This window comes from Phasianus colchicus, chromosome 5 (assembly GCF_987193195.1).
Source record: "Phasianus colchicus chromosome 5, bPhaCol1.hap1.1, whole genome shotgun sequence".
Classification (NCBI taxonomy): Eukaryota; Metazoa; Chordata; class Aves; order Galliformes; family Phasianidae; genus Phasianus; species Phasianus colchicus.
In genome coordinates this window covers 5,880,725-5,952,813 of record NC_143440.1, presented here as the reverse complement: position 1 = coordinate 5,952,813, position 72,089 = coordinate 5,880,725, and the positions used below count along the sequence as shown (strand labels likewise).

At 39.4% G+C, this 72,089-nt stretch overlaps 1 protein-coding gene and 1 long non-coding RNA gene across 3 annotated transcripts; one reads left to right on the top strand and one right to left on the bottom strand.

The window, feature by feature from the left end:
- The first annotated feature begins 14,166 nt into the window (after positions 1-14,166).
- On the top strand, positions 14,167-67,325 carry LOC149917673 (uncharacterized). Of its 2 annotated transcripts, XR_016466628.1 has the most exons (5): positions 14,167-14,280; positions 14,848-15,002; positions 17,117-17,261; positions 64,740-64,884; positions 67,108-67,325. It is a non-coding gene; the product is annotated as an uncharacterized LOC149917673 (long non-coding RNA). The 2 variants fall into 2 exon arrangements; XR_016466629.1 differs by lacking the exons at positions 64,740-64,884; positions 67,108-67,325 and adding an exon at positions 19,485-19,714.
- On the bottom strand, positions 39,488-46,777 carry LOC149917674 (sex comb on midleg-like protein 2). The gene is made up of 5 exons (XM_090140201.1): positions 46,617-46,777; positions 45,970-46,152; positions 44,832-44,945; positions 40,965-41,168; positions 39,488-40,295 (listed from the first exon to the last, which is right to left on the bottom strand). The coding sequence occupies exons 2-5, from the start codon at positions 46,013-46,015 to the stop codon at positions 40,291-40,293; spliced, it is 369 nt and encodes a 122-aa protein (XP_089996327.1). The 5' UTR covers positions 46,016-46,152; positions 46,617-46,777; the 3' UTR covers positions 39,488-40,290.
- Positions 67,326-72,089: the final 4,764 nt, after the last annotated feature.

The following is a 72,089-nucleotide window of genomic DNA, read 5'->3' as shown; positions in this document are numbered from 1 at the left end:
AAAATAAACCTGTAAAAGTGAGGTAATGCATTTACTAAAACAACAATAATTGCTATATCAGGATGGATCATATATTAAAGGCAATAAAACTCTGATTAATAGCTGTCAGGTTATTTCTTTATTTTCTCAAATATTTATTTGAGCGCAACATACTATAAATACTTTAAAGAAAATGTTTATCTTATATTTGTACATGATTGCACTCAGTAATACATGGAAGAGCAGCCACTGAAGTGGGAGGATCATAAGCCCAATGTATGTGAAGAGAGAGAGCAATAAATTTGATTCTTCTCAGCATTTTTCTGTTACAGGTTTTGAGAAACTTGTTAGATTTTAGTACCTGCAAATGTAAATGAAACCAACATAAAATACCATACATAACCTTATTACTTTAAATAACATAGAAAATATGGATTGGAAGACTCGTGTGCATGTTCTTTTTTTCTGTCTTAGACCTGAATAAAGCTGTAAAGAAGAAATTAATGCTCTAGTAAGTCACTGTCAACTCTTGCAAGTCCATTTGGGAGAAAATTTGACACTCCATTTTTTTTTTCTTGTTGTCCTTCTATTTCCTACTCTCCTTTCTGTGTATGTTTATTATTTGCCTCATTTCTGTGAAAACAAATCAGGCTCCATTAATAAAAGCAAAAACTGTTTAAGGCCATCCATCTTACTCATTCTCCTCAAAGGTTTGCTGCCACTTGTTCTATCACAGAGGACTGCAAAACTTTTTTGCTCCACATTGTTACCCTCTAAAGATAAAATGAATAAATTGCTTAAGAAGATGTTGAAAGACTCTTAATGGTGCATTTGTGATCATAACATACGTATTTGTGAGACCTAAGGATTTTTATTCATTCTATTTTTGTTCAATGTAAAATCAAGATTAACTTCTTAGATTTTCTGGACATCCTCGTTGTATAAATTTAATTTTTTACTCCTTTTCCTTGTACAACTTCTGAAATCTGACAGTAAGAACATTTTTATTTTTGTCTCAAACCTCTTTTTTCTTTGTCCATCTATTTTTTTTTCCCCCTATGATGCTTCTTATAACTTTACCAATTACTTTGTGTTCCATTTCATTACGTTATTTATTTTTGCTTTTTCTTTAGGGCAGGATATGTCTACTGCTATGCATGTGCACAGTTCCTACAATGGAGCTTTGATCCTGGTTGGATTGCTTAAGTGCCATTAACATAAACGTGGTTAACAAAAATAGTAGTTTCAGCTTAGTATTTTTCATGCTAAATCAGGTTCAAAACTAGAAGAATAAAAGTTTTTTTGTAAGAAACATAAACATCCATGTTGATTTCATAAGTGAAACTGATTCTGTTTTTGAAGAGCGGAAGAAATTTAAATAATTCATCTGAAAGCAAAGTTCACTTCTGTTTTTATATTCTCAGAAGTGAATCATCAGATTAAACTAGCATGCCACAGTTTAGTGGTAAACCTCTAACACTACCAAATCTACATATGTAGATTTTGCTTTAATGTCACAGGCAATAGAATGTAATCAACTAACAAACAAAACAAGCAAACAGAAAATTCACATCCAAATAAACCAGAAAGAGGAGTTTATAGACACTCTGCAGAACTGTTAGCTGTGCTATGCTTTTCAAAAGCTGGAATTTGTCCTACAGACATCTCAGAAGTTGCACATCTGTCCAAGAAGAATCATTGCACTTTATTTCTACTGTACATGTTTATCTTATATCTTATTCTTCATTACTCTTATGTACTGTGCAAAATACATAAAGAAAAAAAGCAGTAATCAAACTATACATACTGTGAGCAGGGCTTTGTGAAGGCTGCAGTACTGTACAGAAGAAAGCCTTGAACAGATCTATCTCAAATTCAGGGTCATAATACATTTATTTCCTACCCACATTGCTCATGTAATCCACCAACTATTTTAGGAACGCCTAGATTCTTAAAAATACAGAAATTAAAGTGATTTCCTGATCAACCCTTACAGAAAGACACAAGTTTAAACATGAAAGCAACTATGAATGCTTTGGAGAGAAAAAAATAGAATGTAATGTTAATAATCCCTGTAATGTTAATAAGCTAAATAACAGTTTCAAAGTTTAGTATCTTGATGCTTTACGGAGCTCCCATAAAATGGCTCTGAGCCTTCCCTTTCTAATGATTTTGCACACCCACGCAACTTGCTCTGTGGGGATGGAAGATAACAGGATTTAGATCCTTGACACACTGCAATTGATTTAACAATAAATATTGTCCATCCTAGTTTTGGGTTACTATAAGATGAAAGCAAAAATGTATATACTGATCTACTGGTTTTCTTTTAAAAAACATTCATCTGATGCTGAAGGCTAATTCTGTAAAGCTGAAACTTAAATCCCAGCAGAAACAGGTTCCCAGATATTAAAAACAAACAACAACAACAAAAAAAATCATAGAAGTATGTATAATGAAACCTTTAGGCATGTGACAAACTTTGTTTTATATATTATATGATTTCAGAACATCTGTCACACACACTCACAAACTTTCCTTAGAAGGAGAAGCAGAAGTTTAGATGATGATAAAGTTATGTTCTTACCACATTAGAAGGTTCCAATTTCTTCCTTCTAGCAAGGTCAGTGATATTATTGCCATTGTAGTTGATGCTCTCCATACAGCCTTTGAAATTTTTTTCTGCTGTTACAACTTGGCTTCCCAGAAAAAGGCATGCCTCCAAAGGTTATCTTTGAATGTATCAGAAAATGAAAGACAGTTACTGGAGGACAAGGGCTTAGAATTTTTGCTTACTAGAAAAAGAAAGTATCAAACAAGTACTGGAAAAGTAGGAAAAAGTCTATGATGAAGTCATGACTGCAAATATTTTTGGTGGTAAATTGTATCTGTTATTAGGTTTTCCCAAATACAGAGAAAATATGTATCACAGTTACATATAGACTGTAACGAAGAGAAGGTCTCTAAAAGGAATGCAGTTTTAAATGCTTGGCAGAGCAAAATGTCAGTATTGTTAAGAAACAAGAATTTGTTGGCCAAAGAATGTGCTGTCTGTCTGATCTTGGAGAAGAAAAGTCTGCCTTTCTTTACAAACCTGAATGCAGAAAGTTTGAGAAGTAAAGGTGCCCAGTAAAACCTATTTCAATATGTAGACTGAAACAAACATTAAAATAAAAAAAAAAAATCTACTAAATCAAAAGGGAAGAAGGAAAGTGTTGCTTTATGTAGAACATCCATCAGTTTGGTAGAGTGTCAGAAGTGAGAAGTGGTTGGTGGTAAGTAAGGAAAATAATTCTTCTCTATTATGATGCTAAAACTAACTAAAAATTGATGATAAGAAAAGAGAAGCAACTGGCACCTATAGAGAGCTTCCCTGTTATAATATTAGCCTAGAACATGGCTTTGAGAGCACAGGGTTGTCAGCAAAAATGAGTCTGAGGGCAGGAGGGAAAACGTGAAAGAGCAAAAATGTTACAGCATTTACAAAAATACATTGTTGGGGAAAAATAATTCCCTCCTCCCCCTTCACCCCCCTTCCATATTATAGTATGTATATAGTTATCTTAATCAAAAAAGTAACCAAGGAACAAAGGCTATAAAATACAGGTGTTGTGCTGTTTCCTGTTCAATCATCCCTTCCCTAGGGAACAATCTAAATACTAAATACTATTACTAAAATTCTGAAAAATGAAAGTAGTATTTCTGACCCTTATTACTACTTGGGAGAAAAAGGAGATATCATATGAAGGACGTGGAATGGGAAACTCGAAGTTACTGTAGACAAATTGTTGGATAGCAAAAAATACAGTGAGTTGTGGCCAGTTTACCAGGCAAAACGTTTACTCTTTACATATTAAATTGCATGGACAAGACAGTGTTATACTACTTTGCATGCCCAGAATGGGAAAAAGCAGATTTCAATTCAAAACTTAAATATCAATAATAAATGGAGACAATTGTGAATTAATTTCTTTTTTATTTAGTTTAAAAACAAAAACAACAGCACAAAAATGTTTCTAAAAATCTGTTTTTACTCATGACTGGAAAATCCAAATGTGATTTCTATGCATCTCGTGGGCCTGAGATAAAGACAATTTAAAAGGAAAGAAAGAAAAAAAAAGGGGGGGGGGATGCTATGATGGTAATGTTTAATATTCGTGTGGGGGGTGAAAGGTGTACTTGAGTTGCCTAAGCACAAGCTTCTACTGCTATTGGTGATACCTGGGGTAGTGTGCCTTAGTAACCTCTGCTTTCTGCTTGAGGAGGTATGCATCTCTATAAATTCTCTGCCATTTCTGCCAACACCATGGGAGTGCTGCAGATATCTAGGGGTTCTTAAATGTTGTTGTTAGGGGAACACGGTAATTTCTGGAGCTAATGGTAGCTCAGGGATCTCCAGCTCTGCTGACTGTAATAGTAGCTTGAACACCTAACTCATGTGCAGATATCTGAATTTAGATGTATTAATCTGAAACCAAGTTCCACCTGAAGAGTTTCGGTCGAAGAAACCTGCTTGACAAGTCTGTCCAGGTTTAAAGTGGGGCTTTTTTTTAGAGGTCAACACATACGAGGAGGAGCTGAGGTTGGCTCAGCGCAGAGCAGAGGAGCTGAGGGGAGGCCTGATGGCGGCTGCAGCTCCTCACAGGGAGCGGAGGGGCAGCGCTGAGCTCTGCTCTGTGTGACAGCGACAGGGCCCGAGGGAACGGCATGGAGCTGTGTCAGGGGAGGGCAGCTGGGGCTCAGGGAAAGGGGCTGCACCACAGGGCGGTGGGCATGGAACGGGATGCACAGGGCTGTGGGCACGGCCCAAGTGCTGGAGTTCAGAACTCTCAGACGTTGGGTTTGATTTTGGGTGGTGCTGAGTGGAGCCAGGGGTTGGACTCCATGATCCTTGTGGGTCCCTTCCGACTTGGGTTATTTTATGATTGATTTTTTTCTTTTTTTTTTTCTTACACGATAGGAAAAAAGCACCTGTCTGTTGATAAGAATAGTCACAACAAGGTCTAGCCAAAAACAAATTGTCAAAGTGCCAGATTAGAGGAAAAAAAAAAAGGAAGTGCTAAAGGTTTCTGGCAGAAGGAAATAGATTGTATCAGCTGCAAAAGTTGAGATTTCTGAGTTGAAGTCTGAATTGTGCTTTCTGAAGTTTAGTAAATCATGCTGTTTTGATGCTCAGATTTGAAATTAAAAAATGGAAGAGTCAGATAAGACTGTAATATATTGATGCATGTTTAAAACACAGAAGTACTTCCCATAAGCTTTACTTGTCTTGGTTTACCAGGTACCCAGGGAAGGAGTGTTACGTTATTAATACAAACAGTTCAGAAAATGGTTTAGCTACGTGCATCTTGCTAGTCTCTGCATTTATGGCAGCAGCAGTCTCATAAAAGAGGAACATCAGTATCATAAAGCACAATTTGTCTTTCTGTTTTTTCTACTTCGTTGTCACTTGTATTTCAAGCATCAAAATTAAGCTATAAAAAGTGAGTAAGCATACTGGTAGCTGTCCAATGCGCTATTATACCATTTATTAAATAGCTTTATTTTTATTTCCCAATTTTTAGGTTTAAATGAAAATAAGGAAAATAAGTGAAATAGAATTGGAAGAAGATTGTGATTTGAAACTGGAAGGAGTAGTGATTTTTCAGTATCAGAAAATATGGCTACTTCATTATTTCTTAATTCTATTTTATATCTGTGGTTGAAATTAAACAATGGTGTCAAATTGTAAAATGATAGGGATTAATGTTACTGTAGTAGTACAACAGGATGAAATGAAGCCCAGATTATTTAAAACAAAGACAGTTGCAGTAATGCTGGTTTTCCATGAGAAGCCAAAATAATAGCGGTATTTAAAATATTTAAAAGCTGTTCTGTCTTTTACATCCATTTCATTACATTCTTGTATAATTTTTTATGGGGGGTGGGGGAGGAATCTTGCCTGGAGAAGCCTTACCAAAAACTGTATGGAAGAATGAAAGTTTCAATGCTAACCATTATCATCAGTCTAGTAGTCAGCAGAAAACACTTTCTTCACGTGTTATTTTCAAAGAAGCATTTTAGGGCTGTGGGACTCTTAACATTCTAACATGATAACCTTGGGTTAAAGAAACTGTTAATTCCCAACGTTTATGAAATCCCAGCATTCAGCAGAATGCGGGGAGAATTTGCACAGGGCTGGCATCAGTTGATAGAGCTCAACTCCCCAGGCTTCCTTCATTTGTGCCTGCATCTTTAGTCTGAATAGCTTCATGCACCTCTGCTGTGCCTGCAAGGCTGAGATTAGTTTTGACTTTTGTGGAAAGTAAAGGAGAAAAAGGCATAAATCAGAAGATTTCAACATTTTTAAAAATATAAAATGCAACCTAGTGCAAAATATAAAATCTGTCAGCATTCCTCAGAGGTATGAGGCAGGTCAAAGGGATCCACAATCCACAAGCCTATGGATTGTATATAAGCTGCTCATTCAGTTTACGTGTTTGTCTTTTTCTTGGATGAGAAATAGTTGCTGTTTATTATTTCCTTAAATGCTACACAAGCATTTACTCATAATATCCAATCTGAGAACACCGTTCTTGTAACTGCTTATGAAAATCATAGATACAGAAATCAAAAGAAACTGTTTCAATCTGCTTGCATTTAAGGAAATAGGAAGTCTCTTTCCACCCTTGCGCATATTTAAGACTGTTTTCTGACAAACTGCTAGCTAAAGGCTTCAGTCTTTCTTTTTGTGCTTACTCCCTCAATGGAATAGCTGAGCTTTTGTAACTGTCCCTACTTTGAAGTTTTCTAGTGGATCCAGGTTGGTTTAAGTATCCTCTATTCCTCACTTCTTTCTTTTCTACCATTTTCTTCAAAAAGGAGCATGTTAAGAACATAAATTTCTATTCTGTTAAGAGTCTTCTCCTGCAGTTAGCTGGTTAGTAAATAATACTTTGCTTTCAGAAGATAGGAAATGGATTTGTGGTCATTCTAGATGTTTCTTATCAGGTAAACTCTCATATGTATGTGTTGGAGAAATTCTAATCAGTTCTTCAGTAAAGGTATTATGAAAGCTCAGACAGACTGTTCTGTCATTATTTACCAAGAGATCTGTCTCTTCCTAAAAATAAACAAGACTTTTTGAATTAGGATGTAATTTCCTTTTAAACTGAAAAATTGGAGAAAGACATTTTCTCAAGGGGGAACTGCAGTGGTTGGAAAGAATCTCTGCAAGTCATTGAGTCTAACAAAGCTGGTTCCCTACAGTAAGTTACAGGAAAACGTCCAGATGAGTTTTGAATATCTCCAGAGGAGACTCCACCACCTCTCTGGGCAGTCTGTTCCTGGGCACTGTCACCCTCACAGTAAAGAAGTTCTTCCTTGTGTTCAAATGGAACGTCATTTATTCCAGTTTGTGTCCCCTGCTCCTTGTTCTGTCATTGGGCTCCACAGGCAAGAGCCTGGCCCCATCTGCTTGACTCCCACCCTTTTGGTATTTATAAGCATTGATAATATCCTCTCTCAGCCTTCTCTTCTTCAGGCTGAACAGCCCCAGGTCTCAGCCTTTCCTCATACAGGAGATGCTCCAGGCCCCTCATCATCTCTGTGGCCCTCCACTGGGCTCTCTCCAGAAGTTCTGTATTTCTTGAAGTGAGGAGCCCAGAACTGGACACAGCACTCCAGATGTGGCCTCACCAAGGTAGAGAAGAGAGGGGAGATCACCTCACTCAACCTGCTGGCCACATTCTTTTTAATGCATCCCAGGATACCATTGGCCTTCTTGACCACAAGGCCACATTGCTGGTTTGTGGTCACCCTGCTGTCTACAGGGACACCCAGGCCTTTCTCTGCAGTGCTTCTTTCCAGCAAGCCAGACCCTAACCTGTACTGATACATGCAGTTACTCTTCCCCAGATGTAGGACTCTGCACTTGCCCTTGTTGAACCTCATAAGGTTTTTTCTCTCCCTTTCCACCCTGTCCAGGTCTTGCTGAATGGCAGAAAGATAAAAACTGATCAATGCTTCTTGAGGGAAATACCCAATGTATTTTAGGTGTATACAAGATTATGTAATACTGTGTGAATGTTGTTATAACCGGGTGACAGTTCACCGATCAGTTCACAGATGTTTTTGCTTCTCACTTGTTTTTACAAAATGTAAATAGTATTCATGAGAAGAGAATGTGATTGACTTCACTTCTTCTAGCAAAATTTTGGCCTTGGAGCTTTGTATCTGTGCAGACTGGAACCATAAGTCAATCACAGAACTTGCCACATCACCATTTGCTTTGGTAAACCATCACCACCCCCTTATTCAATATTCTTGAAGGTTCCCTTTTAAGTGAATTCAGATCTGGTCCAGTTAAAATAAAGGATGTTTTATTTTCTTTCATGTACCAAACCGTAATACCAAACAGTTCCATTTGTCTTAAATACTCTATACAACTGCAGATAATTACAGCAACATAAAAACCAGCATTATGACATACCTAGAGGGATTCGTTTGACTTGTGTTTGGTTCCCAGGTCCCAAGATGCCAGTATCTGGGAAAGTGGCAAATGGAAATTCAACTGTGCAGAGGAACAGGAAAAAACCCTATATCTGTATATCAGCAATACAGAAATAATTGATAAAATGCTCAGGAAACAAGCTGTGTTTAACCAGCACTGTCCAATCCAGCCTGTTGCAGGGTCCACGACAGCAGTGAGAGGAAAGAGCAGCAGACAAGACTCCTCTGGCTTGTACCATGGTATTAGTTCTAGCACGCTTAAGTTCTGCATTTGAAGTTACATTAGCAAGCCTGATGTGCTTGGCAACAGCACAACATCTCACTCCATATGTAACGTATTTTCTGTGGCAAAGAACTTCTTTGTTCATAACTCACGGACTTTGCATGTTCATAAAAGCTGTTACATACTTTGGAAAGTTCAGGCATACCTTCAATCCTCCTCTGTATTCGATTCCTACTGACTTCATAGTAACTGCTGTTCCCAGCAGAGCTCAGTGACAGCCGGCGCAGGATCGGGGCTGAATTTGAGGTAGCAGTCACTGGCTGAAAGGAATTCCTGTAATATGCTGCACTCCCCGAAGTACGATATTCAGTGGAATTTCGACGGGCTGGGCTTGACAGATTTACTGAATTAAGTGCAGAATCCATAGAGTCCTCAGAAAAGCGATGCTCTTTGGAAGTGCTGTTTTCTTCTATACGTAACGTTTCTGCTACAGAAAACAAAAGCATCAATCTGTTCAAAACGATGGGCTTTGTAGCTTTGTTATTTAATTCCTTGCTATGTTCTCTTGAAGATAATAACAAGCTCCAAGCCTGTTAACAAGTCTCCTGTGAGACAAGACTTACTGAAGAATAGTCATTCTCAAGTAATCACTGGTCCTTTACTACATTAAAAAATTTCCAGTAAAATGTCTAATAGACAAGTTTGAGACAGTCTTCCATAAATCATCTCAGCTGTATATGTTAAATATTATGAGCAGGATGTGGACATAAGGTTTGATTTTTTTTTCATTGTCTGATATTAGCATTAACACATATGCAATCTCAGTCAAGCATTTTCATTATCTTTCTTAATGGTTATCTTCTGAGAATTTGTTTAGGAGTGCATTATGTTTCTATTTTTTATAAATATAAAAAGAATTTTTTAACATAAAAAAACCTCTCATGTTAACTAGCAAATGTTTAATTTGATCTACACAGTAGAGGGAGTCTCTAACTTCATATGCAAGAGGACAATTATCATCTGTAGATCTCCATATGTTCGGAGACAATAGCCATCAAAAAAAACTGAAGAGACTACATGCAGAGCTGCAGAAGGCTGTAAATCCTAGACTCACATGCACACTAACACAATACAGTCTGATCACAATGCTGCAACTACAAGTCATTAAACATCAGTGGGAACACCACTCCATTCTCTCATCATTGTGTGTTCTCAGCTCCACTTGCACTAGGCCAACATCTAGCCTGAGGAAGAAGTTGGAAGCCTGATGCAAAAATCTGCATGAAACAAATGCTGCTTTGGCAAGAGAGTTAAGAGCTGGAAAATATAGCTGACAGGTTCACAGAAGTGTAAACTCCACATTACCATCTTGAAAATTACTCTATGAAAGTTATAAAACATATGCTAGTGGAGCAGCATATTCTTGGGGGTAACTGGTACAATCTGTGAAACAAGTTCCTAGAATATGCTCTTTATTACTCTTCTTATATGACAACTTCCAATAATTTCTTGGGAAAATTCCAGAATTAAATAAAGGAAGAGTATTTTCCACAAACAAACAAACAACAGCAACAAAAAACACACAGAGAGCTTTTTAAGCACGTTTAACTTGTTCTATTAGCAATTACGTTCTCTCTCCTGAAGTCTGTATAAAACTGGAGTTTAGTGAAGAACTTGAGGTGTATTTCACAGTTATGATCTTCAGGCAACATTATCCCAAAGTGGAACAAAGACACCCAGAGAACCGGTTCCCTACTTAGTGAATTCAGTAAAGCAAGACATGCAATCCACCATAACATCTTCTATTAAACACAACACTTGTGGCAAAAAGAAGCTTTTAAGTCCACAAGCCCTTCTCTTTCAAGTACACAATCCTCAAGACAATAATGATAAACTTTCTAGTTTGATCTGTATCAAAAAAGCAAAGCAGTGGCTACTGAGGTTTTTGGAGAAAGCAAACTTTTATTTGTCGGCTTGAAGTAGCTGCAGCAACTTGCTAAAAGGAAAGCAATAGCCATCTTTCTATAGAATTTCAGAGATACTAACAGACACAATCAATGATAAGCACTATAATATTAAAGGAAACAAATGAGAAAATTAGATCAGTAGAGAATGAGACCACCAAATGAAGTCTCAGTGCAAGACTGAAAGGCAGAAGTAATACTTCAAATGGCTACAGAAAAGCACTATGAAGGAGTCCAAAACTTGTAGATTGAAACTTCATAAGTTTTTAAAGGTATGATGAAATACTGGAAGCAATATTCCACACCAGAAAGTTTCAACAGGAGTATTTCAGCAAATATCAGCCAACTCCATACAATGTCTTATGAAGGAATCTTTTTATAGTAATCAAGCAGAGATCCCAAATACATCCGTTAAATAATCATTTTATGTCACTCTTTCCATGATCGCTCAAGACATAAAGGGTTTTAAATTGACTATTTTACAGAAGAATTTAATTGCATTTACTCCAATTATATCCCAGGTTTCTTTCTGATACTACAAATCCTAGTTAAGCAACTGTAAATAGGGATGGCAAAGAGAAACTCTGCTTTGATTCCCAAGACACTAGCATTTGAGCTTAGAATCAGAAAATCATAGAATGGCTTGGGTTGGAAGGGACCCTCAAAGATCATGAAGCTCCAACCCTTCCACCATATGCAGGGCCACCAACCTCCCTATTAAATATTAGACCAGGCTGCCCAGGACCTCATCCAACTGGCCTTGAACACCTCCAGGAAGAGGGGTGTCCACAGCCTCTCTGGGCAGCCTGTTCCAGCACCTCACCATTCACTCTGTAAAGAACTTCCCCTGATACTCAACCTAAATCCTCCCTCCCTCAACTTAAAGCCATTTCCCCTTGTCCTGCCATTATCTTAAGCTTATCTTAACATAGCTCCTCAGGTCACATACACAAGGTGGGAAAACTGGCATACTTCATAGGATGATCATCTTTTAAAATAGGTGTTTCTGTCCAGCAGCTATACTATCCCAATCCACTCCCTTTCAATTCATCTAGCCTCCCTACAAACCAACCCCAACTGCAGTCTTGTTATTGAAAGCACGGTAACAGGTATGAGAGCTGATTCAGAACTGGTGTCTGACAAATACAGTTTTGCAATTAACGGAGCAACAAATGACTCTTTTCCTACTTCGACATGTGGAGCAGATGCGAGTAGTAGAGGGATGGAATGAGAACAAGTTTTTTTTCTGTTACAAACAGAATTCACATTCTTACTCTCAACTATTCCAAAATTCAACAGATTTCAGTGCTCTCTGATTTAGGTTTTGTAACAGAAAACTGAACATCCCTCATCTGCTTAAGCCTTCAAAGAATGCTTCTGCCACTTCAGTTTTGTTAGATTTGTAATATGGAATCAGCACTCTCTTGACCTTTGCCCTGTGAAATAAATTGTTATGCTGCTCCTTTAATGTATTTCCATCCATTACTGCATGGATGGCATCACATCTGCAATAGAACCCAACATTCACCACCAAGTAACCAATCGATGCCTTGTAAAAAAGGGCTGATCTGAAATAATAAACACATTTTCCTTACTCTGTCTTGTATCTGAACAGGTATTAACCAGACCCAGTTGTACCACAGCACTGGTAAAATACTGAAAGCAGAAGGCACTGCCATGTGATCTTATGCTGTAAGGCAGGCCCTGTAAGTAATAACTGAAGTTTTATTCTCAAGTCAGCACCAGACACCAAGGGTTCATACATGTATGAGTCCCAATTAGGAAGTTCAGCTTTTCAAAAACCAGAGTTAAATATGTTAAAGGCTGCTATTTAATGATTTCACAATGCAGCAAGCTGTTAATGACAGGTAAATTCAGCAGAAGTAGAACTTCCATATGCAGAAGATCATTAACAACATCAAATTTACTACATCTAAGAGCCACTAACAGAGCCCAGTAAGCCATATCAATTTTATCTACAAATATCAGTCTTCCAGAGGTGAGTTTTTGCACACTTGAAATGTACAAAAGATCAATGAATAATTGTCTCACCTGAAGCTGGAAAGCATCAGTTTTTCAAGTTAATTTGGTATAGACTTTCTGCACCGAACGTTTACTGTTTCAAGACCTCAAGAGGAGATGAGCAATTGCTTGCGCATCCGTTGTTATAAATCTAGATTACAAGTATCTGTGTGTATATGTAGATATACATGCCATAATTATTATGCTTTTCTTTTTCTCTATCTCATTTTTTCCCTCATTTCTCCTCTCCATCTCACTGAGATGGGGGCAGTGAATGAACAGCCACGTGACGCTCAGTGATCTGCTGGGTTAAACCCCAATGCATCACCATATCTTAAAGAACTTGCACGCTGTAAAAGATTTCTTCTTTTAAGAACGTTGCAACAAAACGTTGCTGGCGTGCCATACAGAGACTTCCTAGCCTAGAAGGAAAAAAAAAAAACGTCAAGCAGCAGCTATTCAGTTTGAGATGTAAGGATAATTTATCTGTAGGCATGGCATTAATATGTAGCAGAACTAAACCTATTCCTTAATAGAGGACATAAGAGAACGAACACTGACCTAAGAGACCAGGGAATGGGAGAAAGGAGGAAGCAGCAAATTTAACATGTGGAATCACTTGCCTGGAAGCTAAACAGATTAGCTGGAAACTTTTCACTCACTTGGTTAAGGTATTAAGAACACAAACATTATGTATGGATAAGATTATGGGAATGACTTGAATTAATAAAGCTGATACTCCACTCATACTGAGCTTACTTGACAAATGTATAGCTTGTATAGCTGCAGCTGTTGAGATGCACAAGCTCTGCTTATTACCAACAACCTAACTGTACAGTGTACATGTAATTCAACTTTGCTATTGCTAGACTCTGATTTAAGAACTGTTCAGAAAATCCTGGACTCCCAGTGATATAAAGTATACTCCACCAGGACTATCTTAATAAAGTAGTTCACAAACATACATTCTTGACTATGCTTAAGGAGTTACAAAAGTGATAGAATCTCACTGCAGGTTACTTCAGTTCTTTCTCCCTACCCTAGGTTCACAAACAAGTGAAGAAACAAAAAAATTAGAAACATCTTCACATACCAGTTATCATTTCTGCAAGCCGAGATTACAGCTTTGTGAGTGCGGGAGATATTTCCATCCTCCTGATGGCTGAGCCAAGAGGGAAAAAGGGGAGGGGAACAAAAAACGTCCATCTATGAGGCGAAAGCTCCCGAACGAGGAGCCCCGGGCACAATCCCGCGGCACCAACCCCGGCCCGCAGCGGGGCCTCACCCGGCCACCGGCCACCGCCCTCAGCGGCCCCACCCGCAGCCCCGCGCCCGTTGCTCGGCAGCTGCGAGCCAACCGAGCCTGCCGGGAAGGCGGAGGGGCAGCACCACGGATAGCTCCTATTGGTCGAAGGAGGTGAGGGCGGAGCTCGAGGACGGCCGTCTTCTTCGCTATTGGCGGAGAGAGCCGTCAGTGCGGAGGGCGGGGCCTCGCGGCTAGCGGGGCCGCGTTGAACGCCGCGTTAGGGCGGGGGAACGGAGCGAGGGGGCGGCGGCGGTCGAGGGTAAGCGAGCCGCCGGCTGCGAGGAGAGCGGCGCGAGGTAGGGAGCGGCGCGGGGGCCGTCCTCACCTGTCACCGGGCGCTCAGCCCTCCCTCCTCGCGGCCCCCGGGCTCCGGCCGCGGGCGCGGTCCCTCGCGGTAGCGGCCGGGCTGGGGCTGTGCTTTCGTCTAAGGGGACCCTCGTCCGAGGGAGGGCGGCAGGCAGGCAGGCTGTGCGCGCGGTGCCACCGGCTGTGCGCCGCCGCGCGGACGGATGCCGGCTGCCCTCAGGTAGGTGGGAGGGGGGCGGAGAGGGCAGACCCCGGGAAGGCCGCCTCTGGGCGCGAGGGCTCCCCGCCGCCGTCGCTGCGGCAGGCGGCACCCCGGAGTGGCGCTGCGCGAGGGGGGGAGCGGCTGGGGGCTGCGGCTGGGGGCTGCGGCTGGGGGCCGCCTCCGTGCGTGGGGCGGGGGGAGTTGCGAGGGCAGAGCCGCGCGACTTCTTATTCGTATAGCCGCGCTTCTTTTCACAGCAACGTGAATAGCTGTAAAACACATAATTCTACCTAAATTAAGTTGTTTAAATTGGAGATAAACAGATGTCTTAGACCTGCTTCTCTTTTTTTGCTAGAAGAAGTGAAGTCAATCACATTCTCTTACAAACACGGCCTGGGTGTCCCTGTAGACAGCAGGGTGTCCACAAACCAGCAATGTGGCCTTGTGGTCAAGAAGGCCAATGGTATCCTGGGATGCATTAAAAAGAATGTGGCCAGCAGGTTGAGTGAGGTGAGTGAGCAAAGTATTATTTACTAACCAGCTAACTGCAGGAGAAGACTCTTAACAGAATAGAAATTTATGTTCTTAACATGCTCCTTTTTGAAGAAAATGGTAGAAAAGACAGAAGTGAGGAATAGAGGATACTTAAACCAACCTGGATCCACTAGAAAACTTCAAAGTAGGGACAGTTACAAAAGCTCAGCTATTCCATTGAGGGAGTAAGCACAAAAAGAAAGACTGAAGCCTTTAGCTAGCAGTTTGTCAGAAAACAGTCTTAAATATGCGCAAGGGTGGAAAGAGACTTCCTATTTCCTTAAATGCAAGCAGATTGAAACAGTTTCTTTTGATTTCTGTATCTATGATTTTCATAAGCAGTTACAAGAACGGTGTTCTCAGATTGGATATTATGAGTAAATGCTTGTGTTGCATTTAAGGAAATAATAAACAGCAACTATTTCTCATCCAAGAAAAAGACAAACACGTAAACTGAATGAGCAGCTTATATACATATATCCCCTAGATATCTGCAGCACTCCCATGGTGTTGGCAGAAATGGCAGAGAATTCATAGAGATGCATACCTCCTCAAGCAGAAAGCAGAGGTTACTAAGGCACACTACCCCAGGTATCACCAATAGCAGTAGAAGCTTGTGCTTAGGCAACTCAAGTACACCTTTCACCCCCCACACGAATATTAAACATTACCATCATAGCATCCCCCCCCCCCCCCCCCCCCTTTATTTTTTCTTTCTTTCCTTTTAAATTGTCTTTATCTCAGGCCCACGAGATGCGTGGAAATCACATTTGGATTTTCCAGTCATGAGTAAAAACAGATTTTTAGAAACATTTTTGTGCTGTTGTTTTTGTTTTTAAACTAAATAAAAAAGAAATTAATTCACAATTGTCTCCATTTATTATTGATATTTAAGTTTTGAATTGAAATCTGCTTTTTCCCATTCTGGGCATGCAAAGTAGTATAACACTGTCTTGTCCATGCAATTTAATATGTAAAGAGTAAACGTTTTGCCTGGTAAACTGGCCACAACTCACTGTATTTTTTGCTATCCAACAATTTGTCTACAGTAACTTCGAGTTTCCCATTCCACGTCCTTCATATGCTATCTCCTTTTTCTCCCAAGTAGTAATAAGGGTCAGAAATACTACTTTCATTTTTCAGAATTTTAGTAATAGTATTTAGTATTTAGATTGTTCCCTAGGGAAGGGATGATTGAACAGGAAACAGCACAACACCTGTATTTTATAGCCTTTGTTCCTTGGTTACTTTTTTGATTAAGATAACTATATACATACTATAATATGGAAGGGGGGTGAAGGGGGAGGAGGGAATTATTTTTCCCCAACAATGTATTTTTGTAAATGCTGTAACATTTTTGCTCTTTCACGTTTTCCCTCCTGCCCTCAGACTCATTTTTGCTGACAACCCTGTGCTCTCAAAGCCATGTTCTAGGCTAATATTATAACAGGGAAGCTCTCTATAGGTGCCAGTTGCTTCTCTTTTCTTATCATCAATTTTTAGTTAGTTTTAGCATCATAATAGAGAAGAATTATTTTCCTTACTTGCCACCAACCACTTCTCACTTCTGACACTCTACCAAACTGATGGATGTTCTACATAAAGCAACACTTTCCTTCTTCCCTTTTGATTTAGTAGATTTTTTTTTTTATTTTAATGTTTGTTTCAGTCTACATATTGAAATAGGTTTTACTGGGCACCTTTACTTCTCAAACTTTCTGCATTCAGGTTTGTAAAGAAAGGCAGACTTTTCTTCTCCAAGATCAGACAGACAGCACATTCTTTGGCCAACAAATTCTTGTTTCTTAACAATACTGACATTTTGCTCTGCCAAGCATTTAAAACTGCATTCCTTTTAGAGACCTTCTCTTCGTTACAGTCTATATGTAACTGTGATGCATATTTTCTCTGTATTTGGGAAAACCTAATAACAGATACAATTTACCACCAAAAATATTTGCAGTCATGACTTCATCATAGACTTTTTCCTACTTTTCCAGTACTTGTTTGATACTTTCTTTTTCTAGTAAGCAAAAATTCTAAGCCCTTGTCCTCCAGTAACTGTCTTTCATTTTCTGATACATTCAAAGATAACCTTTGGAGGCATGCCTTTTTCTGGGAAGCCAAGTTGTAACAGCAGAAAAAAATTTCAAAGGCTGTATGGAGAGCATCAACTACAATGGCAATAATATCACTGACCTTGCTAGAAGGAAGAAATTGGAACCTTCTAATGTGGTAAGAACATAACTTTATCATCATCTAAACTTCTGCTTCTCCTTCTAAGGAAAGTTTGTGAGTGTGTGTGACAGATGTTCTGAAATCATATAATATATAAAACAAAGTTTGTCACATGCCTAAAGATTTCATTATACATACTTTTATGATTTTTTTGTTTGTTTGTTTTTAATATCTGGGAACCTGTTTCTGCTGGGATTTAAGTTTCAGCTTTACAGAATTAGCCTTCAGCATCAGATGAATGTTTTTTAAAAGAAAACCAGTAGATCAGTATATACATTTTTGCTTTCATCTTATAGTAACCCAAAACTAGGATGGACAATATTTATTGTTAAATCAATTGCAGTGTGTCAAGGATCTAAATCCTGTTATCTTCCATCCCCACAGAGCAAGTTGCGTGGGTGTGCAAAATCATTAGAAAGGGAAGGCTCAGAGCCATTTTATGGGAGCTCCGTAAAGCATCAAGATACTAAACTTTGAAACTGTTATTTAGCTTATTAACATTACAGGGATTATTAACATTACATTCTATTTTTTTCTCTCCAAAGCATTCATAGTTGCTTTCATGTTTAAACTTGTGTCTTTCTGTAAGGGTTGATCAGGAAATCACTTTAATTTCTGTATTTTTAAGAATCTAGGCGTTCCTAAAATAGTTGGTGGATTACATGAGCAATGTGGGTAGGAAATAAATGTATTATGACCCTGAATTTGAGATAGATCTGTTCAAGGCTTTCTTCTGTACAGTACTGCAGCCTTCACAAAGCCCTGCTCACAGTACGTATAGTTTGATTACTGCTTTTTTTCTTTATGTATTTTGCATAGTACATAACAGTAATGAAGAATAAGATATAAGATAAACATGTACAGTAGAAATAAAGTGCAATGATTCTTCTTGGACAGATGTGCAACTTCTGAGATGTCTGTAGGACAAATTCCAGCTTTTGAAAAGCATAGCACAGCTAACAGTTCTGTAGAGTGTCTATAAACTCCTCTTTCTGGTTTATTTGGATGTGAATTTTCTGTTTGCTTGTTTTGTTTGTTAGTTGATTACATTCTGTTGCCTGTGACATTAAAGCAAAATCTACATATGTAGATTTGGTAGTGTTAGAGGTTTACCACTAAACTGTGGCATGCTAGTTTAATCTGATGATTCACTTCTGAGAATATAAAAACAGAAGTGAACTTTGCTTTCAGATGAATTATTTAAATTTCTTCCGCTCTTCAAAAACAGAATCAGTTTCACTTATGAAATCAACATGGATGTTTATGTTTCTTAAAAAAAATTTTATTCTTCTAGTTTTGAACCTGATTTAGCATGAAAAATACTAAGCTGAAACTACTATTTTTGTTAACCACGTTTATGTTAATGGCACTTAAGCAATCCAACCAGGATCAAAGCTCCATTGTAGGAACTGTGCAGATGCATAGCAGTAGACATATCCTGCCCTAAAGAAAAAGCAAAAATAAATAACGTAATGAAATGGAACACAAAGTAATTGGTAAAGTTATAAGAAGCATCATAGGGGGAAAAAAAAAATAGATGGACAAAGAATAAAAAAGAGGTTTGAGACAAAAATAAAAATGTTCTTACTGTCAGATTTCAGAAGTTGTACAAGGAAAAGGAGTAAAAAATTGAATTTATACAACGAGGATGACCAGAAAATCTAAGAAGTTAATCTTGATTTTACATTGAACAAAATCAGAATGAATAAAAATCCTTAGGTCTCACAAATACGTATGTTATGATCATAAATGCACCATTAAGAGTCTTTCAACATCTTCTTAAGCAATTTATTCATTTTATCTTTCGAGGGTAACAATGTGGAGCAAAGAGGTTTTGCAGTCCTCTGTGATAGAACAAGTGGCAGCAAACCTTTGAGGAGAAAGAGTAAGATGGATGGCCTTAAACAGTTTTTGCTTTTATTAATGGAGCCTGATTTGTTTTCACAGAAATGAGGCAAATAATAAACATACACAGAAAGGAGAGTAGGAGATAGAAGGACAACAAGAAAAAAAAAAATGGAGTGTCAAATTCTCTCCCAAATGGACTTGCAAGAGTTGACAGTGACTTACTAGAGCATTAATTTCTTCTTTACAGCTTTATTCAGGTCTAAGACAGAAAAAAAGAACATGCACACGAGTCTTCCAATCCATATTTTCTATGTTATTTAAAGTAATAAGGTTATGTATGGTATTTTAGGTTGGTTTCATTTACATTTGCAGGTACTAAAATCTAACAAGTTTCTCAAAACCTGTAACAGAAAAATGCTGAGAAGAATCAAATTTATTGCTCTCTCTCTTCACATACATTGGGCTTATGATCCTCCCACTTCAGTGGCTGCTCTTCCATGTATTACTGAGTGCAATCATGCACAAATATAAGGTAAACATTTTCTTTAAAGTATTTATAGTATGTTGCGCTCAAATAAATATTTGAGAAAATAAAGAAATAACCTGACAGCTATTCATCAGAGTTTTATTGCCTTTAATATATGATCCATCCTGATATAGCAATTATTGTTGTTTTAGTAAATGCATTACCTCACTTTTACAGGTTTATTTTCAGCCAGTATATATATCCTTTTGCTCAACACAACAGAGAACTTTCCAATAGCCAAAAAACATTCTGCCTTTAAATTAAATTAATCTTCTTGGAAATATTACTCTTCCAACTCTCCTGTTCTGTATGTCAGCTACTGCTCAAAGCTGTCTACTGTTCCTCCTGTTAACCATACAGTTATTAAAACTTGGTATATGAATACCTTTTCATCATATTTATCCACAATAAATGAATGAGACTTCTCCCCATAGAATCTTTCTATGAAACTTTCCATCCCTCTGTCTTTCTGCTAAATCTCAAATAATCTGAACTGCAGTTCATTTAGATATTAGACCTCAGGTTCAGATAACATCCTTGAGGTAATAAAATGTTATTGTCTGACAGATCTGAAGTGATATTTTCCCTGTAGAAAATTCCATGGGGCACTTACACTGAAACTGAGAAGTGTTTTTCCTTCTCTTGCTGAGTGAGGGTTTAAATAGGAAATGCATATACACAGAGCAAAATTTGGAAGGTAACATTTCCCATCAGGTCTTTTCAGTATTACAGAGCAAGAAAAAGATTTTTAAGACTTGCATGTGCTGATTAAGGTGATTGAATTTTTTCTACTATTATTTTCCTTTTAGTTTAGCAATAAAGAAATACATTAAAAAAATGCAGTAGGGGAAAGATCTGCCCATGGATTTGTTGTATTTGTGCATATCTAAATAGCAGTACAGGCATCTTGTCATCCCAAGGACACCATGGAGTATTCATATAATATAAAGAGAGATGATGGGGATTTTCTAATAACTAAATTGGAAATCAGAAATGTTACTTTTTTTTTTTTTTTTTTTTTTTTTTCCCAATTTACCAGTTTGCAAGCAATGCCTCCTTTTCCATAAAGACAGCTCTTCAAGAAAGCCCATTTCTAACACTCACAGACCTGTGCAGAACACCGTTTTTCATAGATGACAGACAGTAACTTTACAGTAACATCAGCCATTTCTTTCAACACTGTCACAAATACCATTCAACAACAAATAGCATTCAACTAGGCCTCAACTTCCTAATTTCATTGAAGCCTGTATACCTTTCATTCAGTGTTAACATTACTTGAAAAAAAGTGTTTGGACGTTACATTATATTATCCTCAGTTCATCGTGTTGTAGCAGATCTAATCTTTAATGAAAACGAGACATGTAGGAATCCTATTTGAACTTTTCTTTTATCTTCACTCTTATTTCAAAAAGAAAGTCGTTGATTAAACACACCTAGTGACAAACCAACATGTGATTATCATCTATAATAAATGATACTCCTGCTTGCTAGTATAATTGTATTTGCTTTTCTTGTTGCCTTTGCTTGCTTCATCCACACCAGTAGATGTGTTGAGAAAACTGACTGGGAGAAAAGAGGTCATTCCCTGGTCCTGGTTACAAAGACAGCACAGACACAGCCCATGGTGACTGAAAAACAAGGAATAAAGAGGTTCAAGACTGTACTGCAAAAGTGTATTGCAACTGCAGGTTGCTTAAAGAAGTAGAAGCAAAGGGAATGTCCACAGGTTTGAAAAAGTGGCCTGCAACTACACAATATTCATTGTTTCAGAAAGGAGATTTAACGATGCAAAATCTTTGGCAAGAAAACAGTTGTTTTTAGGGATCAAATAGAGAGAGAAATAGTGCTGGGGACCTAGACTCCATTTAGGACATAATACTTGTCTTGTCTCTACACATGAAAATATTTTAAATTACTAGCTGAGAGATCAGGGGTCCTGAACCATGGTATGTTCATTATTGTTGATTGCATGTACTGTGCCATATCACTTAAAAAATTAAAAACATTAATGCCACTGAAATTTCAAACTGGGTGCACGTACCACTGTGCATAACAACTGACAAGCTATTATCTACGTTGATTAAAACTCTTACTGCTAGTGTTTTAGCTTCTCCAAAAGCAAGGAATAAACAATTTGAATGTAGGCTTTATCAGTATTTGTACTTGTAATAAAACCAGGAATATTCATAGAATCGTAGAATCATAGAATTTTTTTTTGAGTTGGAAGGGACTCTTACAGACCATTGAGTCCAGTTCCCCAGTAATGAACAGGGACACCCACAGAGGTCAGAGACCTCAGAGGCCTGTCCAGCCTGACCATGAATATCTCCCCACTGCCATAATGTTGTCTTCCCCCAGACCTATACAAGACTACAAAGTGAGTCACCAGCTCTGGATTCCTACTTAGGAGGGGTTTGCCATCAAGATAGACAGCAAGTCTCCATGTAACCCTCTCCTCTAGGCATCAGCCCTGGGAAACATGCTGCCAAATATTCTTCAGAAAAGCATCTTAGAGAGGTTTCTGTGAGCAGATGGGGGACATTTGATGAAGCAAACGGATGCTGGGTAAGCAGTAATTCTCACTCAACAACCAGCCTGGGGGCTCCGTTCTTTCTTCATTTCCATTCTTTCTGATGGAAATGTCCTTGAAACTTAATTGAGTTTGCATGGAATTTTACACTTTTTGGATTTCTAATCTTTCTCATCATTAATCCTTAAATATGTGTTCCACAATACCACTAACCAATTATAGAAAAATAATTTAAAATAATCATGTATCAAACTTTTTTAAAATTCTATTTGGAAGGTAGGAGACCTAATTACAGGCATGGGACTTTAATGTATGTGCTGAAAACTGAAACTCAATATCTACTTTTTCATTGCTCTTCAGCAACCTGAGCAAATAGATTACCTCCTGTGATAGGTTTCTGACAGTCCCTCCTGGTTTGACAGTTATTTTAGAGAGAGTCACTTTTGTATATAATGAAAGGAAAAGTTGCCAAGCATACGTACATATTTTATGTTTCTTAAAACTTAAAAGCTAGAGGAAAGACTCCATTTTTAGTCATGCCATTTTAAATTCAGAGTATTTGTACTGTCCGCCAGGTTTACATCAATGACAGAGAATGGCATCTAGCCCAAGGGCTGAGTTACATTTCTTGCACAGGAAGGGCAGCTTTTATAATTGAGTGTATCAGTTACTGCTTTGAACTTTTTTTGTGTTACTACATTCATGTGAAAATATGATGTGCATTTTCGCATCTTCTATGTATGCCAAAAGAATTAAAGGAATTTCTATCGAAGTGTTTCCTTGAAATTGCAACAAGAAAAATATATAAATATTAAAAACAATAAAACAAAACAAGACATTTTCTCCCAGAAATACCAGGACTCTTAGAAATACCTCACGTTTCATCTCAAGAATACTGCTTTCCACTCCTCAAGATCACACTGACTCCCATCACAATGGCCTTTTCTCCCACATACACCAGCTTTCTCCCAAATACACGACATTTTCTCCCACATACACCCGTTTTCTCCCAAAGATGGCACATATTCTCCCAGAAATGCCAGCTTATTCTTTAAAAAACGGCCTTTTTTTCCCAAAATACCAGCTTTCTCACAAACACCTGTCATTTTCCAACCAAGTCTGCTACTATCTCCCAGAAACAGCCGGTTTCCGAGAAATACCTGACGTTTGCTCTCCCAAATACTACTTGACACTCCTCCAGAGGACATTGTCTCCCCTATTTACCACGTTGTCTCCCCAAGAGACCACTTGGCACACCAAAAAGACCACCGTTGCTCTCCAGTACAAGATCTTCTTTCCCACCGGTTCCCACTTTTCTCCCCCAGCTATGTCATTTCCTCCCAGAAATGCCACTTTTCCCTTGGAAATTTCACCTTCTCTTCCAAAAAGAGGAGATTTGCTCCCAGAAATACCCCTTCTCTTACAACTGCCACACGCTTTCTCCCCAAAAAGCCTCCATGACAATGCCAAATGGGACACTTGCAGCCAAGAAGAGGACACCTTCTCTCAGAAAGACCACTTTTCTCCCCAAGAGAGCAGGTTTTCTCCCAATTGGATGACATTTGCTGTAAGAAAGACCTGTTTTCTTCCCTCAAGAGGACATTGTCTTTCCCACTGAGGACATTTTCTCCCAGAAGTGCCGCTACTCTTTGAAACACCTCCATTTCCTCCCAAATCTACTCCATGACACGCCTCAGGATGACACTTACTCCCCGATTTGGGGCATTTTATCCCAGAAATACCACTTCTCTCCCAAAGGGATGGCCTTTTCCCTCTCTAGCATCTGTTTCCTCACCAATACCTGGCATTTTCTCCCAGAAACACCAGCTTTCTCACACATACATCACCTTCCCCCCCCCCACATCAGACCTCTTCTCCCAGAAATACCAGGACTCTGCTGAATATTTCCCATTTCCTCCGGAACATACAGCATTACACTCCGCAAGAGGACAGTTTCTTTCAGAAATGTGGCATTTTATCGCAGATACACCATTTTTATGCCCAGTAGAGCTCCTTGTCTCCCAGAAATAGCACTGCTCTCAGGAAGAGCTCCCATTTTCTAACCAAAATGCTGCTTTACACTCCTCAAGATCACACTTACCCCCATCACGATGGCAGTGTCACAGAAATACCAGCTTCTGCCCCCAAAATGGGACTTTGGCTCTCCAAAACAAGACATTTTCTCCCAGAAATACCAGGACTCTTAGAAATACCTCACGTTTCATCTCAAGAATACTGCTTTCCACTCCTCAAGATCACACTGACTCCCATAAAAATGGCTTTTTCTCCCACATACACCAGCTTTCTCCCAAATACACGACATTTTCTCCCACATACACCCGTTTACTCCCAAAGATGGGACATATTCTCCCAGAAATGCCAGCTTATTCTTTAAAAAACGGCCTTTTTTCCCCAAAATACCAGCTTTCTCACTAACACCTGTCATTTTCCAAGCAAGTCTGCTACTATCTCCAAGAAACAGCCGGTTTCGGAGACATAACTGACGTCTCGTCTCTCTCTCGCAATTTCGCTATTTCGCTCTCGTGGGTGGACAGCGCCACTCTGTTAACCGCTTCGGAGAGTTTGCAGTTGCTGGCCGAGAAATCGCGGTTCTCCCCGAATGCCGCTTTGTGCCTTCAGCCGCGGTCTCGTCTCTCTCGCATGCCGAGAAAGAGCGACTTCAGCCGGATGCTTTTCTCGGACGAGCGGCTTCTTCTGCGCACATCGCAAAGGAGCGGTTCTGTCTTCTCCTTGTGTCCATGCATTCTGCACTACGCTTCTCTCTCATTCTTATGCCTTTCCTTTTATTCCTAGCGACATTTCGTTTTTGTGTGTTTATCCGATGCTACACTTCAGCATTCTGTGACGAACAGAGTAGAAGGGAAAAGCCCCTCTAAGAAGGCAGCTAGAAGTTCCAGGAGCGACACACGTTGTGCTTTCAGAGAGGACGTTACAGAAAGTCGAGAGCTGTGGATTCTTTCCTGCGGAGAAAAAACCCCCTGTGTTCAGGCAATGCAGTATTCTGAAATCGCACGTTCTCGGCATAGCAATTTCGCTATTTCGCTCTCGTGGGTGGACAGCGCCACTCTGTTAACCGCTTCGGAGAGTTTGCAGTTGCTGGCCGAGAAATCGCGGTTCTCCCCGAATGCCGCTTTGTGCCTTCAGCAGCGGTCTCGTCTCTCTCGCATGCCGAGAAAGAGCGACTTCAGCCGGATGCTTTTCTCGGACGAGCGGCTTCTTCTGCGCACATCGCAAAGGAGCGGTTCTGTCTTCTCCTTGTGTCCATGCATTCTGCACTACGCTTCTCTCTCATTCTTAACCCTTGATTCCTAGGGACATTTCGTTTTTCTCTGTTTTTCCGATGCTACTCTTCAGCATTCTGTGACGAACAGAGTAGAAGGGAAAAGCCCCTCTAATAAGGCAGCTAGAAGTTCCAGGAGCGACACACGTTGTGCTTTCAGAGAGGACGTTACAGAAAGTCGAGAGCTGTGGATTCTTTCCTGCGGAGAAAAAACCCCCTGTGTTCAGGCAATGCAGTATTCTGAAATCGCACGTTCTCGGCATAGCAATTTCGCTATTTCGCTCTCGTGGGTGGACAGCGCCACTCTCTGTTAACCGCATCGGAGAGTTTGCAGTTGCTGGCCGAGAAATCGCGGTTCTCCCCGAATTCCGCTTTGTGCCTTCAGCAGCGGTCTCGTCTCTCTCGCATGCCGAGAAAGAGCGACTTCAGCCGGGTGCTTTTCTCGGACGAGCGGCTTCTTCTGCGCACATCCCAAAGGAGCGGCTCTGTCTTCTCCTTGCGTCCATGCATTCTGCACTACGCTTCTCTCTCATTCTTATGCCTTTCCTTTTATTCCTAGCGACATTTCGTTTTTCTCTGTTTTTCCGATGCTACACTTCAGCATTCTGTGACGAACAGAGTAGAGGGGAAAAGCCCCTCTAAGAAGGCAGCTAGAAGTTCCAGGAGCGACACACGTTGTGCTTTCAGAGAGGACGTTACAGAAAGTCGAGAGCTGTGGATTCTTTCCTGCGGAGAAAAAACCCCCTGTGTTCAGGCAAAGCAGTATGCTGAATTCACATGTTCTCGGCATCACAGTTCCGATATTTCGCTCACTCACGTCTAAAGCGGCACTCGCGGTGAGCCGCTTCGGAGAGTTTGCAGTTGCTGGCCGAGAAATCGCGGTTCTCCCCGAATGCCGCTTTGTGCCTTCAGCAGCGGTCACGTCTCTCTCGCATGCCGAGAAAGAGCGACTTCAGCCGGGTGCTTTTCTCGGACGAGCGGCTTCTTCTGCGCACATCCCAAAGGAGCGGCTCTGTCTTCTCCTTGCGTCCATGCATCCTGCACTACGCTTCTCTCTCATTCTTATGCCTTTCCTTTTATTCCTAGCGACATTTCGTTTTTATCTGTTTTTCCGATGCTACACTTCAGCATTCTGTGACGAACAGAGTAGAAGGGAAAAGCCCCTCTAATAAGGCAGCTAGAAGTTCCAGGAGCGACACACGTTGTGCTTTCAAGGAGGACGTTACAGAAAGTCGAGAGCTGTGGATTCTTACCTGCGGAGAAAAAACCCCCTGTTTTCAGGCAATGCAGTATGCAGAATTCACATGTTCTCGGAATCTCAGTTCCGTTATTTCGCTCACTCACGTCTAAAGCGGCACTCGCGGTGAGCCGCTTCGGAGAGTTTGCAGTTGCTGCCCGTTAAATCGCTTTTCTCCCCGAATGCCGCTTTGTGCCTTCAGCAGCGGTCTCGTCTCTCTCGCATGCCGAGAAAGAGCGACTTCAGCCGGATGCTTTTCTCGGACGAGCGGCTTCTTCTGCGCACATCGCAAAGGAGCGGTTCTGTCTTCTCCTTGTGTCCATGCATTCTGCACTACGCTTCTCTCTCATTCTTAACCCTTGATTCCTAGGGACATTTCGTTTTTCTCTGTTTTTCCGATGCTACTCTTCAGCATTCTGTGACGAACAGAGTAGAAGGGAAAAGCCCCTCTAATAAGGCAGCTAGAAGTTCCAGGAGCGACACACGTTGTGCTTTCAGAGAGGACGTTACAGAAAGTCGAGAGCTGTGGATTCTTTCCTGCGGAGAAAAAACCCCCTGTGTTCAGGCAATGCAGTATTCTGAAATCGCACGTTCTCGGCATAGCAATTTCGCTATTTCGCTCTCGTGGGTGGACAGCGCCACTCTCTGTTAACCGCATCGGAGAATTTGCAGTTGCTGGCCGAGAAATCGCGGTTCTCCCCGAATTCCGCTTTGTGCCTTCAGCAGCGGTCTCGTCTCTCTCTAATGCCGAGAAAGAGCGACTTCAGCCGGGTGCTTTTCTCGGACGAGCGGCTTCTTCTGCGCACATCCCAAAGGAGCGGCTCTGTCTTCTCCTTGCGTCCATGCATTCTGCACTACGCTTCTCTCTCATTCTTATGCCTTTCCTTTTATTCCTAGCGACATTTCGTTTTTCTCTGTTTTTCCGATGCTACACTTCAGCATTCTGTGACGAACAGAGTAGAGGGGAAAAGCCCCTCTAAGAAGGCAGCTAGAAGTTCCAGGAGCGACACACGTTGTGCTTTCAGAGAGGACGTTACAGAAAGTCGAGAGATGTGGATTCTTTCCTGCGGAGAAAAAACCCCTGTTTTCAGGCAATGCAGTATGCAGAATTCACATGTTCTCGGCATCACAGTTCCGTTATTTCGCTCACTCACGTCTAAAGCGGCTGTCGCAGTGAACCGCTTCGGAGAGTTTGCAGTTGCTGGCCGTTAAATCGCTTTTCTCCCCGAATGCCAGTTTGTGCCTTCAGCAGCGGGCTCGTCTCTCTCGCATGCCGAGAAAGAGCGACTTCATCCGGATGCTTTTCTCGGATGAGCGGCTTCTTCTGCGCACATCGCAAAGTAGCGGTTCTGCCTTCTCCTTGTGTCCATGCATTCTGCACTACGCTTCTCTCTCATTCTTATGCCTTTCCTTTTATCCCTAGCGAGATTTCGATTTTCTGTTTTTCCGATGCTACACTTCAGCATTCTGTGACGAACAGAGTAGAAGGGAAAAGCCCCTCTAAGAAGGCAGCTAGAAGTTCCAGGAGCGACACACGTTGTGCTTTCAGAGAGGACGTTACAGAAAGTCGAGAGCTGTGGATTCTTTCCTGCGGAGAAAAAACCCCCTCTGTTCAGGCAAAGCAGTATTCTGAAATCGCACGTTCTCGGCATAGCAATTTCGCTATTTCGCTCTCGTGGGTGGACAGCGCCACTCTGTTAACCACCTCGGAGAGTTTGCAGTTGCTGGCCGAGAAATCGCGGTTCATCCCGAATGCCGCTTTCTGCCTTCAGCAGCGGTCTCGTCTCTCTCGCATGCCGAGAAAGAGCGACTTCAGCCGGGTGCTTTTCTCGGACGAGCGGCTTCTTCTGCGCACATCCCAAAGGAGCGGTTCTGTCTTCTCCTTGCGTCCATGCATTCTGCACTACGCTTCTCTCTCATTCTTATGCCTTTCCTTTTATTCCTAGGGACATTTCGTTTTTGTGTGTTTATCCGATGCTACACTTCAGCATTATGTGACGAACAGAGCAGAAGGGAAAAGCCCCTCTAATAAGGCAGCTAGAAGTTCCAGGAGTGACACACGTTGTGCTTTCAGAGAGGACGTTACAGACGTGCGAACTCAGCATAATGCATTGCCTGAAAACAGGGTTTTTTTCTCCGCAGGAAAGAATCCACATCTCTCGACTTTCTGTAACGTCCTCTCCTCTTTTTGGAAGAGAAGGTGAAATTTCCAAGGGAAAAGTGGCATTTCTGGGAGGAGAAAAGTGGGAACCGGTGGGAAAGAAGATCTTGTACTGGAGAGCAACGGTGGTCTTTTTGGTGTGCCAAGTGGTCTCTTGGGGAGAAAACGTGGTAAATAGGGGAGACAATGTCCTCTGGAGGAGTGTCAAGTAGTATTTGGGAGAGCAAACGTCAGGTATTTCTCGGAAACCGGCTGTTTCTGGGAGATAGTAGCAGACTTGGTTGGAAAATGACAGGTGTTTGTGAGAAAGCTGGTATTTTGGGAAAAAAAGGCCGTTTTTTAAAGAATAAGCTGGCATTTCTGGGAGAATATGTGCCATCTTTGGGAGAAAACGGGTGTATGTGGGAGAAAATGTCGTGTATTTGGGAGAAAGCTGGTGTATGTGGGAGAAAAGGCCATTGTGATGGGAGTCAGTGTGATCTTGAGGAGTGGAAAGCAGTATTCTTGAGATGAAACGTGAGGTATTTCTAAGAGTCCTGGTATTTCTGGGAGAAAATGTCTTGTTTTGTTTTATTGTTTTTAATATTTATATATTTTTTATGTTGCAATTTCAAGGAAACACTTCGATAGAAATTGCTTTTAATTCTTTTGGCATACATAGAAGATGCGAAAATGCACATCATATTTTCACATGAATGTAGTAACACAAAAAAAGTTCAAAGCAGTAACTGATACACTCAATTATAAAAGCTGCCCTTCCTGTGCAAGAAATGTAACTCAGCCCTTGGGCTAGATGCCATTCTGTGTCATTGATGTAAACCTGGCGGACAGTACAAATACTCTGAATTTAAAATGGCATGACTAAAAACACTCCATTTTTTTTTTCTTGTTGTCCTTCTATCTCCTACTCTCCTTTCTGTGTATGTTTATTATTTGCCACATTTCTGTGAAAACAAAGCAGGCTCCATTAATAAAAGCAAAAACTGTTTAAGGCCATCCATCTTACTCTTTCTCCTCAAAGGTTTGCTGCCACTTGTTCTATCACAGAGGACTGCAAAACCTCTTTGCTCCACATTGTTACCCTCGAAAGATAAAATGAATAAATTGCTTAAGAAGATGTTGAAAGACTCTTAATGGTGCATTTATGATCATAACATACGTATTTGTGAGACCTAAGGATTTTTATTCATTCTGATTTTGTTCAATGTAAAATCAAGATTAACTTCTTAGATTTTCTGGACATCCTCGTTGTATAAATTCAATTTTTTACTCCTTTACCTTGTACAACTTCTGAAATCTGACAGTAAGAACATTTTTATTTTTGTCTCTAACCTCTTTTTTATTCTTTATCCATCTATTTTTTTTCCCACTATGATGCTTCTTATAACTTTACCAATTACTTTGTGTTCCATTTCATTACGTTATTTATTTTTGCTTTTTCTTTAGGGCAGGATATGTCTACTGCTATGCATCTGCACAGTTCCTACAATGGAGCTTTGATCCTGGTTGGATTGCTTAAGTGCCATTAACATAAACGTGGTTAACAAAAATAGTAGTTTCAGCTTAGTATTTTTCATGCTAAATCAGGTTCAAAACTAGAAGAATAAAAGTTTTTTTGTAAGAAACATAAACATCCATGTTGATTTCATAAGTGAAACTGATTCTGTTTTTGAAGAGCGGAAGAAATTTAAATAATTCATCTGAAAGCAAAGTTCACTTCTGTTTTTATATTCTCAGAAGTGAATCATCAGATTAAACTAGCATGCCACAGTTTAGTGGTAAACCTCTAACACTACCAAATATGTAGATTTTGCTTTAATATCACAGGCAATAGAATGTAATCAACTAACAAACAAAACAAGCAAACAGAAAATTCACATCCAAATAAACCAGAAAGAGGAGTTTATAGACACTCTACAGAACTGTTAGCTGTGCTATGCTTTTCAAAAGCTGGAATTTGTCCTACAGACATCTCAGAAGTTGCACATCTGTCCAAGAAGAATCATTGCACTTTATTTCTACTGTACATGTTTATCTTATATCTTATTCTTCATTACTGTTATGTACTATGCAAAATACATAAAGAAAAAAAGCAGTAATCAAACTATACGTACTGTGAGCAGGGCTTTGTGAAGGCTGCAGTACTGTACAGAAGAAAGCCTTGAACAGATCTATCTCAAATTCAGGGTCATAATACATTTATTTCCTACCCACATTGCTCATGTAATCCACCAACTATTTTAGGAACGCCTAGATTCTTAAAAATACAGAAATTAAAGTGATTTCCTGATCAACCCTTACAGAAAGACACAAGTTTAAACATGAAAGCAACTATGAATGCTTTGGAGAGAAAAAAATAGAATGTAATGTTAATAATCCCTGTAATGTTAATAAGCTAAATAACAGTTTCAAAGTTTAGTATCTTGATGCTTTACGGAGCTCCCATAAAATGGCTCTGAGCCTTCCCTTTCTAATGATTTTGCACACCCACGCAACTTGCTCTGTGGGGATGGAAGATAACAGGATTTAGATCCTTGACACACTGCAATTGATTTAACAATAAATATTGTCCATCCTAGTTTTGGGTTACTATAAGATGAAAGCAAAAATGTATATACTGATCTACTGGTTTTCTTTTAAAAAACATTCATCTGATGCTGAAGGCTAATTCTGTAAAGCTGAAACTTAAATCCCAGCAGAAACAGGTTCCCAGATATTAAAAACAAACAAACAACAACAACAAAAAAAATCATAGAAGTATGTATAATGAAACCTTTAGGCATGTGACAAACTTTGTTTTATATATTATATGATTTCAGAACATCTGTCACACACACTCACAAACTTTCCTTAGAAGGAGAAGCAGAAGTTTAGATGATGATAAAGTTATGTTCTTACCACATTAGAAGGTTCCAATTTCTTCCTTCTAGCAAGGTCAGTGATATTATTGCCATTGTAGTTGATGCTCTCCATACAGCCTTTGAAATTTTTTTCTGCTGTTACAACTTGGCTTCCCAGAAAAAGGCATGCCTCCAAAGGTTATCTTTGAATGTATCAGAAAATGAAAGACAGTTACTGGAGGACAAGGGCTTAGAATTTTTGCTTACTAGAAAAAGAAAGTATCAAACAAGTACTGGAAAAGTAGGAAAAAGTCTATGACTGCAAATATTTTTGGTGGTAAATTGTCTCTGTTATTAGGTTTTCCCAAATACAGAGAAAATATGTATCACAGTTACATATAGACTGTAACGAAGAGAAGGTCTCTAAAAGGAATGCAGTTTTAAATGCTTGGCAGAGCAAAATGTCAGTATTGTTAAGAAACAAGAATTTGTTGGCCAAAGAATGTGCTGTCTGTCTGATCTTGGAGAAGAAAAGTCTGCCTTTCTTTACAAACCTGAATGCAGAAAGTTTGAGAAGTAAAGGTGCCCAGTAAAACCTATTTCAATATGTAGACTGAAACAAACATTAAAATAAAAAAAAAAATCTACTAAATCAAAAGGGAAGAAGGAAAGTGTTGCTTTATGTAGAACATCCATCAGTTTGGTAGAGTGTCAGAAGTGAGAAGTGGTTGGTGGCAAGTAAGGAAAATAATTCTTCTCTATTATGATGCTAAAACTAACTAAAAATTGATGATAAGAAAAGAGAAGCAACTGGCACCTATAGAGAGCTTCCCTGTTATAATATTAGCCTAGAACATGGCTTTGAGAGCACAGGGTTGTCAGCAAAAATGAGTCTGAGGGCAGGAGGGAAAACGTGAAAGAGCAAAAATGTTACAGCATTTACAAAAATACATTGTTGGGGAAAAATAATTCCCTCCTCCCCCTTCACCCCCCTTCCATATTATAGTATGTATATAGTTATCTTAATCAAAAAAGTAACCAAGGAACAAAGGCTATAAAATACAGGTGTTGTGCTGTTTCCTGTTCAATCATCCCTTCCCTAGGGAACAATCTAAATACTAAATACTATTACTAAAATTCTGAAAAATGAAAGTAGTATTTCTGACCCTTATTACTACTTGGGAGAAAAAGGAGATATCATATGAAGGACGTGGAATGGGAAACTCGAAGTTACTGTAGACAAATTGTTGGATAGCAAAAAATACAGTGAGTTGTGGCCAGTTTACCAGGCAAAACGTTTACATATTAAATTGCATGGACAAGACAGTGTTATACTACTTTGCATGCCCAGAATGGGAAAAAGCAGATTTCAATTCAAAACTTAAATATCAATAATAAATGGAGACAATTGTGAATTAATTTCTTTTTTATTTAGTTTAAAAACAAAAACAACAGCACAAAAATGTTTCTAAAAATCTGTTTTTACTCATGACTGGAAAATCCAAATGTGATTTCCATGCATCTCGTGGGCCTGAGATAAAGACAATTTAAAAGGAAAGAAAGAAAAAATAAAGGGGGGGGGGGGGGATGCTATGATGGTAATGTTTAATATTCGTGTGGGGGGTGAAAGGTGTACTTGAGTTGCCTAAGCACAAGCTTCTACTGCTATTGGTGATACCTGGGGTAGTGTGCCTTAGTAACCTCTGCTTTCTGCTTGAGGAGGTATGCATCTCTATGAATTCTCTGCCATTTCTGCCAACACCATGGGAGTGCTGCAGATATCTAGGGGATATATGTATATAAGCTGCTCATTCAGTTTACGTGTTTGTCTTTTTCTTGGATGAGAAATAGTTGCTGTTTATTATTTCCTTAAATGCAACACAAGCATTTACTCATAATATCCAATCTGAGAACACCGTTCTTGTAACTGCTTATGAAAATCATAGATACAGAAATCAAAAGAAACTGTTTCAATCTGCTTGCATTTAAGGAAATAGGAAGTCTCTTTCCACCCTTGCGCATATTTAAGACTGTTTTCTGACAAACTGCTAGCTAAAGGCTTCAGTCTTTCTTTTTGTGCTTACTCCCTCAATGGAATAGCTGAGCTTTTGTAACTGTCCCTACTTTGAAGTTTTCTAGTGGATCCAGGTTGGTTTAAGTATCCTCTATTCCTCACTTCTTTCTTTTCTACCATTTTCTTCAAAAAGGAGCATGTTAAGAACATAAATTTCTATTCTGTTAAGAGTCTTCTCCTGCAGTTAGCTGGTTAGTAAATAATACTTTGCTTTCAGAAGATAGGAAATGGATTTGTGGTCATTCCAGATGTTTCTTATCAGGTAAACTCTCATATGTATGTGTTGGAGAAATTCTAATCAGTTCTTCAGTAAAGGTATTATGAAAGCTCAGACAGACTGTTCTGTCATTATTTACCAAGAGATCTGTCTCTTCCTAAAAATAAACAAGACTTTTTGAATTAGGATGTAATTTCCTTTTAAACTGAAAAATTGGAGAAAGACATTTTCTCAAGGGGGAACTGCAGTGGTTGGAAAGAATCTCTGCAAGTCATTGAGTCTAACAAAGCTGGTTCCCTACAGTAAGTTACAGGAAAACATCCAGATGAGTTTTGAATATCTCCAGAGGAGACTCCACCACCTCTCTGGGCAGTCTGTTCCTGGGCACTGTCACCCTCACAGTAAAGAAGTTCTTCCTTGTGTTCAAATGGAACGTCATTTATTCCAGTTTGTGTCCCCTGCTCCTTGTTCTGTCATTGGGCTCCACAGGCAAGAGCCTGGCCCCATCTGCTTGACTCCCACCCTTTTGGTATTTATAAGCATTGATAATATCCTCTCTCAGCCTTCTCTTCTTCAGGCTGAACAGCCCCAGGTCTCAGCCTTTCCTCATACAGGAGATGCTCCAGGCCCCTCATCATCTCTGTGGCCCTCCACTGGGCTCTCTCCAGAAGTTCTGTATTTCTTGAAGTGAGGAGCCCAGAACTGGACACAGCACTCCAGATGTGGCCTCACCAAGGTAGAGAAGAGAGGGGAGATCACCTCACTGAACCTGCTGGCCACATTCTTTTTAATGCATCCCAGGATACCATTGGCCTTCTTGACCACAAGGCCACATTGCTGGTTTGTGGTCACCCTGCTGTCTACAGGGACACCCAGGCCTTTCTCTGCAGTGCTTCTTTCCAGCAAGCCAGACCCTAACCTGTACTGATACATGCAGTTATTCTTCCCCAGATGTAGGACTCTGCACTTGCCCTTGTTGAACCTCATAAGGTTTTTTCTCTCCCTTTCCACCCTGTCCAGGTCTTGTTGAATGGCAGAAAGATAAAAACTGATCAATGCTTCTTGAGGGAAATTCCCAATGTATTTTAGGTGTATACAAGATTATGTAATACTGTGTGAATGTTGTTATGACTGGGTGACAGTTCACCGATCAGTTCACAGATGTTTTTGCTTCTCACTTGTTTTTACAAAATGTAAATAGTATTCATGAGAAGAGAATGTGATTGACTTCACTTCTTCTAGCAAAATTTTGGCCTTGGAGCTTTGTATCTGTGCAGACTGGAACCATAAGTCAATCACAGAACTTGCCACATCACCATTTGCTTTGGTAAACCATCACCACCCCCTTATTCAATATTCTTGAAGGTTCCCTTTTAAGTGAATTCAGATCTGGTCCAGTTGTGGAACTTGCAGCTTTCAGCGTAAGAATATTGTGAAAAGAAGAAGTATCACTAGTCTGTACAGGACTAACACATTTCATTTTACATATGACATTCTTAACAATAGGCTTTTATTATTCATTCTTTGTCATATATTAAAATAAAGGATGTTTTATTTTCTTTCATGTACCAAACCGTAATACCAAACAGTTCCATTTGTCTTAAATACTCTATACAACTGCAGATAATTACAGCAACATAAAAACCAGCATTATGACATACCTAGAGGGATTCGTTTGACTTGTGTTTGGTTCCCAGGTCCCAAGATGCCAGTATCTGGGAAAGTGGCAAATGGAAATTCAACTGTGCAGAGGAACAGGAAAAAACCCTATATCTGTATATCAGCAATACAGAAATAATTGATAAAATGCTCAGGAAACAAGCTGTGTTTAACCAGCACTGTCCAATCCAGCCTGTTGCAGGGTCCACGACAGCAGTGAGAGGAAAGAGCAGCAGACAAGACTCCTCTGGCTTGTACCATGGTATTAGTTCTAGCACGCTTAAGTTCTGCATTTGAAGTTACATTAGCAAGCCTGATGTGCTTGGCAACAGCACAACATCTCACTCCATATGTAACGTATTTTCTGTGGCAAAGAACTTCTTTGTTCATAACTCACGGACTTTGCATGTTCATAAAAGCTGTTACATACTTTGGAAAGTTCAGGCATACCTTCAATCCTCCTCTGTATTCGATTCCTACTGACTTCATAGTAACTGCTGTTCCCAGCAGAGCTCAGTGACAGCCGGCGCAGGATCGGGGCTGAATTTGAGGTAGCAGTCACTGGCTGAAAGGAATTCCTGTAATATGCTGCACTCCCCGAAGTACGATATTCAGTGGAATTTCGACGGGCTGGGCTTGACAGATTTACTGAATTAAGTGCAGAATCCATAGAGTCCTCAGAAAAGCGATGCTCTTTGGAAGTGCTGTTTTCTTCTATACGTAACGTTTCTGCTACAGAAAACAAAAGCATCAATCTGTTCAAAACGATGGGCTTTGTAGCTTTGTTATTTAATTCCTTGCTATGTTCTCTTGAAGATAATAACAAGCTCCAAGCCTGTTAACAAGTCTCCTGTGAGACAAGACTTACTGAAGAATAGTCATTCTCAAGTAATCACTGGTCCTTTACTACATTAAAAAATTTCCAGTAAAATGTCTAATAGACAAGTTTGAGACAGTCTTCCATAAATCATCTCAGCTGTATATGTTAAATATTATGAGCAGGATGTGGACATAAGGTTTGATTTTTTTTTCATTGTCTGATATTAGCATTAACACATATGCAATCTCAGTCAAGCATTTTCATCATCTTTCTTAATGGTTATCTTCTGAGAATTTGTTTAGGAGTGCATTATGTTTCTATTTTTTATAAATATAAAAAGAATTTTTTAACATAAAAAAACCTCTCATGTTAACTAGCAAATGTTTAATTTGTTCTACACAGTAGAGGGAGTCTCTAACTTCATATGCAAGAGGACAATTATCATCTGTAGATCTCCATATGTTCGGAGACAATAGCCATCACAAAAAACTGAAGAGACTACATGCAGAGCTGCAGAAGGCTGTACATCCTAGACTCACATGCACACTAACACAATACAGTCTGATCACAATGCTGCAACTACGAGTCGTTAAACATCAGTGGGAACACCACTCCATTCTCTCATCATTGTGTGTTCTCAGCTCCACTTGCACTAGGCCAACATCTAGCCTGAGGAAGAAGTTGGAAGCCTGATGCAAAAATCTGCATGAAACAAATGCTGCTTTGGCAAGAGAGTTAAGAGCTGGAAAATATAGCTAACAGGTTCACAGAAGTGTAAACTCCACATTACCATCTTGAAAATTACTCTATGAAAGTTATAAAACATATGCTAGTGGAGCAGCATATTCTTGGGGGTAACTGGTACAATCTGTGAAACAAGTTCCTAGAATATGCTCTTTATTACTCTTCTTATATGACAACTTCCAATAATTTCTTGGGAAAATTCCAGAATTAAATAAAGGAAGAGTATTTTCCACAAACAAAAAACACACAGAGAGCTTTTTAAGCACGTTTAACTTGTTCTATTAGCAATTACGTTCTCTCTCCTGAAGTCTGTATAAAACTGGAGTTTAGTGAAGAACTTGAGGTGTATTTCACAGTTATGATCTTCAGGCAACATTATCCCAAAGTGGAACAAAGACACCCAGAGAACCGGTTCCCTACTTAGTGAATTCAGTAAAGCAAGACATGCAATCCACCATAACATCTTCTATTAAACACAACACTTGTGGCAAAAAGAAGCTTTTAAGTCCACAAGCCCTTCTCTTTCAAGTACACAATCCTCAAGACAATAATGATAAACTTTCTAGTTTGATCTGTATCAAAAAAGCAAAGCAGTGGCTACTGAGGTTTTTGGAGAAAGCAAACTTTTATTTGTCGGCTTGAAGTAGCTGCAGCAACTTGCTAAAAGGAAAGCAATAGCCATCTTTCTATAGAATTTCAGAGATACTAACAGACACAATCAATGATAAGCACTATAATATTAAAGGAAACAAATGAGAAAATTAGATCAGTAGAGAATGAGACCACCAAATGAAGTCTCAGTGCAAGACTGAAAGGCAGAAGTAATACTTCAAATGGCTACAGAAAAGCACTATGAAGGAGTCCAAAACTTGTAGATTGAAACTTCATAAGTTTTTAAAGGTATGATGAAATACTGGAAGCAATATTCCACACCAGAAAGTTTCAACAGGAGTATTTCAGCAAATATCAGCCAACTCCATACAATGTCTTATGAAGGAATCTTTTTATAGTAATCAAGCAGAGATCCCAAATACATCCGTTAAATAATCATTTTTTGTCACTCTTTCCATGATCGCTCAAGACATAAAGGGTTTTAAATTGACTATTTTACAGAAGAATTTAATTGCATTTACTCCAATTATATCCCAGGTTTCTTTCTGATACTACAGATCCTAGTTAAGCAACTGTAAATAGGGATGGCAAAGAGAAACTCTGCTTTGATTCCCAAGACACTAGCATTTGAGCTTAGAATCAGAAAATCATAGAATGGCTTGGGTTGGAAGGGACCCTCAAAGATCATGAAGCTCCAACCCCTCCACCATATGCAGGGCCACCAACCTCCCTATTAAATATTAGACCAGGCTGCCCAGGACCTCATCCAACTGGCCTTGAACACCTCCAGGAAGAGGGGTGTCCACAGCCTCTCTGGGCAGCCTGTTCCAGCACCTCACCATTCACTCTGTAAAGAACTTCCCCTGATACTCAACCTAAATCCTCCCTCCCTCAACTTAAAGCCATTTCCCCTTGTCCTGCCATTATCTTAAGCTTATCTTAACATAGCTCCTCAGGTCACATACACAAGGTGGGAAAACTGGCATACTTCATAGGATGATCATCTTTTAAAATAGGTGTTTCTGTCCAGCAGCTATACTATCCCAATCCACTCCCTTTCAATTCATCTAGCCTCCCTACAAACCAACCCCAACTGCAGTCTTGTTATTGAAAGCACGGTAACAGGTATGAGAGCTGATTCAGAACTGGTGTCTGACAAATACAGTTTTGCAATTAACGGAGCAACAAATGACTCTTTTCCTACTTCGACATGTGGAGCAGATGCGAGTAGTAGAGGGATGGAATGAGAACAAGTTTTTTTCTGTTACAAACAGAATTCACATTCTTACTCTCAACTATTCCAAAATTCAACAGATTTCAATGCTCTCTGATTTAGGTTTTGTAACAGAAAACTGAACATCCCTCATCTGCTTAAGCCTTCAAAGAATGCTTCTGCCACTTCAGTTTTGTTAGATTTGTAATATGGAATCAGCACTCTCTTGACCTTTGCCCTGTGAAATAAATTGTTATGCTGCTCCTTTAATGTATTTCCATCCATTACTGCATGGATGGCATCACATCTGCAATAGAACCCAACATTCACCACCAAGTAACCAATCGATGCCTTGTAAAAAAGGGCTGATCTGAAATAATAAACACATTTTCCTTACTCTGTCTTGTATCTGAACAGGTATTAACCAGACCCAGTTGTACCACAGCACTGGTAAAATACTGAAAGCAGAAGGCACTGCCATGTGATCTTATGCTGTAAGGCAGGCCCTGTAAGTAATAACTGAAGTTTTATTCTCAAGTCAGCACCAGACACCAAGGGTTCATACATGTATGAGTCCCAATTAGGAAGTTCAGCTTTTCAAAAACCAGAGTTAAATATGTTAAAGGCTGCTATTTAATGATTTCACAATGCAGCAAGCTGTTAATGACAGGTAAATTCAGCAGAAGTAGAACTTCCATATGCAGAAGATCATTAACAACATCAAATTTACTACATCTAAGAGCCACTAACAGAGCCCAGTAAGCCATATCAATTTTATCTACAAATATCAGTCTTCCAGAGGTGAGTTTTTGCACACTTGAAATGTACAAAAGATCAATGAATAATTGTCTCACCTGAAGCTGGAAAGCATCAGTTTTTCAAGTTAATTTGGTATAGACTTTCTGCACCGAACGTTTACTGTTTCAAGACCTCAAGAGGAGATGAGCAATTGCTTGCGCATCCGTTGTTATAAGTCTAGATTACAAGTATCTGTGTGTATATGTAGATATACATGCCATAATTATTATGCTTTTCTTTTTCTCTATCTCATTTTTTCCCTCATTTCTCCTCTCCATCTCACTGAGATGGGGGCAGTGAATGAACAGCCACGTGACGCTCAGTGATCTGCTGGGTTAAACCCCAATGCATCACCATATCTTAAAGAACTTGCACGCTGTAAAAGATTTCTTCTTTTAAGAACGTTGCAACAAAACGTTGCTGGCATGCCATACAGAGACTTCCTAGCCTAGAAGGAAAAAAAAAACGTCAAGCAGCAGCTATTCAGTTTGAGATGTAAGGATAATTTATCTGTAGGCATGGCATTAATATGTAGCAGAACTAAACCTATTCCTCAATAGAGGACATCAGAGAACGAACACTGACCTAAGAGACCAGGGAATGTGAGAAAGGAGGAAGCAGCAAATTTAACATGTGGAATCACTTGCCTGGAAGCTAAACAGATTAGCTGGAAACTTTTCACTCACTTGGTTAAGGTATTAAGAACACAAACATTATGTATGGATAAGATTATGAGAATGACTTGAATTAATAAAGCTGATACTCCACTCATACTGAGCTTACTTGACAAATGTATAGCTTGTATAGCTGCAGCTGTTGAGATGCACAAGCTCTGCTTATTACCAACAACCTAACTGTACAGTGTACATGTAATTCAACTTTGCTATTGCTAGACTCTGATTTAAGAACTGTTCAGAAAATCCTGGACTCCCAGTGATATAAAGTATACTCCACCAGGACTATCTTAATAAAGTAGTTCACAAACATACATTCTTGACTATGCTTAAGGAGTTACAAAAGTGATAGAACTGAAGTAACCCGCAGTGAGATTCTTTCTCCCTACCCTAGGTTCACAAACAAGTGAAGAAACAAAAAAATTAGAAACATCTTCACATACCAGTTATCATTTCCCCTCCATGATGGCCAGATTTCAGAAATCCAAAGACTGTTTTGGATTGATAGGCACAATCCACACAAGCTTGTACAGCTTCTTGAAGTACCACGTTGACAGGACCTGGTCCAAAGTGATCTGGAAGCTCCTGAACCTTTTTCTTATCCAGGTGAGGCCCAGAATTTCCATGCTTGTTGACATAAACACACTCTGAAAAAGAACAAGCCATATTTATACAGAATATTTCTACTTTCTTCACACCTAGTGCACACAGAATAGAGACATGTTTCACGTGCTAGAACTGCATTGTTTCTTAAGTCCCAAATTCACTCCCATCTGACCTCTAAAGCCTTTCCGTACCCTGCTAACGTACAATGCTATCACAACCTGCATCTCTACTCACGCAATAGTCCCAGCAAAGCAAGAACTACCGGTACATGCTCTAAACTACCAAAAATCTATTCTTAAAAGTTGTCCTTGCTGCCCTATTTTTTCTCAGATTTGAGACGATACAACAAACCAAACCCTATAGCATACGCCTGCTATTGGTGCCCATTCTGAAGCACCCACACAGCGTTAATAATGTCTGTGCACAATGGTCAGTATCTGCTATCTTCAGCAACCATGCATGTATGATTTCCACACTACAGTTTGACTTTCAGTGCTAAACAAAAGAACAGTACTTACCTGGAAACTGTGCAAAGTGGTTTAAGGCTTATCATGAAAGTAATCAAATAGGACTATTGAAAACAGAGACAATGAAAAACTATCTTTCAAAAGGAACAACAAGGCAGAAAAACATGGAGAAAAGCTGTAACTGAAGGGTTTTTCTTTCTTCTTTTTGGTCTTGACTATCACATGACCAGGAATGCACAAAGACATTAGTACAGGTTAAATCTGTGGTGACTAAGCAGACAATCTAAGTGATACGTAATAGAAAAGACTGCTGCATTTTCTCAGCTGTAGTACCATTCTGGCTTAGTTAGAAGCATAGATTTTAAAAATGAAACATTTCTATGAAGTGCTTCACTGATCTTGTGTCTTCATGCCTATCTGCTTAGTCTCTGATGTCTGCAAATTGGAGGAAGCCGCTTTGTATGAACAAACAAAGATACAAATCAGCAAAAAGAGCTTTCATGACATCTTCTGTCTGACCTCAATAACAGCTGAAAGGTTTATTTTCCTAGGAAACACATAGGTATTTTCCCCTCATCCATCATTGAAGTTGGGATGGAGAAGAGCCTGACAACTTCTATTGTAAAAACAGTTTTTAATTTTGTTTGGGATACTTTTGACATTTAACATAAGTTATGGGCTTTTTTAGAAAGATCTGAGCTTTCAATTGACAACCTACAAATTGTTTCATTACAGAGTTACAAGCCCCTCAACAAGCCAGCTCATTAAGTGGCTTATTTTTGTTTTGCCAATGCTTTTTAAGATACATTTCATTACATTTTCTCTTAAGTTTGCTTGTTTAAAAAATAAGGGAGATATTTCCCCTGATTGCTTTTACTTGGTTTAAATGGACTTGCTTTTTTAATAGAACACTGAAGAGAGACAAAATCTCCATTTTGTGTTATTAAAGTCAAGCGTGCATGAAAGCAAAATATCATATGAGCTTTTAGCTACATCAAATCCCATTTCATACATCAGAGAATGAGACAGAAATGAAACAATTGTACAGTTTCCTCCTTCAGACAGAGCGAAACTGACAGGTTTAGCAGATGTGTTCAAAGTCTCTGTGCCCCAGCACTTCTTGTTTTAATGCAGGCATCAAAATACCAGTTCTACAAAGTAACACTGGCACCTACAAACATCTTTTTAAAAAAACGTAGTAGGTGAGTAAGTTCGCAGATAGTTCATTCACAATCTTGAAGCAGTTTCTTTGAGTAACTGCCAGGTTTCAAACATTTTTTCATCTGTGTCAGCTTTCTGGGACATCACACTGAGTTGTTGTAGGGGTTCATTGTAGTCTATCTTCATGAGATATTTTTATTTTGACATCCTTGCTTCTTTTGAAAATGATGTAATTTCCCTGCAAAAACCTGCAAAGCCATGCATACATGTATGTATGTATATACGTATAAAATATGTATGAAAGCATAAGTATAGCGTATATATAAAAACATGTATGCATGCATGCGTACATACTATATACTGTAGTATATACATACATAACTCTCTCTGTTTCTAAAGAATAACGAGAATTTAAATATTTCCTGGCTTTTGTGACCAATTAATTCAGATTAAGACCCATAAAAGTAAACAAAGGATGATGGGTGTGCCATCAGCAAACAAGCTTGTCACACTGCTGGCAAATGGAAACAGGCATGACTCCTTACTCATTTTTCTAATAATCCTGTGCAGAAATTGTTGGCTTTGCATCCACTGCCGCTAGTTAGGTGAAAGTGCTATGGATCCCTTTAGCTGTAACATTCTGCCATTTTTGATATTAAAATGAATTTGAAGAAATACATCAACTTCATCTATAAAAGGGTTCCAGGATCAAAATGCTCATCAGGGTACAACACGCGTGCCGACTTACTTACAGGGAGATTTCTTATAAGAGAAGCAGGTCTAAGACATCTGTTTATCTCCAATTTAAACAACTTAATTTAGGTAGAATTATGTGTTTTACAGCTATTCACGCAGTTGCTTACTAGAAATATCTGATTTAATTGCAGAGATGTTCTAGACCTAAACCAGGGTCTATTTAAGACAGAGAAAGCTCTGCATTGACAATTTTTATATTTGTTGTGGTTACATCATTGAAGTGAATACATTGTGTTTATATTAAATTGTAAGAAGAACCATTTTTAATAAGCTTTAACATTTTAATTTGATATCCTCTTCTGATTTAAGTGTGGCCTTATGACTCTCCATAGAAAAAGATTATTCTGCCCACACTGAGGCTAAATGACAAAACCCCAGTAACTCAAAAAAAAAAAAAAAAAAAAAAAGAGAAAAAAGAGAAACAAATGACTAATCTCAAAAGCCTTTGGAAATATTATGCAAATATACCACAGCAAGAGAAAGTATCAGATGGGATGAGTCACATCAACAAGTTACCATGGTTTGACAAGTAGCAAAAGCAGAGTAAAACCACTCTTTCCTAAGTCTCTCTGTGAGGTTTAAGCTGACACGCTTCACTTCACATCTGAGGCAGACTACAAATCGGCACGAGCTACTGCACCTCAGCCATGGCACAGGCAAAAGCTTTCCTTGTCCTGGAGCCAGCTGCACAGAGAGGCTCTGCTGCTCTGGTCCCTACCACGGCTGCATTTTATCCAACCCATTCCTGTGCTCATCTGAGCCCACGATGAGTCAGTGCAGAGAAGCTAACTGCAGATATCTCCTAGCTTTGCCAAAATGTTTTCTGTGCTTCCCTGGGTCAGCTCGTCACCTCATCAGCAGGGAGGCTTGGGATGCACTACACGGACAAGGAGGCAAGGAGAGCAGGAGCAGAGCAACTTCTAGGGGCAGCTAGCCATACATTCAGTTAAACTGTACCATCAAAACACATCCTTGCTCTTACAGTCATTAGCCCAAACCAAGAGTTATTAGAGTTGCTTCCTAATCCTTATCTCCTAATCCATTTCAAGGGAATTGTTTTTCTACTAAATAGCCATACAGGAAGCTTCAAATGTCACCTATCTGCCTGAGTGATTTCACAAAAAAGACTGACATGTTTAGGAGAAAGACTTCTTGAACTTGCAGTAGATCGTCCATAAGCACAAAATCCATGCCACTGATCAATAAATATCTCCATTCTCAGCTGTCAAGGGCTATAGACATACCAGAGAAATACACTATACTCAGTCCTTTTGACTAACATACGTAATCCTCATATGTATTACAACACAATGTAATCACCTTCAGATGGATGAGCATCACTCCTCGGAAGCTTAGGGGAAAGGGGAGCTGTGTATGGTGGAGAGTCCTGAGAGTATCGTTTAACACTTCCGTTTTCATGTATTTCTTCTTTTGCTGCGAAAAGGAAAGATATCACCAATTTATTATGGTATAAAAATGCTCACAGGGAAAGTCAAAGTACAAAAGCAAAAACATACATCAAGTCATTCACCAGGTAACAAATCCATTTCACATAGAATCGGTCATTCAATACAAACTTCAAAAGCTGAAGTAACAGCTTAGTTTATACTATCATCATCCAAATTTCCAAATTTAGGCTACTTTCCTGAAAAGTATTAAAGCAAATGACTTTTATTTGATGAAATGAAACAAATACAATTTCTCTACTGGAAAAAAACAAAACAAAACAAATAAAAACCGAAATACCAAAGCCACCACAATATTTTCTAAAGCAGCACCTCTAAGACTGAAACTGCATTGATGTCAAAGTTTTCTCAGCTATGGCTCCTGATAACCCTTGGACCGGGACTCGTAATACCAGCACTGCAAGCCATTTGATGGGAGACCCTGAGCATGTTATTTCCCTCTCACTCTATATACCCCCAGAGTACCAAAACTCACATAAAATGTCACAAGCAGCCAGCTGCAAAACCCACCTTCTCTACTAGACTGTATGCTGCAGAATTTAAAATTTTGGAGCCGCCACTGAGCAAGGTGAACAAAGAAGGAAGAAAAGAGTATTTAATGTTGTAGGATAGGCTGAACTGAATCATCTCTCAGAGCAAGCCCCTTCTTATAAGGTAGTAAGCATCTTTCTCCAAGGTTATTTTATGATTCAAACATAAATTGAACAGGCAAAATGTGAAGTTTTGAGTCTGTTCTTTTAGTAACCCAGTGGTACAATTCCTACTTGACCACAAGAAAGAGTTAGCAGAACAAAATGATCTCTGCACATGTGGTATGAGCTATCCCAACCTGCCACAGCACTTGTGCTCTGGAACGAATCCTCTAAGAACTGAAGAGTATTCATTTCAATCAATTAAAGTTATAGCAAAGCAGATTAAAATGTTAAATTTCATAAAGTAACCACACTTATCAAAAATATCAGTACTTGTAAACAACAGCTGTTTGATAGTACCTGGTTTGTTCCTATCGTACTCCGTGGGACTATGTGCACACCCCATGTAGGGGCTGAAAGGCTGGCTACTGAAAAGATTATCGCATTGGAGACTGTGGCAGAGTTTCTCCAAGAAACGTAGGACAAACGATGCACTGTTTACAGAAGGAAGATTGATGGCATGCTTCTCCCCATCAAAGGAAGCTGCGAATAAGAAGAAGCGCGGCTATACGCATAAGAAGTCGCGCGGCTCTGCCCTCGCAACTCCCCCCGCCCCGCGCACGGAGGCGGCCCCCAGCCGCAGCCCCCAGCCGCTCCCCCCCTCGCGCAGCGCCACTCCGGGGTGCCGCCTGCCGCAGCGACGGCGGCGGGGAGCCCTCGCGCCCAGAGGCGGCCTTCCCGGGGTCTGCCCTCTCCGCCCCCCTCCCACCTACCTGAGGGCAGCCGGCATCCGTCCGCGCGGCGGCGCAAAGCCGGTGGTACCGCGCGCGCGCAGCCTGCCTGCCTGCCTGCCTGCCGCCCTCCCTCGGACGAGGGTCCCCTTAGACGAAAGCACAGCCCCAGCCCGGCCGCTACCGCGAGGGACCGCGGCCGGAGCCCGGGGGCCGCGAGGAGGGAGGGCTGAGCGCCCGGTGACAGGTGAGGACGGCCCCCGCGCCGCTCCCTACCTCGCGCCGCTCTCCTCGCAGCCGGCGGCTCGCTTACCCTCGACCGCCGCCGCCCCCTCGCTCCGTTCCCCCGCCCTAACGCGGCGTTCAACGCGGCCCCGCTAGCCGCGAGGCCCCGCCCCCCGCCCCGCACTGACGGCTCTCTCCGCCAATAGCGAAGAAGACGGCCGTCCTCGAGCTCCGCCCTCACCTCCTTCGACCAATAGGAGCTATCCGTGGTGCTGCCCCTCCGCCTTCCCGGCAGGCTCGGTTGGCTCGCAGCTGCCAAGGAATTTGAATACTGCTCTGTGCCAGCTCTTACAACCAACGTGTCTGGTGAGAATATTTAGAGTAGTGTAGCATGTCATGTTAATTGCAAGTTCATCACAGCAAGACATCACTCAGTCTTCCCTGAGTAAATGTAATGTAGTTTGTTCAGTGTCTTCCAAAGGCTGATTGTTTTATAGAGTCTGTGGGATTTTCTATACACTGTATTCTCAGCTATTATCTGAAAATGTAATGGCAAAGTCAAACTGCCTGGAAGATGAGGATTTGACAGAGTCAACTTCTTTGAAGCCCCTGTCAGAGCTATTATGTTCATTCTAAATTCCTGCTAACCTGCTGCACTCAGTAGAAACTAGATAGTAGCTGAAAACAAATTCCAAGACAAGTTTCCTCTTCTGTTTTTTACTGTCAACACTTGGCAGCATTTTGTTTATTCCCGGTAGTTACTTAAGCCCATTCTCTGAATATTTGTGCACATGTCATAGGTTAAGCGTATGCTCAGCTTCACTGATGTTGCTTATGTGGAAGTGCATGCAGGCTTGGGGCAGCTGTGTGACTCCAGTTAGAGATGAAGAGATCTTGGGCCTGTCAAAATGCACGACATCTCATATAGCAGACAGATGATTTTAAGCTTGCATATTAATTGATATTTCAAATTCATGTTTTTCATACTAGTTGGCAGACTAGTGCTGGCAGCTATCAAGTATGTTCTGTATTGTTAGAATATACTCTGTGAATATAGGGGATGGCTACACATTTGTGACATAACTTGCTTTTTATGTTAGTTATCAGCTGCAATAATAGTAAGTTTAATTTACGTGTAATACTCCTCATTCCAAATATATATATACACTCACATTCCTGAAATGTCACTAGGATGAAGTGGTGTAAAATTTAGATTTTCTTCTCTCTTTATGACACTTCTTTTTTTCTTTCACTATACCTTCCTTGCTTTAATGACATTGCTGCGTTATCTTCTTTAAAGCACTTGGAGGGAGAATTTCAGCCCAAAATAAGCAATGGTGTTAGGTGCGAGCATTTTATCTTTCTTTGCGAGTTGGATTCCGGTCTCCTCCTATTTTTTTTCTCCCATGCTGTTAATCTGTAGTGTTCACAAGATTGTCACTGCTTGTTTGCTTAACCTCTGCAAACATATTTCCAGCCTTTTTTGGAAGATGAGGCTGGAGCTGACAGTTACTTTAGCAGAGTCCCTTGTGATAGAACAAGGAGAAATAGTTCCAAACTAAAAGGGGGGAAACGTAGACTTGATATTAGGAAGAAGTTTTTTGTGATAAGGGTGGTGAAGCACTGGCACAGGTTTCCCAGAGAGGTGGTGGTGGGTGCCCTGTCGCTGGGAACATCAAGGTCAGGCTGGATGGGGCTGTGAGCACCTGATGTGGCTGTAGGTGTCCCTGTTCATTGCGGGGGAGTTGGACCAGATGGTCTTTAAGGGTCCCTTCTAGCTTAAACCATTCCGTGCTGTGTTCCCCATTCCAGAATGTTGTTATCTACCTACATCTTTAAGATTTAAAAAAAGAAAGAAAAGCCGCAGAAGAAAAAAACACCGCTGAACAAGCCTGTCACCAGAACTAAGCCTAGTATGAAAACACCTACACTGAGTCTATGCTCACTTGAGAAGTTTCATACTTTAAAAACTTGAGCCTACCTTATGGACCTTTTCACACGTTCCTGATCCATCTGCTTATCTAGCATAGCTTCTCCTCCATCTCTTCACACAGTCCTGTGCTGCTGAAATGCAAACCGCCTTTGCAGTTCCTTTAATGGGTAGTAATCTTTCTACTGTACGTTTTCTGTATTTGATACAACACAAGATTTGGGTTTTTTTCCTTTCTCTTTGGCATTACAAAGAGATTTGTAACGTACAAAGGATGTTTTAAATTACATGCCATTATAATGTTTTTAAGCAGACATTATTTTTCTACTTAAGTTTGAAATCTTGTTTGGGTACAGCTTGTGTTCCAAGATGGTTATTTATGGAGCATGATAACTGTACATCGTGATGTACAGTCAGTGCAGCATTGATCTGGCAAGCCTCTAGACTGAAGCTACTAATTCATGTGGTATTGCCTTTTATAAAATGGAAAACCTTGAAGAGTGAAGCGGCCAGTGCTGATGGAGTGTTTGGTGGAACAGGTAGGACTTGGAAGTCTTAATTTGGTTTGAGAGGAGCATCTTATGCAGCCGCTCCATCTGTCCATCCATCTGTCCACCAGCTCATCCTCCCACCCTGCCAGTAACTTCTGAACCACTTGGTCAGTTTTTGGGAGAGGGGCAGTGTTCTCCAGCTCTGGTGAGCCATGCAGGTCTGATGGGAAGAGGCGAGTGGTTAAAGATGGGACAAGAAATGGGGATCACTGTGTGGGTGGGACTGTGTGGGTCTGCACTCAGATTCTAGTAACGTGTCCTTATGTTACTTGCTGCTTTTTGCCAAACTGCTGGGCAAGGTGAAGGTAGTAAGGAAAGCGGAAATGTTGTGAAGTTGATAATAATTTGGGGATGTTATTCTAGAAAGCAAGTAAGGGTATACTCGTGGGTGGATGTGGGATTAAGAGCTGTGGAAGCGTAATGCAAGTCTGTAAAGAGTTCTTATGTTTAAAGGAACTGTAGGAAGGGTGCTCGCTTCAAATCTACCATGAAGAGCAAGGAGTAAGGAGAGAACTGTAGGTGGAATGTCATTTGATGTACGTGGGTAAGAGGTTATACATATTTCTGTCCCTGGTTTTATAGGGTATGAACTTGATGCAGAGGAAGAGTGGCAGCCAAGACGTGCTTTTCAAACTGAGAACCTCATTTGTAGAACAGGGGTGGGTAAGCACAGTGATATGAGTTGGAATCACTGAACTGTTTCTTGGAAAACATGGAGGGCTGAAATGGCACGTACAGACACCAAATTGGTTGCTCGACTTTCTTTAGAAACTACTTTTAACACAGTTATAAATAAAAACAAATTTCAGTGTGAAGATGCCAGCATGGGATACACACAGTAATAATAACAAAGCAGTATTTTCAGAAGGCAAACCTTGACTTTATTTTCCTAATCAAATAGCTGCTCCTATTGTTGGGAGCTCATTAAACGTTTCACTAATTCTGTACGTATTGATGTTTTAGTTGCCTGAAGCCCTGTGAATGAAAAGCATAGTTGAGAAACATGACCTTACTTCCTTTACTTCTGTCAACATAGTTGGTTTTTAGTTGTTTCTGCTGGCTCAAATTGGAAAAAAAAACAACCCTGCATGTGTACTTGTAATTAATTTATTTGAAATTCAGGATTGCTTTATCTATAAGTTCAGAGACTGAGAGATGTTTGGTATCTTTTTTGTTGTTTTTCTTGTGGGGTAAATAAAATTCATTTATACAAATCATTCTAAAATAACAGTGGCTAAAATTGTGTTGCAAAAGTGTCTGGGTGAGGGGAGATAGGGAAATATTTGTATTAAGGCCAAAGTCTACTCGACTTTGATTCTACAAAGTACTGAACAACCCTGCGAGACCGGGAAGCCTATCCTGTATTTTTCCACACCAGTAAAATGGGTGACCTTTTGTGTGACTGTTCCAGTTATATTCCCTTAAAATAACGTTAGAGCTATTGTTGGGTGTTTTCAGTGAAAATGAAATGGCAGACCAGGCTCCTCAACTTGCTCTTCTTCAAAGAAATTAGCAAAAAGGACCCGCGCTGTCCTTCTAAATAATTGGACTACATGGAGCTCCAAAGCTAGTGGGAAAAGGTGGTTCAACTACAAAAAAAATATGAATAAATGATTTCACTGAACATATTTTCCAATTTTAACATCAACAACTGTATAACTTTTAAAATGGCACTTCTTACAAACACTTTGAAATATTCCGATTTTTTGCAGAACTATGAGAACAGTAGTTTTCACTTTGTGACTATCAGCCTTTTTTTTTAAGAGTTTTCTGATGGTGCTTGGGATTTAATAGCACTTTTTGCTTGCTTCCTGGTTATGATCATTTGATTGGTGAGCTCTCCTTGCCTTGTGAAGGACAGCATAGCTACAGAAGAAGCCCCCTCTAAAAAGCTCAGGGTTTTGCAGCACCCTGTGCACCATTACCAACTCAACAGCTATAGAGATCACCAGATGTGGGGAATGACTTGCACTATATAGGTGGATGGTGTAGGGCATGTAATGCTTGAAAATAATGAATGTAGGCTTGTACTGTAAAACCATCTGGGTAGAGGTAGTGTAATGGGACTCGCATCCTAATTAGTGCCTGTGGAAGTAGCTGTACAAATTTGTGGAGTTCATGCTGTACGTGTAAGTTACCAAATGTAAGCAATAGAAAATTTATGAGTATAACCAGTAAAAGAGAAAATGGTATTTTTCCTGACCTTAAAGTTCAAAATATGCTGCTGAGAATTGGATTTTGGAGGCTGTGTTGCGGGAGTGGAATGAAAGCAGAGAGAGAAATGGCCTCTTCTTGCTGGGCGTGCTTACAGGTGTCTCGTCAGCTCTGGAGTCCTGATGTGTGAGCACAGTGCACTGGATCCTGTCAAAGAGCCCATGCCTCGTACTCAAGGCTTCTCAGCCTCACAGTCCAGCACACAGTTTTGATTGCCACGGGGCGCGGATCTCCTCTCCTGCTGGACGGGAAGCTGCCTGAGCTTGCTGTAAGGCCCATGTATTGGATTATGTGGTGCTCAGCAGTACCTGTGCCACTCTGCCAATGTGTGAGGGGATGTATCATGATAAAGGTTTTAACTAGGGAGCTGCAGATTGAATTTAATGTTCAACGTGTGGGACTTGATGGCTCTGTGTGTAGCACATATATTTGGGTGATGTTAATTTATGAGCTCTCTTTATCCTTTCCAGTCCACCTGTGAAGCTGAAGTAATTGGATTTTATTTAAGGCGAAATGATAGATGAACATGAAAATGGACCTCTAGAATCAATTACTTGTCTGAGATGGATAGCAAATTTTTTCTAACTTGCTTTTCCTTGTCTGTTAGACTGTACAGTTTTACTGGGGAACGGCAGGACAGATTAAAAGAAACTGATGGTTGAAGTCATATTCTTATTGTATGGCAGACGAGAGATAAAGATTCTTTGCCAAAAAAAAACCCCAAACAAACAAACAAACAAACAAACAAAAAAACATTTGAATGTGATGTGAATTGCTTAATGTCTGTCAGTGCCTGGTACTTGTGTGGAACAGATTTTCACTGTGATGCTACAGCAGAAGTGGCATCGTAGTATGCTTTAACTTGGAAGCTAAATCCAGAAGAAAAATGTCAAACGCTAAAATTTATTTTAATCTATAACATCAGTAGTATGCAAATGCTTTTGTCTAGATGTACTTTGCAAATGAAAGCAGAAATAATATCGCTGTTAGTGCAGAATGTGATAACGTTTACATTCTGTGATGCTAATGGCAGAACTGCAAACAATGCTGGGCAAATAAGAGTTCTAGGCTTGAGAATTTCCTCTAGTGCCTGCTTTAAGATGGAATATCAGGGTTGAAAATATGCTGTAGTCTTAACATGAATTAAAATGTCCTTTAGTTAAAAAAAATATATATAGAAGTGGTCTCATTTAATTACAGTTAGGCAGTCGTAGGATTGTTTTGTTATTGTCTCCAGAATTAATGCTGGAAAATGCTGGATAATTTTAATACAATAGTAAATCTTTTCTGTCTTTCATATGGAATGTTTAAGAAACGGAAATGAAGGTATCATGGAAACAGCTCATTTTCTCTCAGTTGTTTTCTGGGGAATTGAAAGCGCTTTTTGACAAAAGCCATATCTTATATGGATGTTTTTTCTCTTTAAACAAAATGCATGAACTGAAGACAAATGTTCCAAATGGTACGTGGAATGCTACAGTACAAAAAGAGACTTTTAAAATCGCTTTGAAGAATGTTTTCTGCTGCAGTAAGATCAATACCATGTTAAAAGGTGAAGAAGCTAGTTAAAAATAAGGCTTTTGTAAGGCTTTATAAGTCGTCTTCCTCTTTACGTAATTAAATGAAGTGAATATTCTTTTTCAAGCATTCTTCCTTAACAATATGGAGCAAAAATGATCTACATTGGGCTTGTCAGCTTTATAGTTATTATAAAGCATCTTAATGAGTTAATAATAATTCCACCTGAGGAAAATAACGCTGCCGTTTCATTAAGAGCTAAAACAAATCACTGGGGTGAAAAAAAAGACTGAAGCTGGTGTGGTGTAATTACATGACAGCAGCTGAGACAAATGTCATTTTCCTGAAAGAGAAACACAAAATAAATTTGCAAATTGATTTCAAGATAGTCTGTCAGCAATGAGCTGAGAGAATACTATGCCTGCACCGGTGCTGGTGTGATGGAGGGTACAGCTGTGATCGCAGTGTTAGAAGAGTGGAATACGAGCCAAGGTAACAACTGGACAAAATTCCAGCAGAGTAAGACACTGTGCAGCCATTGACTAACCCTTATGCTGAGCTTCTGAAATACTGTCAACGCGTCATACTTGACATAAAATCAAAGTGTTATTCCATACATCCTTCTGGCCCAGAAAGTCGCCTCAGAACTGAAGGATTAGAGTCAAGAACTTGGTCCTTGAATAGCACAAACCAGATCAGTTAAATCACCAAGAAAATAAGGAAATTGTTGGCTGCATTTGCCATCTGATAAAAGTTCCTGTATCAGCACTGTTGAGAGCCCATTTTTACAAACAGGAAGTTTGAGCTTTTTGTTTACAGCTGCTTCTACCAAAATTATATGCAGAATGATTACAGTATGTATTTTTAAATTGCCCTCCTGCTTTTGTGGTGCTTGGTGTGCACTGCTTGGTTACCTATAAGTGACTGTAACATGTTGCTCAAAGATATTAAGCAGAGTAAAACTTCAAAAAGAGTGGAAAAATGGGTGTGATTATAAAAAATCTGTGTGGTATCAGAATTTGTGCTGAGTATGAACTGAAACTATATATATATATATTTGTATGGGATTATTTAATTGCTTTGTTTTGTTTCTCTGGTTTAAGAGGTTGGATGGATGTGAATTGGAGCAAAATCTGAGAAAATCAAAACGTATAGCCTGCCTTCCTGTCCCTTTTGGTAGAATCTGCAACCTGTCTGGACTCTTGTAATGTGGTTTCCACCTTTGCTTGCCTCTGTTCGACCATGGTCAGAGTGCTGCCTTTGTTCTTTCATGCACACTATTGTTACACTGCTGTTTATGCGGTTTAAGGTGGAAGAATGGTCAAGATGTTCTTTGACATTTCCTTGTAATGATTATTTTAGTTAAAGAACATAATAAGGTGGTCCCTCTGCAAAATAAACAGCTGCAATTCACATACCTCTTATTATATAGTAATGCTATAAGCTGTTTCTGCACTGTGTTCCTTGCAGTTGAGGCACAACGTAATGTCTCTCAGTCAGAGCTGGAAGATGCTAACAGCAGAAGTCTTTCTTTCACCCATTCTACTTAAGAAACCTGAAAATAAAGCTCAGATGAAACATAAGTTTTGCTGGTGGATGATACTGGGAAGGCATTTTAGGTGAATTTTGCAGCTTTGTCATTGGCCTGTGGTTGGGTGTTCTGAGGAGACCCAGGAGAGTCTTTGTTGCTATTTCTGTGTATGGGAAGTTGTTTGGGGCTACCTTCAATTTTTTTCCTGAAATTACAGAGATTGTCAAGTTCTTGTCTCAGAGCATTTGAGATGACTGAATAGAAACCAGAACAGCAACAAGGGGTCCTTGTGTTGTACACTGCTTTTAAGATGAGGTTCTGAAGTTTGCTGGGATCACTTTTCAGTGTTGTCATTTCTCCTTACAAGCTCTTGGAATTACCCTTGTGTGTTTTGTCTGCTTGTATTTAAGGTTAGGAAGGTGCTTCAGAGTTTTTGCCTGTGAGTAGTGTACTTCTGGAGTTGTTCTGTATTTTTGCTCACTCTTGCAGTTTCGTGGAATCTTGCAGAGTCTCATTTCTTGTTGGAAAACAAGAAATGCTCAAATGAATGGCAAGTTGCTTACCAATGGATTTTAATGAAGATTGCTGCATTGTGCTGAGATTTAATTGGAGCAACTGTACTTATTTGTTGAATCTAGATGATCATTGTGGTCCTTTTCTACCCAGGCCAGTCTATGATTCAGTGATTCTACTAAGTGTATGTGGGTTGTTTTAACTTCTAGCAACAATGATTTTAATGTGAGATGCTGTTGTTAAGACTTTACCCTTGACATTGTGATGCCTTTTGATGAACTTTGAATTCTTTTCTGACAGCTCTGTTTGCAGTAGGCATTTAATAATCAAATGTTGTGAACAGTAGAAACAAGATTTCATAGCAAAGAGGATTAGGTCACTTATCACCTGGATTCTCGTGGTTTGCAAAAGAGTAGCCCCAACAGCACGCTGAATTACAGTTGGAATCCTGAGTCCGTGCACTGTTCAGGAGCTTTTATGTTCATCCAGACGTTAGATTACAACAGAGCAATGTTGTGAGGATGGTGAGCGTGTCTTTTGTCAGCGTGCAGATGTGTAGCAGTTGCTCACCATCTCTTCCTGTGAGAAGCAAGGTGTTTGCTTTGGACTGTTGCGAGCACCTCAGAGTTTGAGCTGTCCTTCACATGGTGTGTACAAGTAGAAGGAAAGTCAGTTATCTTGTAGGAGTTGTTCTGCTTCCTAACACGTTTATTTGTCATACATTTAATGGTGGCGTTCTAATTGGGACACAAAAAACCCACTATGATCTTGATGATGTACTTCTCCTGAAGGCTAAGAGCCTGACAGTAATTAAGTCATAGTTGCATAAATTTTACCTTTCTGGCTTTATAGTTTAGTTGTATTCTTGTGTATGAGAAAGTAAAACAAAGTCTCCATTATAACATATGCAGGTAGTGTATGTTTGCGTTTAAGCAATAATTAACTAATGAGGTGATAGAATGTGGAAGCAGCAAGAGGGAAGCATTTGCTTATGAGAATGGGGGTGAGAGGAGAGAGTTCTTAATGCTGTAATACATCTAGGAAATGCCCAACAAATACTGTAATTAAGAACAGCAAGCAAATTTGCTTTTTCATCAGTGGAAAATAAATCTATAGTGAGATCTGCCTTTATTCGGTTATGCAGACAGCTTTATTTTTGGTCTCGAATTTTCCAATATGGGTTATTCTGTTCCTTGAAACTGTAGAAGCTTACAGTTGTCTGTGACTTCTGCAAATGTTACGGTCAGTTAAGCAGGAGGAAAATGTTTTGATTGGAAGAATCCTGCTGAAATTTCAAACTCAACACTTCTGTGTTTGTTGTAGCAATAAAATGTAAGAACTTCATTCTTAGGTGCCAGGTGGGTGCTCTGTGCTGTGTGTGCATTCTTTGTCAGTAGGGCAAAAAATACATGTGTAAACGTGCTCTAGTCTGTTTTCATGTGAGGTTGAATGGCTGCCTTTAATAATTAGAACTGTACTGAATTTTTGTAATAGTCAGGATTGAGTTAGAAGATCGCTTTCTGACAGAATCTGCTTACAAAGATACTCTGTGTGTTTTATAAAGGCAAGCTGACGTTCTTAAAAGAAGAAATCTTTTACAGCGTGCAAGTTCTTTAAGATATGGTGATGCATTGGGGTTTAACCCAGCAGATCACTGAGCGTCACGTGGCTGTTCATTCACTGCCCCCATCTCAGTGAGATGGAGAGGAGAAATGAGGGAAAAAATGAGATAGAGAAAAAGAAAAGCATAATAATTATGGCATGTATATCTACATATACACACAGATACTTGTAATCTAGACTTATAACAACGGATGCGCAAGCAATTGCTCATCTCCTCTTGAGGTCTTGAAACAGTAAACGTTCGGTGCAGAAAGTCTATACCAAATTAACTTGAAAAACTGATGCTTTCCAGCTTCAGGTGAGACAATTATTCATTGATCTTTTGTACATTTCAAGTGTGCAAAAACTCACCTCTGGAAGACTGATATTTGTAGATAAAATTGATATGGCTTACTGGGCTCTGTTAGTGGCTCTTAGATGTAGTAAATTTGATGTTGTTAATGATCTTCTGCATATGGAAGTTCTACTTCTGCTGAATTTACCTGTCATTAACAGCTTGCTGCATTGTGAAATCATTAAATAGCAGCCTTTAACATATTTAACTCTGGTTTTTGAAAAGCTGAACTTCCTAATTGGGACTCATACATGTATGAACCCTTGGTGTCTGGTGCTGACTTGAGAATAAAACTTCAGTTATTACTTACAGGGCCTGCCTTACAGCATAAGATCACATGGCAGTGCCTTCTGCTTTCAGTATTTTACCAGTGCTGTGGTACAACTGGGTCTGGTTAATACCTGTTCAGATACAAGACAGAGTAAGGAAAATGTGTTTATTATTTCAGATCAGCCCTTTTTTACAAGGCATCGATTGGTTACTTGGTGGTGAATGTTGGGTTCTATTGCAGATGTGATGCCATCCATGCAGTAATGGATGGAAATACATTAAAGGAGCAGCATAACAATTTATTTCACAGGGCAAAGGTCAAGAGAGTGCTGATTCCATATTACAAATCTAACAAAACTGAAGTGGCAGAAGCATTCTTTGAAGGCTTAAGCAGATGAGGGATGTTCAGTTTTCTGTTACAAAACCTAAATCAGAGAGCACTGAAATCTGTTGAATTTTGGAATAGTTGAGAGTAAGAATGTGAATTCTGTTTGTAACAGAAAAAAACTTGTTCTCATTCCATCCCTCTACTACTCGCATCTGCTCCACATGTCGAAGTAGGAAAAGAGTCATTTGTTGCTCCGTTAATTGCAAAACTGTATTTGTCAGACACCAGTTCTGAATCAGCTCTCATACCTGTTACCGTGCTTTCAATAACAAGACTGCAGTTAGGGTTGGTTTGTAGGGAGGCTAGATGAATTGAAAGGGAGTGGATTGGGATAGTATAGCTGCTGGACAGAAACACCTATTTTAAAAGATGATCATCCTATGAAGTATGCCAGTTTTCCCACCTTGTGTATGTGACCTGAGGAGCTATGTTAAGATAAGCTTAAGATAATGGCAGGACAAGGGGAAATGGCTTTAAGTTGAGGGAGGGAGGATTTAGGTTGAGTATCAGGGGAAGTTCTTTACAGAGTGAATGGTGAGGTGCTGGAACAGGCTGCCCAGAGAGGCTGTGGACACCCCTCTTCCTGGAGGTGTTCAAGGCCAGTTGGATGAGGTCCTGGGCAGCCTGGTCTAATATTTAATAGGGAGGTTGGTGGCCCTGCATATGGTGGAGGGGTTGGAGCTTCATGATCTTTGAGGGTCCCTTCCTACCCAAGCCATTCTATGATTTTCTGATTCTAAGCTCAAATGCTAGTGTCTTGGGAATCAAAGCAGAGTTTCTCTTTGCCATCCCTATTTACAGTTGCTTAACTAGGATCTGTAGTATCAGAAAGAAACCTGGGATATAATTGGAGTAAATGCAATTAAATTCTTCTGTAAAATAGTCAATTTAAAACCCTTTATGTCTTGAGCGATCATGGAAAGAGTGACATAAAATGATTATTTAACGGATGTATTTGGGATCTCTGCTTGATTACTATAAAAAGATTCCTTCATAAGACATTGTATGGAGTTGGCTGATATTTGCTGAAATACTCCTGTTGAAACTTTCTGGTGTGGAATATTGCTTCCAGTATTTCATCATACCTTTAAAAACTTATGAAGTTTCAATCTACAAGTTTTGGACTCCTTCATAGTGCTTTTCTGTAGCCATTTGAAGTATTACTTCTGCCTTTCAGTCTTGCACTGAGACTTCATTTGGTGGTCTCATTCTCTACTGATCTAATTTTCTCATTTGTTTCCTTTAATATTATAGTGCTTATCATTGATTGTGTCTGTTAGTATCTCTGAAATTCTATAGAAAGATGGCTATTGCTTTCCTTTTAGCAAGTTGCTGCAGCTACTTCAAGCCGACAAATAAAAGTTTGCTTTCTCCAAAAACCTCAGTAGCCACTGCTTTGCTTTTTTGATACAGATCAAACTAGAAAGTTTATCATTATTGTCTTGAGGATTGTGTACTTGAAAGAGAAGGGCTTGTGGACTTAAAAGCTTCTTTTTGCCACAAGTGTTGTGTTTAATAGAAGATGTTATGGTGGATTGCATGTCTTGCTTTACTGAATTCACTAAGTAGGGAACCGGTTCTCTGGGTGTCTTTGTTCCACTTTGGGATAATGTTGCCTGAAGATCATAACTGTGAAATACACCTCAAGTTCTTCACTAAACTCCAGTTTTATACAGACTTCAGGAGAGAGAACGTAATTGCTAATAGAACAAGTTAAACGTGCTTAAAAAGCTCTCTGTGTGTTTTTTGTTTGTGGAAAATACTCTTCCTTTATTTAATTCTGGAATTTTCCCAAGAAATTATTGGAAGTTGTCATATAAGAAGAGTAATAAAGAGCATATTCTAGGAACTTGTTTCACAGATTGTACCAGTTACCCCCAAGAATATGCTGCTCCACTAGCATATGTTTTATAACTTTCATAGAGTAATTTTCAAGATGGTAATGTGGAGTTTACACTTCTGTGAACCTGTTAGCTATATTTTCCAGCTCTTAACTCTCTTGCCAAAGCAGCATTTGTTTCATGCAGATTTTTGCATCAGGCTTCCAACTTCTTCCTCAGGCTAGATGTTGGCCTAGTGCAAGTGGAGCTGAGAACACACAATGATGAGAGAATGGAGTGGTGTTCCCACTGATGTTTAACGACTCGTAGTTGCAGCATTGTGATCAGACTGTATTGTGTTAGTGTGCATGTGAGTCTAGGATGTACAGCCTTCTGCAGCTCTGCATGTAGTCTCTTCAGTTTTTTGTGATGGCTATTGTCTCCGAACATATGGAGATCTACAGATGATAATTGTCCTCTTGCATATGAAGTTAGAGACTCCCTCTACTGTGTAGAACAAATTAAACATTTGCTAGTTAACATGAGAGGTTTTTTTATGTTAAAAAATTCTTTTTATATTTATAAAAAATAGAAACATAATGCACTCCTAAACAAATTCTCAGAAGATAACCATTAAGAAAGATGATGAAAATGCTTGACTGAGATTGCATATGTGTTAATGCTAATATCAGACAATGAAAAAAAAATCAAACCTTATGTCCACATCCTGCTCATAATATTTAACATATACAGCTGAGATGATTTATGGAAGACTGTCTCAAACTTGTCTATTAGACATTTTACTGGAAATTTTTTAATGTAGTAAAGGACCAGTGATTACTTGAGAATGACTATTCTTCAGTAAGTCTTGTCTCACAGGAGACTTGTTAACAGGCTTGGAGCTTGTTATTATCTTCAAGAGAACATAGCAAGGAATTAAATAACAAAGCTACAAAGCCCATCGTTTTGAACAGATTGATGCTTTTGTTTTCTGTAGCAGAAACGTTACGTATAGAAGAAAACAGCACTTCCAAAGAGCATCGCTTTTCTGAGGACTCTATGGATTCTGCACTTAATTCAGTAAATCTGTCAAGCCCAGCCCGTCGAAATTCCACTGAATATCGTACTTCGGGGAGTGCAGCATATTACAGGAATTCCTTTCAGCCAGTGACTGCTACCTCAAATTCAGCCCCGATCCTGCGCCGGCTGTCACTGAGCTCTGCTGGGAACAGCAGTTACTATGAAGTCAGTAGGAATCGAATACAGAGGAGGATTGAAGGTATGCCTGAACTTTCCAAAGTATGTAACAGCTTTTATGAACATGCAAAGTCCGTGAGTTATGAACAAAGAAGTTCTTTGCCACAGAAAATACGTTACATATGGAGTGAGATGTTGTGCTGTTGCCAAGCACATCAGGCTTGCTAATGTAACTTCAAATGCAGAACTTAAGCGTGCTAGAACTAATACCATGGTACAAGCCAGAGGAGTCTTGTCTGCTGCTCTTTCCTCTCACTGCTGTCGTGGACCCTGCAACAGGCTGGATTGGACAGTGCTGGTTAAACACAGCTTGTTTCCTGAGCATTTTATCAATTATTTCTGTATTGCTGATATACAGATATAGGGTTTTTTCCTGTTCCTCTGCACAGTTGAATTTCCATTTGCCACTTTCCCAGATACTGGCATCTTGGGACCTGGGAACCAAACACAAGTCAAACGAATCCCTCTAGGTATGTCATAATGCTGGTTTTTATGTTGCTGTAATTATCTGCAGTTGTATAGAGTATTTAAGACAAATGGAACTGTTTGGTATTACGGTTTGGTACATGAAAGAAAATAAAACATCCTTTATTTTAATATATGACAAAGAATGAATAATAAAAGCCTATTGTTAAGAATGTCATATGTAAAATGAAATGTGTTAGTCCTGTACAGACTAGTGATACTTCTTCTTTTCACAATATTCTTACGCTGAAAGCTGCAAGTTCCACAACTGGACCAGATCTGAATTCACTTAAAAGGGAACCTTCAAGAATATTGAATAAGGGGGTGGTGATGGTTTACCAAAGCAAATGGTGATGTGGCAAGTTCTGTGATTGACTTATGGTTCCAGTCTGCACAGATACAAAGCTCCAAGGCCAAAATTTTGCTAGAAGAAGTGAAGTCAATCACATTCTCTTCTCATGAATACTATTTACATTTTGTAAAAACAAGTGAGAAGCAAAAACATCTGTGAACTGATCGGTGAACTGTCACCCAGTCATAACAACATTCACACAGTATTACATAATCTTGTATACACCTAAAATACATTGGGAATTTCCCTCAAGAAGCATTGATCAGTTTTTATCTTTCTGCCATTCAACAAGACCTGGACAGGGTGGAAAGGGAGAGAAAAAACCTTATGAGGTTCAACAAGGGCAAGTGCAGAGTCCTACATCTGGGGAAGAATAACTGCATGTATCAGTACAGGTTAGGGTCTGGCTTGCTGGAAAGAAGCACTGCAGAGAAAGGCCTGGGTGTCCCTGTAGACAGCAGGGTGACCACAAACCAGCAATGTGGCCTTGTGGTCAAGAAGGCCAATGGTATCCTGGGATGCATTAAAAAGAATGTGGCCAGCAGGTTCAGTGAGGTGATCTCCCCTCTCTTCTCTACCTTGGTGAGGCCACATCTGGAGTGCTGTGTCCAGTTCTGGGCTCCTCACTTCAAGAAATACAGAACTTCTGGAGAGAGCCCAGTGGAGGGCCACAGAGATGATGAGGGGCCTGGAGCATCTCCTGTATGAGGAAAGGCTGAGACCTGGGGCTGTTCAGCCTGAAGAAGAGAAGGCTGAGAGAGGATATTATCAATGCTTATAAATACCAAAAGGGTGGGAGTCAAGCAGATGGGGCCAGGCTCTTGCCTGTGGAGCCCAATGACAGAACAAGGAGCAGGGGACACAAACTGGAATAAATGACGTTCCATTTGAACACAAGGAAGAACTTCTTTACTGTGAGGGTGACAGTGCCCAGGAACAGACTGCCCAGAGAGGTGGTGGAGTCTCCTCTGGAGATATTCAAAACTCATCTGGATGTTTTCCTGTAACTTACTGTAGGGAACCAGCTTTGTTAGACTCAATGACTTGCAGAGATTCTTTCCAACCACTGCAGTTCCCCCTTGAGAAAATGTCTTTCTCCAATTTTTCAGTTTAAAAGGAAATTACATCCTAATTCAAAAAGTCTTGTTTATTTTTAGGAAGAGACAGATCTCTTGGTAAATAATGACAGAACAGTCTGTCTGAGCTTTCATAATACCTTTACTGAAGAACTGATTAGAATTTCTCCAACACATACATATGAGAGTTTACCTGATAAGAAACATCTGGAATGACCACAAATCCATTTCCTATCTTCTGAAAGCAAAGTATTATTTACTAACCAGCTAACTGCAGGAGAAGACTCTTAACAGAATAGAAATTTATGTTCTTAACATGCTCCTTTTTGAAGAAAATGGTAGAAAAGAAAGAAGTGAGGAATAGAGGATACTTAAACCAACCTGGATCCACTAGAAAACTTCAAAGTAGGGACAGTTACAAAAGCTCAGCTATTCCATTGAGGGAGTAAGCACAAAAAGAAAGACTGAAGCCTTTAGCTAGCAGTTTGTCAGAAAACAGTCTTAAATATGCGCAAGGGTGGAAAGAGACTTCCTATTTCCTTAAATGCAAGCAGATTGAAACAGTTTCTTTTGATTTCTGTATCTATGATTTTCATAAGCAGTTACAAGAACGGTGTTCTCAGATTGGATATTATGAGTAAATGCTTGTGTTGCATTTAAGGAAATAATAAACAGCAACTATTTCTCATCCAAGAAAAAGACAAACACGTAAACTGAATGAGCAGCTTATATACATATATCCCCTAGATATCTGCAGCACTCCCATGGTGTTGGCAGAAATGGCAGAGAATTCATAGAGATGCATACCTCCTCAAGCAGAAAGCAGAGGTTACTAAGGCACACTACCCCAGGTATCACCAATAGCAGTAGAAGCTTGTGCTTAGGCAACTCAAGTACACCTTTCACCCCCCACACGAATATTAAACATTACCATCATAGCATCCCCCCCCCCCCCTTTATTTTTTCTTTCTTTCCTTTTAAATTGTCTTTATCTCAGGCCCACGAGATGCGTGGAAATCACATTTGGATTTTCCAGTCATGAGTAAAAACAGATTTTTAGAAACATTTTTGTGCTGTTGTTTTTGTTTTTAAACTAAATAAAAAAGAAATTAATTCACAATTGTCTCCATTTATTATTGATATTTAAGTTTTGAATTGAAATCTGCTTTTTCCCATTCTGGGCATGCAAAGTAGTATAACACTGTCTTGTCCATGCAATTTAATATGTAAAGAGTAAACGTTTTGCCTGGTAAACTGGCCACAACTCACTGTATTTTTTGCTATCCAACAATTTGTCTACAGTAACTTCGAGTTTCCCATTCCACGTCCTTCATATGATATCTCCTTTTTCTCCCAAGTAGTAATAAGGGTCAGAAATACTACTTTCATTTTTCAGAATTTTAGTAATAGTATTTAGTATTTAGATTGTTCCCTAGGGAAGGGATGATTGAACAGGAAACAGCACAACACCTGTATTTTATAGCCTTTGTTCCTTGGTTACTTTTTTGATTAAGATAACTATATACATACTATAATATGGAAGGGGGGTGAAGGGGGAGGAGGGAATTATTTTTCCCCAACAATGTATTTTTGTAAATGCTGTAACATTTTTGCTCTTTCACGTTTTCCCTCCTGCCCTCAGACTCATTTTTGCTGACAACCCTGTGCTCTCAAAGCCATGTTCTAGGCTAATATTATAACAGGGAAGCTCTCTATAGGTGCCAGTTGCTTCTCTTTTCTTATCATCAATTTTTAGTTAGTTTTAGCATCATAATAGAGAAGAATTATTTTCCTTACTTGCCACCAACCACTTCTCACTTCTGACACTCTACCAAACTGATGGATGTTCTACATAAAGCAACACTTTCCTTCTTCCCTTTTGATTTAGTAGATTTTTTTTTTTATTTTAATGTTTGTTTCAGTCTACATATTGAAATAGGTTTTACTGGGCACCTTTACTTCTCAAACTTTCTGCATTCAGGTTTGTAAAGAAAGGCAGACTTTTCTTCTCCAAGATCAGACAGACAGCACATTCTTTGGCCAACAAATTCTTGTTTCTTAACAATACTGACATTTTGCTCTGCCAAGCATTTAAAACTGCATTCCTTTTAGAGACCTTCTCTTCGTTACAGTCTATATGTAACTGTGATACATATTTTCTCTGTATTTGGGAAAACCTAATAACAGAGACAATTTACCACCAAAAATATTTGCAGTCATAGACTTTTTCCTACTTTTCCAGTACTTGTTTGATACTTTCTTTTTCTAGTAAGCAAAAATTCTAAGCCCTTGTCCTCCAGTAACTGTCTTTCATTTTCTGATACATTCAAAGATAACCTTTGGAGGCATGCCTTTTTCTGGGAAGCCAAGTTCTAACAGCAGAAAAAAATTTCAAAGGCTGTATGGAGAGCATCAACTACAATGGCAATAATATCACTGACCTTGCTAGAAGGAAGAAATTGGAACCTTCTAATGTGGTAAGAACATAACTTTATCATCATCTAAACTTCTGCTTCTCCTTCTAAGGAAAGTTTGTGAGTGTGTGTGACAGATGTTCTGAAATCATATAATATATAAAACAAAGTTTGTCACATGCCTAAAGGTTTCATTATACATACTTCTATGATTTTTTTGTTTGTTTGTTTCTAATATCTGGGAACCTGTTTCTGCTGGGATTTAAGTTTCAGCTTTACAGAATTAGCCTTCAGCATCAGATGAATGTTTTTTAAAAGAAAACCAGTAGATCAGTATATACATTTTTGCTTTCATCTTATAGTAACCCAAAACTAGGATGGACAATATTTATTGTTAAATCAATTGCAGTGTGTCAAGGATCTAAATCCTGTTATCTTCCATCCCCACAGAGCAAGTTGCGTGGGTGTGCAAAATCATTAGAAAGGGAAGGCTCAGAGCCATTTTATGGGAGCTCCGTAAAGCATCAAGATACTAAACTTTGAAACTGTTATTTAGCTTATTAACATTACAGGGATTATTAACATTACATTCTATTTTTTTCTCTCCAAAGCATTCATAGTTGCTTTCATGTTTAAACTTGTGTCTTTCTGTAAGGGTTGATCAGGAAATCACTTTAATTTCTGTATTTTTAAGAATCTAGGCGTTCCTAAAATAGTTGGTGGATTACATGAGCAATGTGGGTAGGAAATAAATGTATTATGACCCTGAATTTGAGATAGATCTGTTCAAGGCTTTCTTCTGTACAGTACTGCAGCCTTCACAAAGCCCTGCTCACAGTACGTATAGTTTGATTACTGCTTTTTTTCTTTATGTATTTTGCATAGTACATAACAGTAATGAAGAATAAGATATAAGATAAACATGTACAGTAGAAATAAAGTGCAATGATTCTTCTTGGACAGATGTGCAACTTCTGAGATGTCTGTAGGACAAATTCCAGCTTTTGAAAAGCATAGCACAGCTAACAGTTCTGTAGAGTGTCTATAAACTCCTCTTTCTGGTTTATTTGGATGTGAATTTTCTGTTTGCTTGTTTTGTTTGTTAGTTGATTACATTCTGTTGCCTGTGACATTAAAGCAAAATCTACATATGTAGATTTGGTAGTGTTAGAGGTTTACCACTAAACTGTGGCATGCTAGTTTAATCTGATGATTCACTTCTGAGAATATAAAAACAGAAGTGAACTTTGCTTTCAGATGAATTATTTAAATTTCTTCCGCTCTTCAAAAACAGAATCAGTTTCACTTATGAAATCAACATGGATGTTTATGTTTCTTAAAAAAAATTTTATTCTTCTAGTTTTGAACCTGATTTAGCATGAAAAATACTAAGCTGAAACTACTATTTTTGTTAACCACGTTTATGTTAATGGCACTTAAGCAATCCAACCAGGATCAAAGCTCCATTGTAGGAACTGTGCAGATGCATAGCAGTAGACATATCCTGCCCTAAAGAAAAAGCAAAAATAAATAACGTAATGAAATGGAACACAAAGTAATTGGTAAAGTTATAAGAAGCATCATAGGGGGAAAAAAAAAATAGATGGACAAAGAATAAAAAAGAGGTTTGAGACAAAAATAAAAATGTTCTTACTGTCAGATTTCAGAAGTTGTACAAGGAAAAGGAGTAAAAAATTGAATTTATACAACGAGGATGACCAGAAAATCTAAGAAGTTAATCTTGATTTTACATTGAACAAAATCAGAATGAATAAAAATACTTAGGTCTCACAAATACGTATGTTATGATCATAAATGCACCATTAAGAGTCTTTCAACATCTTCTTAAGCAATTTATCCATTTTATCTTTCGAGGGTAACAATGTGGAGCAAAGAGGTTTTGCAGTCCTCTGTGATAGAACAAGTGGCAGCAAACCTTTGAGGAGAAAGAGTAAGATGGATGGCCTTAAACAGTTTTTGCTTTTATTAATGGAGCCTGATTTGTTTTCACAGAAATGAGGCAAATAATAAACATACACAGAAAGGAGAGTAGGAGATAGAAGGACAACAAGAAAAAAAAAAATGGAGTGTCAAATTCTCTCCCAAATGGACTTGCAAGAGTTGACAGTGACTTACTAGAGCATTAATTTCTTCTTTACAGCTTTATTCAGGTCTAAGACAGAAAAAAAGAACATGCACACGAGTCTTCCAATCCATATTTTCTATGTTATTTAAAGTAATAAGGTTATGTATGGTATTTTAGGTTGGTTTCATTTACATTTGCAGGTACTAAAATCTAACAAGTTTCTCAAAACCTGTAACAGAAAAATGCTGAGAAGAATCAAATTTATTGCTCTCTCTCTTCACATACATTGGGCTTATGATCCTCCCACTTCAGTGGCTGCTCTTCCATGTATTACTGAGTGCAATCATGCACAAATATAAGGTAAACATTTTCTTTAAAGTATTTATAGTATGTTGCGCTCAAATAAATATTTGAGAAAATAAAGAAATAACCTGACAGCTATTAATCAGAGTTTTATTGCCTTTAATATATGATCCATCCTGATATAGCAATTATTGTTGTTTTAGTAAATGCATTACCTCACTTTTACAGGTTTATTTTCAGCCAGTATATATATCCTTTTGCTCAACACAACAGAGAACTTTCCAATAGCCAAAAAACATTCTGCCTTTAAATTAAATTAATCTTCTTGGAAATATTACTCTTCCAACTCTCCTGTTCTGTATGTCAGCTACTGCTCAAAGCTGTCTACTGTTCCTCCTGTTAACCATACAGTTATTAAAACTTGGTATATGAATACCTTTTCATCATATTTATCCACAATAAATGAATGAGACTTCTCCCCATAGAATCTTTCTATGAAACTTTCCATCCCTCTGTCTTTCTGCTAAATCTCAAATAATCTGAACTGCAGTTCATTTAGATATTAGACCTCAGGTTCAGATAACATCCTTGAGGTAATAAAATGTTATTGTCTGACAGATCTAAAGTGATGTTTTTCCTGTAGAAAATTCCATGGGGCACTTACACTGAAACTGAGAAGTGTTTTTCCTTCTCTTGCTGAGTGAGGGTTTAAATAGGAAATGCATATACACAGAGCAAAATTTGGAAGGTAACATTTCCCATCAGGTCTTTTCAGTATTACAGAGCAAGAAAAAGATTTTTAAGACTTGCATGTGCTGATTAAGGTGATTGAATTTTTTCTACTATTATTTTCCTTTTAGTTTAGCAATAAAGAAATACATTAAAAAAATGCAGTAGGGGAAAGATCTGCCCATGGATTTGTTGTATTTGTGCATATCTAAATAGCAGTACAGGCATCTTGTCATCCCAAGGACACCATGGAGTATTCATATAATATAAAGAGAGATGATGGGGATTTTCTAATAACTAAATTGGAAATCAGAAATGTTACTTTTTTTTTTTTTTCCCAATTTACCAGTTTGCAAGCAATGCCTCCTTTTCCATAAAGACAGCTCTTCAAGAAAGCCCATTTCTAACACTCACAGACCTGTGCAGAACACCGTTTTTCATAGATGACAGACAGTAACTTTACAGTAACATCAGCCATTTCTTTCAACACTGTCACAAATACCATTCAACAACAAATAGCATTCAACTAGGCCTCAACTTCCTAATTTCATTGAAGCCTGTATACCTTTCATTCAGTGTTAACATTACTTGAAAAAAAGTGTTTGGACGTTACATTATATTATCCTCAGTTCATCGTGTTGTAGCAGATCTAATCTTTAATGAAAACGAGACATGTAGGAATCCTATTTGAACTTTTCTTTTATCTTCACTCTTATTTCAAAAAGAAAGTCGTTGATTAAACACACCTAGTGACAAACCAACATGTGATTATCATCTATAATAAATGATACTCCTGCTTGCTAGTATAATTGTATTTGCTTTTCTTGTTGCCTTTGCTTGCTTCATCCACACCAGTAGATGTGTTGAGAAAACTGACTGGGAGAAAAGAGGTCATTCCCTGGTCCTGGTTACAAAGACAGCACAGACACAGCCCATGGTGACTGAAAAACAAGGAATAAAGAGGTTCAAGACTGTACTGCAAAAGTGTATTGCAACTGCAGGTTGCTTAAAGAAGTAGAAGCAAAGGGAATGTCCACAGGTTTGAAAAAGTGGCCTGCAACTACACAATATTCATTGTTTCAGAAAGGAGATTTAACGATGCAAAATCTTTGGCAAGAAAACAGTTGTTTTTAGGGATCAAATAGAGAGAGAAATAGTGCTGGGGACCTAGACTCCATTTAGGACATAATACTTGTCTTGTCTCTACACATGAAAATATTTTAAATTACTAGCTGAGAGATCAGGGGTCCTGAACCATGGTATGTTCATTATTGTTGATTGCATGTACTGTGCCATATCACTTAAAAAATTAAAAACATTAATGCCACTGAAATTTCAAACTGGGTGCACGTACCACTGTGCATAACAACTGACAAGCTATTATCTACGTTGATTAAAACTCTTAGTGCTAGTGTTTTAGCTTCTCCAAAAGCAAGGAATAAACAATTTGAATGTAGGCTTTATCAGTATTTGTACTTGTAATAAAACCAGGAATATTCATAGAATCGTAGAATCATAGAATTTTTTTTTGAGTTGGAAGGGACTCTTACAGACCATTGAGTCCAGTTCCCCAGTAATGAACAGGGACACCCACAGAGGTCAGAGACCTCAGAGGCCTGTCCAGCCTGACCATGAATATCTCCCCACTGCCATAATGTTGTCTTGCCCCAGACCTATACAAGACTACAAAGTGAGTCACCAGCTCTGGATTCCTACTTAGGAGGGGTTTGCCATCAAGATAGACAGCAAGTCTCCATGTAACCCTCTCCTCTAGGCATCAGCCCTGGGAAACATGCTGCCAAATATTCTTCAGAAAAGCATCTTAGAGAGGTTTCTGTGAGCAGATGGGGGACATTTGATGAAGCAAACGGATGCTGGGTAAGCAGTAATTCTCACTCAACAACCAGCCTGGGGGCTCCGTTCTTTCTTCATTTCCATTCTTTCTGATGGAAATGTCCTTGAAACTTAATTGAGTTTGCATGGAATTTTACACTTTTTGGATTTCTAATCTTTCTCATCATTAATCCTTAAATATGTGTTCCACAATACCACTAACCAATTATAGAAAAATAATTTAAAATAATCATGTATCAAACTTTTTTAAAATTCTATTTGGAAGGTAGGAGACCTAATTACAGGCATGGGACTTTAATGTATGTGCTGAAAACTGAAACTCAATATCTACTTTTTCATTGCTCTTCAGCAACCTGAGCAAATAGATTACCTCCTGTGATAGGTTTCTGACAGTCCCTCCTGGTTTGACAGTTATTTTAGAGAGAGTCACTTTTGTATATAATGAAAGGAAAAGTTGCCAAGCATACGTACATATTTTATGTTTCTTAAAACTTAAAAGCTAGAGGAAAGACTCCATTTTTAGTCATGCCATTTTAAATTCAGAGTATTTGTACTGTCCGCCAGGTTTACATCAATGACAGAGAATGGCATCTAGCCCAAGGGCTGAGTTACATTTCTTGCACAGGAAGGGCAGCTTTTATAATTGAGTGTATCAGTTACTGCTTTGAACTTTTTTTGTGTTACTACATTCATGTGAAAATATGATGTGCATTTTCGCATCTTCTATGTATGCCAAAAGAATTAAAGGAATTTCTATCGAAGTGTTTCCTTGAAATTGCAACATAAAAAATATATAAATATTAAAAACAATAAAACAAAACAAGACATTTTCTCCCAGAAATACCAGGACTCTTAGAAATACCTCACGTTTCATCTCAAGAATACTGCTTTCCACTCCTCAAGATCACACTGACTCCCATCACAATGGCCTTTTCTCCCACGTACACCAGCTTTCTCCCAAATACACGACATTTTCTCCCACATACACCCGTTTTCTCCCAAAGATGGGACATATTCTCCCAGAAATGCCAGCTTATTCTTTAAAAAACGGCCTTTTTTTCCCAAAATACCAGCTTTCTCACAAACACCTGTCATTTTCCAACCAAGTCTGCTACTATCTCCCAGAAACAGGCTGTTTCCGAGAAATACCTGACGTTTGCTCTCCCAAATACTACTTGACACTCCTCCAGAGGACATTGTCTCCCCTATTTACCACGTTTTCTCCCCAAGAGACCACTTGGCACACCAAAAAGACCACCGTTGCTCTCCAGTACAAGATCTTCTTTCCCACCGGTTCCCACTTTTCTCCTCCCAGAAATGCCACTTTTCCCTTGGAAATTTCACCTTCTCTTCCAAAAAGAGGAGAGGACGTTACAGAAAGTCGAGAGATGTGGATTCTTTCCTGCGGAGAAAAAAACCCTGTTTTCAGGCAATGCATTATGCTGAGTTCGCACGACTGTAACGTCCTCTCTGAAAGCACAACGTGTGTCACTCCTGGAACTTCTAGCTGCCTTCTTAGATGGGCTTTTCCCTTCTGCTCTGTTCGTCACATAATGCTGAAGTGTAGCATCGGAAAAACAGAGAAAAACGAAATGTCGCTAGGAATAAAAGGAAAGGCATAAGAATGAGAGAGAAGCGTAGTGCAGAATGCATGGACACAAGGAGAAGACAGAACAGCTCCTTTGCGATGTGCGCAGAAGAAGCCGCTCGTCCGAGAAAAGCACCCAACTGAAGTCGCTCTTTCTCGGCATGCGAGAGAGACGAGACCGCTGCTGAAGGCACAAAGCGGCATTCGGGGAGAACCGCGATTTCTCGGCCAGCAACTGCAAACTCTCCGAAGCGTTTAACAGAGAGTGGCGCTGTCCACCCACGAGAGCGAAATAGCGAAATTGCTATGCCGAGAACATGCGATTTCAGAATACTGCATTGCCTGAACACAGGGGGTTTTTTCTCCGCAGGAAAGAATCTACAGCTCTCGACTTTCTGTAACGTCCTCTCTGAAAGCACAACGTGTGTCGCTCCTGGAACTTCTAGCTGCCTTCTTAGAGGGGCTTTTCCCTTCTACTCTGTTCGTCACAGAATGCTGAAGTGTAGCATCGGATAAACACACAAAAACAAAATGTCGCTAGGGATAAAAGGAAAGGCATAAGAATGAGAGAGAAGCGTAGTGCAGAATGCATGGACACAAGGAGAAGACAGAACAGCTCCTTTGCGATGTGCGCAGAAGAAGCCGCTCGTCCGAGAAAAGCACCCGACTGAAGTCGCTCTTTCTCGGCATGCGAGAGAGACGAGACCG

What these genes read in the sequence shown, in the direction of transcription:
- LOC149917674 (XM_090140201.1), bottom strand. Translation starts at nt 46,015, where the DNA reads ATGGGGTGTGCACATAGTCCCACGGAGTACGATAGGAACAAACCAG. An exon ending in GTACGATAGGAACAAACCAG is followed by an intron (nt 44,946 to 45,969) that starts GTACTATCAAAC and finishes TCCTTTTCGCAG; the next exon opens with CAAAAGAAGAAATACATGAA. An exon ending in TGATGCTCATCCATCTGAAG is followed by an intron (nt 41,169 to 44,831) that starts GTGATTACATTG and finishes GTTCTTTTTCAG; the next exon opens with AGTGTGTTTATGTCAACAAG.